The 57,911-nt window shown below is 38.8% G+C and overlaps 1 protein-coding gene and 2 long non-coding RNA genes across 3 annotated transcripts; all 3 read right to left on the bottom strand.

The window, feature by feature from the left end:
* Positions 1-2,336: 2,336 nt before the first annotated feature.
* Positions 2,337-5,768, bottom strand: ATP5MC3 (ATP synthase membrane subunit c locus 3). The gene is made up of 5 exons (XM_085066395.1): positions 5,630-5,768; positions 5,471-5,548; positions 4,419-4,496; positions 3,871-4,064; positions 2,337-2,581 (listed from the first exon to the last, which is right to left on the bottom strand). Exons 2-5 carry the CDS (start codon positions 5,507-5,509, stop codon positions 2,467-2,469), a joined length of 426 nt encoding a protein of 141 aa, XP_084922521.1. The 5' UTR covers positions 5,510-5,548; positions 5,630-5,768; the 3' UTR covers positions 2,337-2,466.
* Positions 5,769-7,332: 1,564 nt separating this feature from the next.
* LOC146434629 (uncharacterized) lies at positions 7,333-26,289 on the bottom strand. Its single transcript, XR_014853285.1, has 4 exons — positions 25,732-26,289; positions 25,306-25,361; positions 24,113-24,225; positions 7,333-9,152 (listed from the first exon to the last, which is right to left on the bottom strand). It is a non-coding gene; the product is annotated as an uncharacterized LOC146434629 (long non-coding RNA).
* A 2,363-nt stretch (positions 26,290-28,652) lies between these two features.
* LOC146434628 (uncharacterized) lies at positions 28,653-55,407 on the bottom strand. The gene is made up of 8 exons (XR_014853284.1): positions 55,132-55,407; positions 53,171-53,255; positions 52,636-52,764; positions 48,116-48,228; positions 35,290-35,348; positions 30,844-31,036; positions 30,171-30,303; positions 28,653-28,975 (listed from the first exon to the last, which is right to left on the bottom strand). It is a non-coding gene; the product is annotated as an uncharacterized LOC146434628 (long non-coding RNA).
* Between the last annotated feature and the right edge of the window lie 2,504 nt (positions 55,408-57,911).

The raw sequence follows: 57,911 nt of genomic DNA, 5'->3' as shown, positions 1-57,911 counted from the left end.
TGGTTTAGCTTCACTATAACCTAGCAGCAGCAGTCCTAAAAAACTAAACTGCAAGTGCCTTTCTTCAGTCTGAAATCGATGCAGAACTCAGAGAGGGAAAGCAGGGAAAGAGAAAAAACAGCAGCAGGATGATCACTTTTACCTGCAGCAATAACTTAAGAGCATAAGTGGCAACATAAACATCTCCATCATTATCCGTTAGAATAACATAGCTGTTTCAGAGGTGGTGCAATGTCTGATCTACTGGGACAGCAGGTGGAACAGTTATTCAGAGACAGTGAAGATCTCTGCTTTAGCTGGCTTCATCTTCAAAAATGAAACATGAACAGTCTTTCAACCTGGAGAACCCACAAACTGAATTTTCATGAGCTGACCATCTCTAAGTTCAGCATCATCCACATCAGAAGAAACTGAAAAAGCTTTCAAGGAAGTGAAGCCTTCAGTATCACCTCAGGAAACCTAAGTTTGGTTTCTCTGACCTACATGAAGTTTTCTTGATGTAACCTCTTACAGAGAAGATCAAGAGACCTTGGTCTGTTGCTGCCGTATTAATGCAAAGAGGTTGGGTTGGGGTTGTTTTGTAAGAAAAAAAGTCTTACACATTTATAGCTGTCACTTTTGTGAGCTTTTTAGGAAAACCGAGAGTACTGTCTCTGAAACTGACCAACTAAGCTCTGCTGGAAAGGGATTCCATGTGCCCTGTAATAGTTCACCTGTCAGTATCTGCCTATCACTCATTAGCTCTAAGCCCCTTATCTTATAAGGAGGATAATCCTGTGTGTGAAGGTTTGTTGCTGTGTTTTGAAAGTCCTTGATTAATCTTCATCAGTAAAACCCAGATCTGATTCTTTCACTACTGATGTAACTGAACAGTTGCTTGAGTTTGGCCTATGCTCACCAGTCTGAGCGAGTTAAAAGGCAATAAGCTTGGGGAGATGCCACTTTTACAAACCACAACATGCTACTACCAAAACAACCTTCACATCCATGGACAGGATCAACTAAGATGTCCACTGCCTTTCAGACAAGGCTGATCACAAGAAAAAGGGTTCACGTTGACAGGGTGATGCATGTGAGAAAAGATGGGATATGAATCCAGAAATCATTGTCCAAACCTGATTCAAGTAACTTGGTGACTCAGGTGGCTTTCTTACTGAAGTTATGGAACAATAGCTCAGCCAGGTCTTCTGTCTACACCAAAGCCAATTACAACTCAGCAGAAATATTTTATATGCAAACAAATTCTTTAGTAGAATTAACGGAGTTCAAGCTGGACTTGACCAAGATAAGCTTGAAGATGCCTGTTTGGCCAAATCCCAGTGATATGGATATCTGAAGCTTGAATTAAGCTAGTCCACTAGACTGTCCACGATTTTAGAACTACAGATTGATACCTCAGATGCCTGCAGAGATCTCTGCTGTCTTGAAAGAAGAGAACAAAGTTCATCACCTACCAGGACTGCAGTGCACAGATGAGCTTTAGAGTCCAGAATACCTTTCAACCAGGACAAATGGACTGTCAGCTCTGCAAATCAACAGCTTCCAAGAATGGATAATAGTCTCTAAAATCAACACTTTAAGAGCATAGACCACATGGAAGATACCTGCAATGCTTCACCTTCTATCCCCCAACCTGACACACCATAAATGCCTTTAGATTGCTACAAGACAGACACTATGAGGAGCAAAGTCAGATACTGCAGCTATTTTTTTTTAACAAAAATGCTTTAAATCCTAATGCTCCTAAAAGAATGTGTAAAATAATGCACGGCTGTCTACAAAATTAAGAAGCTGGAAGCTCTCTCGTTTAATTAGGTGATGCCAAAAATGCAGTAACTATATATAATATGTCAATGTGTCACAACTAAATGCCTTTGGACCATACTAAAGCAGTTGTTAATTCAGCCCAATGGGGACACTGGTCAGATCCAAGTGGAAAATTTACCACAGTAATCAAAAGATCTAGTGTACCTGAAAATTGATACAAAGTTTCCTGTCACTTTCATGGATTTGTGTTTAGCTTCTTCTATCCAGAGGTGCCAGAATGTATGTGTTTTTTCCCAAGCTATCTTGGGAAAAAACAAATTGTGCAGAAAAACAGCTCTGGAAGTTTAAAGCTCAAGTGAAGGAACAAGGCCAGCAGTACAACCTTTCACACTTAATCTCTGCATCTTTGATCTTTCAAAGACATGCCACAATAATTTTGATTACTAAAATGTTTGACTGGAAGGGTTCTATCCAGTATGTCATTATCAGAAATAATCCATGGAGACTGAATGACAAAATACCATCTTCCAGATATCCTAGTGAGAAAGACAATAAATGCAGGCAACAAGTTGACAGTTAAAGTTGTTATCTTTAATGAAATGACTTTGGAAATAGCATCAATTTCCATGACACCAACATTTTGGGAGTCCCGTAAAATGCAGTTACATTCCAATGCCAATATTACAGGCAGATCTCTATTCACATGGCAAATAGGATCAAGAAAGCAACCATCAGACAGAAGAGACCCATAGCTTCAGACAGGGCGAATCCCAGGATAGCATATGAGAACAGCTGCTGCTTCAGAGAAGGATTTCTAAAAGAAAGAGAAAGTGTAAGATCTTTTTATCTTTACAATTAAGATATTTTTCGTACAGTTTAACCCCATACTTCCTTGCTACAGATTCTGTAACAGGAAAATCCAACAAATCCAAGCAATTTTTTTGCAAGGATTTCACTGAAGACAAATGAGCACACTTTTTGTGACCACACTCATGTAACTTTTGAATTTAACTTCTCCACATCCTCCCATGCAGAAACTTTCAACACTATGCTTTAGAAATTTCACATCTGTGACATGAGAACTATACTCCCAGAAATTCTATGTGTATAATGTTTTAAGCAGCTCTCAAGACAAATATAGGAACTGAAACCACTTAAAAGTAGGAAAAAAACGACAGAAAAAAAAGAAATATGTAGCAGTTTGTTGCAAAAATGCAATGAATGTATTTTCTTCTCCTTCAAGACAGGAGAAGAAAAAATCTCCAACATAAAACAATGAAGCCATGTTCTACATCCTCTTTTTGACATGTTCATGCCCAATTCAAAACCTGATACATTAATTTTGTAATGAAAACAATTCTTTCTTCAAGTGGAAAGTGAACTTCCTTGTCTTCTACAGGGCTTAATAATCTTTATTAAGAAGTAAGACTTAACTGTTTGAAAAAGTAATGAAGAATGTGAAACCTTTTTTATGGCTGTATCAGTTCTGCTCTTCCATGATGCCATGCAAACTATTTCTACTACAGCAATGTTGTAAAATTACCTGTAAGTTCATCCCTACTACAAAATCCTCACTCCTGCCTCTTCAAATTTCTAGAAGGAATGATAACTCATTTGCTTAAGTAACTGCATATTCTGAGATGCAAACTTGAATGTGTTAGGAAAGCAAATTAGGCCTCCATTTCTAAACAATCCTGACTATGGAGACTAAAGCATATAGACTCACATTTCTTTATTACCAGTTCTCATACTGTTTTTAGGACTTCTCCCTTACATGGGAAAATATCCAGGCTGGATTTTCAATTCAGTCCTGGAATGGAATTCTGAAACACTGGACTTCAGTGACCAAAAGACCAACCAAGTCTAATGATGCAATTTCTTTCATGGCTCTCCTCCAGGAAGCGTGTACAAAGTTCTGACTTTAACAAGAGAGCAATCCTGATGAATATGGTACAGTTTTGTATGATTTTCTTCAGCCATGTTTATCGGTAACAGTAATCATTAACAAGATTTATTACAGTGCCATTATCCATTCTACAGCTCAGCTATCTCAAGATACATTTGCATACAATTCAAGAGTTTTGAAAGAGAGAGACTGATTACCTGGCATAACCAATGATTAGACTACCGAAGACCGTTCCAATACCAGCACCAGAACCAGCCACACCTACTGTGGCTGCACCAGCACCAATAAATTTGGCAGCAGTGTCAATGTCCCTGCTGATAGCACTAGTCTGGAATTCTCTAAGTGCTAGTCGGGAGACAGTATTTTGGGCCCCGTTAACTGTTGAGTTGCCCTAAAAAAACAAAACATGAAAAAGCATTATATTCAGACAAAAGACCATATGGTAGTGTTTTTAGGCAGTTTTAAAAGTTGTATTAGATCTTCTAATACTAGTTCTTCTTTGAAGTGATGAGAGTATAAGAGTTAGAAACTTTAGAATGTTACCTGTTACATCTGAAAGCATCAACTTTAAACGTGAAAGACTTCTCAGGGGAAACAGCAAGACAGCAACAAGTATTATTAGGTGTTTGATTTAATGCAAGTTTTACACTATAGGTATTTGAGTTAGTACAAGTGAACTCTAGGTTGAGGACATTTAGGCTCACCAGGTAATTTAGGAAGATACAGAATTTTGTTTATAAGGTACCTCTCCATTCTTGACCTCTGGCCTAGACAACACAGATGCCGAAATTGGTCTGTACAAGACTCTTGATCCAGCACGGATCTGTAAGAGGAGGGAAAAAACTATAAAAAACCAAACATTTGATCACAGTTGTTCCATAAAACAGCCTGTAAGACTGTAAGACTATTAGCTACTATAAGCCATTTGTCTTCCTTTAAAGACAGTAATCTCTGAACTGGATATACAACAATACAGAAGCAAGCACTGCCACGAAATCTGACAGCACCGTTTTCCGAAGATATTATTGCAAACACCCACATCATTCAATGAACATATATATGCATTATGCTGACAGAAAATGTAGCAAAACAGTGACAAAAAAGGCCGACAAACCAGTCGACACTAATATACGTTTTTAAATTAATAAATAAAAGCCATCAAAATGAATTTCAAAGTTGTTAAATGCACAGATGTAACCTAGACTTTTAAATTTAGCGAGGCACAAATGAATGGATTCTTTTTCACAAGCGGCCTGCATGTGTCCTTGGGCTCCGAGCAGTCTAAGGTCATAGCGGCTCTCGCACAAAGCTCTTCCTGCAGGGGAAGCCTGGGCCTGCACCATGCAAAATGAGACCTTCTGCAGGCCAGAGAGGGCATTTTCATGCAAGACAGTCTCTTGTCTCCGCAAGGGCAAGCAATGTCGGCCTTGCGCAGGACAAGCAACAGGCTGGAGTTTGACCTAGAGCGGGGCAGCGAGCGCAGCAGGCCCAGGAGCCGCGGGCTGCGCTGACCTCCCCCCTCCGCCGCCCGTGCGCGCAGGCCCCTCACCTTGGCACGGCGCGCCGGGCCCGCCAAGGAGGCGGGAAGGAGACCGCGGCCCTGCCGCAGTCTGCCCGAGCCCCCATCCCCCCTTCGCTCTCGGGCGGCCGGTCTCGGCGCCGGCTCGTCCCCGGGCTCTGCCGCGGGGCTCGGAGGCCCGCCCAAGCCGCGGTCGCCCCGCGGCCGTCACGGACCGCGCCGCCGGCAGGGACGGGACCGGTGGGGAGGCGCAGGCGGCCCCGCGAACCCCCACTCACCAGGGAGGGCGAGGTGGCGAGCTTGGCGCAGGCAAACATCTTAGCGGGCGGCGTCCCGGGGCTCAGGATCCGGCGTCTCTGCGGAGAGAGGGAGAGGGTGAGGGTGCTGCGCGCGGGGGCGGCGATGGGCGCGGATGGCGCGGGAGGCGCGGCACTCACCGCTGCGGTGCCGCGCTCGGGCCGACGGGCGGGCGGGCTGGCCGGCTGTGCGCAGGCGCGGCGGGGCCGGGCGGCGGAAGGGGCGGGGCGCCGCCAAGGTCACTTTGTGCCGGCGCCATTGGCGGCCGCGGGGGGCGTGGGGAGCGAGCCGCGTTCCCGCGCAGCCGCAGTGCGCCCGGGGCGGCGCTGCCCTGCCCTGCCGTGAGGGGGCGCGGTGCTGTGCCTGGGGCGGTGGCGCTGGCGGTGTCGCTGTCGCCGTGGCGGTGTCGCTGTGGCCGTGGAGGTGTCGCTGGCGGTGTCGCTGTCGCCGTGGCGGTGTCGCTGTCGCCGTGGTGGTGTCGCTGTGGCCGTGGCGGTGTCGCGCCCCCTCCCCGCGGCTCGGGTCACGGCAGGGAAAGGGGGCGCGTCCGAGGACACCCGCTGTGTGCAAAAAGCCCTTCCTGTTTGATTAGTCATTTCTGCACGATGAGCGGCTTCACACCCAAGTAACGAAGAAATCCTTTTTAACCAAGATTAATCGAAATAGGATTAGCTGAGCTGAGCATGTGTTCCCGAGATCCCCGCTTAAATCGCTTACATGTGCTTTGGTGTTTTTCATTTGATAACGGAGTAATTATTTTAGTGGTCATTTGCTGTTGAGATTAGTATTAGTGCCAACTAGTAAAGATGCTGAGAAATCGACGTTTTGAGTAAAACACGGGGAAAATCTAAGTTGCAGTACAATTTTCATTTGATACCATCTGTGCAATACAAATAAATAGTAAAATTGCGTGCTGCAAGTGGCCTCCGAGGGAGCACGTGAAGGGCTGTGTGTGCTGTATGTAGGGATGGGAACAGTCTCTCAGGTGCTTGGCTCCTAAAAACTCACGGGACAGTTGATGTTGCTGTCACTGCTTAAACCGCAGGTGCCACCAAGCTGAGACATGCTCCTTATCTGCAGCTTGAACACCCCCCAACAAACATCATCAATGGGTACTTCCCACAGCTGCATGCTAATGTTAACCATAATGTTGCTTTTATAACCTACAGTGCAGTGTCTTCTGATCCTTAGGTACAGGGGAGGTGTGTTCAGTTGTGTGTCCAAAGGTGAGAGACATCAGCACAATTTGGATTTCTTTCTGCTCCCTGCCTCAATCCAGCAGCGAGCTTGGTTTGGTTCCAGTGTGCATCCAGAGTCTTGTTAACAGAGCTGTAAAAAGTCAGTCTGTAAGGGCCAGCAAAGAAGCTTATCAATTGCCAGTGCTTTTGGTTTTTTTTAGTTTTTGTTTCTTTTCACAGCTTACACGCATTCTTTGGGAACTGAGGTACATGGGCAGATCTGCAGTGTCTGCCACATGGTTCTTCCATAGACAAACATGGAAAAACCTTTTAATGGTTAGGCAGAACTTTTCACTTAAAAAAAAATCAATCCATATGCTATTGTGGGAACAAGTATTTCCCTCCCCATGGAAATAAAACCATGGCAGAATAAAACCATGAAGGAAAGGTGAATGCTGTAGTGTTGTAATGACTTAAATATGCCATGCTGCTGTCCAGTGCCATGCAGAGTACCCCATTTATGAAGCAGGGCACTCCACCTGAGGAAGTGCAGCAGTGAGCAGGCCGTCTGCAGCAAAGAAATTCACTTGCTCATGGAAGGAAGTGCAGGAGTTGGAGACATGCTTTCTCCTTGGGAAACTGAAGGAGTGGACCTCCAGGCATGAAGTCACATGGATTCAAAACCACATTAAATGGAAACCCTCTTCTTTCACAAAGAAGTGTTCTCTTCCATCACAATTCCCACCCTGGAATGTTTTGCAAAATGCATTCACAAGCTATTTGTTGTGAACAGTGTCAAAACCACTATTAAACATTAGCTTATTGTTGCTTCTAAGGCATACTGTACAGCTGATACTGTATTTTGAATACAACTCAGCTGTTGCTTTCAGGAGGGATTTGAAGAACAGTCACTGATCTGTGGGGACCACACTGAGTTTAATTCAAGCAGATCTGCATAGAGAAACACTTGTTAATTTCACACCATTTCCTATCCTGTGGCTGACCTGCTCATAGGTCTCCAGGGAAGTGTATCAGTGCACTAAAGACAGTTCTAGTTTGTCACCAGGTTTCTGAAAATCTTTTACAGTAGATTCCCAGTTTTCCAACTGTCTCTCCCAGTCAGGACCAGTTATGCATGTGGGCAGTAGCTAAGTATGCCAGAGGAGGTTTCCTCTCCATTTTGCCTCTAGCAAGGGAGACAGAGTGCAGATGTTTGAGCAGTACATGGTGCCTGAAGAGCTGGTCCAGCCCTCTCCCACAGCTCCTGTGGCCTTAGAGCTCCTTGCTGCTGAGCCAGGTTTGTATCAGGGTAGTAAGAACAGCAAGTGACCACTAGCTGTGGTTCACTAGTGTAGCTTTCTCCTTTCCCAGAAAGGAAAGAGAAAAGGTCATCCCAAATTTTCCAAGCTTTCTAAAAACTTCCCCTGGAACCATATAGCTTCTCCTAGTCTTTTTGTCCTTATTTTTAGAAAAGCAACATCTGTTTCACCCTCACTACCAAGCAGCTCATTTCCTAGGTTCACCATGCAATGGATCAATCCTACAGTGTCATGTGTTTTCACTTTTTAACCCTGAAATTAATTGCTATCTGCACATATCAGGCTCTGAATGTTACCACACACAAGTATCAGCAGAATAGATGTTGCATACAAATGGCATTTTTCTAGTGACTTCTTAAAGAGTACTGTTAAGTCTTATATCTGTCCAGAAAGCAGGTAATAAGGCAGCTGGGCACAGTACCCATCAACTGGAATGCCTGCCTGGTAGATAAAGGTTGGCTTTCCTCCAGGTACAGACAAGTGATGGCAGTTGCATATTGGTTCAGTTGAACAAGTAAAATCCTATACAATGCTGAATAAATGAGCATGTCCTGAGTGCTTTGCACTGCAGGGTCTGTCAGAATTCAACATTTATTATTAATAACTTATGAAAGATTAATGTCTATATCTGAATGTTCTGTATTTGCTGAAGGAGAAATCTGGCTAGTTAAGAGAAATCCCATTGTCCAAAGCCTAAATAAAATGTTCTCCTTCTAGATCGAAACCTGTTCCTTCAGGTTAAATTTTATCTCCCAGCAGAGGATTATTAACTCAAAACATGTCACATGCTCACACTAGTCTTTTTTTAAAAGTCTGTTTTGAAGAGGAGATGTGTCTGGTAAACCAATATATTCCAATAACTCTTAATTGTTGGAACACCCCCAGAGGATGAAATTGGGTCAAAGGCCTCCTGAGATTATCCTAATGTTTGTGAAATATTTTAAAACTTAAGGTATATTACCTCAGGGTTAGCTCTCTTGAACATCCAGATTTATGATGTACTTTGCAGGGCATTGATTGATATTGATTTACAAAGTCAGGGGTTTTCAGTGTTTCTCACAGCCTTGGCCATGTTTCAGTCCCTCTTCCATTCACAGCTGAGTGGTTGAATCTTCCCATTCAGGACTGAATCTTCTCAGTCAGGACTCATATAACCAGAGCAATGGCTTGTGGAAAGAAGATATATAGAGCAGAATTAATATGCTCCAGAATATTTAAAGCATTTTAGCTCTAGGAAGAAGGAACAAAGCCATTACTAGATAGCTCTGCTTTAAGTAGAAATTCTCTTGGTAGCACTCTCTTAATACTTGTTTACCTTATTGATTATTAGTAGTTGGCAAATTTTGACGTAAGTAGTGTTGTTTTAATTGCAGAGTTGACTGGATTATAAGGGATGCTTCATAGGAATACAGATTATAAAATTTTTTCTCATAATTCTAAACTTCTTCTTTACATGGGAAAGGGAGAAACTGTTTCTTCAGTGATCTTTGTCCCAAGTACTTACCCAAGCAATTTTTTTTCCCTAAAATTAGCTTTTTTATAGTCTCAACTGCTTCTTTCAGTGGAGAGCAGTAGGCAATTAACAAAGTAGAGCTAATTTAGGCTGTAGAGCATTCTGCTCAACAGACCATTGATTTTAACACCTGAATCCTAAAAATGGGTGACATTAACCACAAACATCATGCCATGATCATACGAAGCAAGATTTGGAATGTATGCTAATACTGTTGAGAACATTCATGCAGTTTGAATGGGAAATCATTATAATCCTTATCATGTAATCTTTGGGTGTTTAAGATCTGTTTTATATATCACAATGATTATATAAGTAGGGTCTGCTACACCATAACCTTGATATGTCAAAATAGGATGTTGTCAAGAGGAAAAACATTTTGCTTCAGCAGAAGTACAGCATGGAAAAGAGGCATGCTCATCTCATCCTAGCTATTGGATTTTGGTAGGAAGTGACATCAAAGCTCCAAGGAGCCTTGCCAGAAAAGACTGCCAGAGCTGCTTTCCTTCTGGATAGCAAGCCCCATTCTCTAGCATTCAGGTTTTACTGGTTACTTTTAGGATGCTGTACAACAATATAAACATTAAAAAATACACCCACCCCTTTGTAAAACCCAGAATGTCACAAGGTGGAAGATAATCCTGTATCTTTAAAATTAATTTTATATGTCACCAAAAATTATGATTTGTCTATAAAATTAAGATTCCGTATTTTAATGTAACTTTTATTTGCATTTCATAGGATCGTAGATTTGTTAAGGTTGGAAAGGACCTCAGAGATTATTGAGTCCAACCATTAACCTTTGCAATGTAACTTAAAGTGGAAGAAATGTTAGGTTCATGAATAGTTTCACTTTATGCCTCACATCTACTATACTGTGTGTTTCAGGACTGTCACATTCTGGGTATGCTCTCATGTGTTTAAATATAATTTTTATGTATCTACCCAGTATTTTTTGGAAACTGATTTTTGAGGGAAAGCTGTAATAAAGAAATCCACTAATGTTTAATGAAAGTAATTTTTATAAATGCACAGAAAAGTCAGAACATTTAGAATGAATATACCTCTTCATGTATTACTTTAGGACATAAACTTCTTTAACTAAGTTTTCTTACTCAGGTGACTCGTGATATTTCTCAAGGCTGTGTTGCAAAAAACCACCAAAACCTGAAATGGTCAGTCAGTTCACTGGATAACACACACATGGATTTCTAGGTCACAGAATATCACTGGATTAGATGAAAATAAATTCAGCAATGCTTTTTATTCCTACTAATAATACTAAACACCTTTCAAACAGAAAACAAAGTTCAGCTGTAAGCTGACACTCTTGGCTGCCCTGGTTAGAACTCAATGTTGGCAGCCCAGTTTAAACACATTTCATATGGTACACAGCACAGGCAGCCAAGACTGCCCAAATTAGAGCCCTTTTTTTTTTTTTTTTCAGAAGTATCCATAAATTTTCATAGCTGAAGTTGAAGAAATCTAAAAGGGAAGAATGTTTTCTTAGTGGGCTCTTCTGGAAGTACAGGCCTTTTGTGCAGGGAGAAGTGCAACACTAGATTCTTAGCTGAAAAACCAAGCAGTTTTCCTGAGATTTGTTGTTTTACCTGTTTCCCAGAACCATGTAAATGATCCTAGACCAGTTTTTTTGGGTAATACATTTTGGCTGTTCACAATCTGGGAAGAGAGGTAGGAAAGGTAGGTGTTCAGGGCTCAAAAACCCCCACAGGAATTAGTAAATCTTGTTTGGAGATTAAATTAGCATTTTGGATAACTGATGTATTATGGCTATTTGTGCCATGTAAAGAGCAAAAGCAGGGTACACATGTATCTGCCAGGACTGTGGCAGAAATATTTTGCTTTCCTCCATCTTCTTCACAGAGACTCTAGTTCCAGTTGATGATCCCTGGCTGGAGGGGAGATGGGACTATAGCCCATTAATACATGCAAGATTCATCTGCTTAATTGTAAATGACACACCTCCCAGCTATGAGTTTAGATCGTCATACCCTTGCAAATTGCTTTGGGCTCACAGCCTGAAAGACAGTGTATAAATGAACGATATTCATGATCATCTGAAAGCTTTTCAGTCTAAACACTTAGCAGAAAACCTGTGGAATCCTCTTGACTCCAGTGCACAGGTTCTGCCCTCTAGGACCTGGTGCCAGTGTGAAGCCAGAGAAAAAGTTGCTCTAATTCAGCTGTCTACTGCAAAGCTGTCATGCTTTGCATGGCTCAGATGAGCTATTGTTAACAGACTAACTGATTTTACTCATAGTTACAAAAGAGATCATATATTCTCACATTTCATACCTAACATAGAGAAACTCTGGACAGCCTGCCACTTCTAAATTCTTGGAAAGGACTCTGTCAGTAATACTCAGACTCAATGAACATCCTGGTTCTCTGGCATGCCTGTACTCATTCCCATCTGTTGTGCTGGCATTTTTCCCACTCAGAATTATTGATGCCAATTTCAACAGGGCATAGGTGCTAACCAAACATGGTTTTAGAGGGACAGCTTTCACAACACAGCAAGTGCCATCTCTTTTGCCAGGAGATCCTGCTGTTTGCAAATAATTCCAGCTTAAGGCCACATGCTTCATTACATGGAATCACATCTGTAGATGCTTGTGGGTATTATTTAAAAAAAAAATCAACAAATGTCTACTGTATTTCTCTTTCAACTTGGCTCAGTGCTTGTGATTTTTGCATGTGGAGAATGAATGCTCTGCACCTTGTTAACAGGAGTGAGCCATAGGCTGTTATATACTCTGCGCAGTCTTAACAGGTTACTGCATCAAAGCTGGGACAACAAACAGCAGAAGTTTACCAGAGCTGTGCTGCCTTTTTCAGGTGCCTTTTGACTGCTTTGTGTCTGTAGTATATTCTGAGGAGAGAATGATAGAGCATTGCCTTTTTGCACCACAGCTTTTGCCTTTCCAGGTTCTCAACAGATTTGTGTGTAAGGTATATTCTGCCCCCACCCAACTGTAAAATGGCACATATGTACAACAAAATTAATACTGCTTTTAAAAGTTATTAGTCTATAAAATGCTCTGTATAAGATACATTTTATTGTATTGATAAATTATACACATTAGTATCATATTAGTATATTGCAGCTGCACTTGACTCCTGTTTTGCCCCCTGAACAGATTACTTGTGTTAGCAGACTTGCACTGTACTGTATAAAGGCTAGAAATAGCTTAGGAAAGAGCAAAGCCTGTTTATGAGCCTCAACTGGACAGCCCACTGTGCTCAAATTTTAAAATACAACTTTGTAGTTAAGCAAAAGAATACTTTGCCTAGAATATATCTCAGAAAATACTATTTGCAATAAAATAATATTCAGGGTAGATAATTTCCAGCCATGTGTTTCCAGTCATAATTCCTGACTCTAAGATACTCCACCACTCAGCCAGGATCTGTGGAAAATAAGCTAAAAAACGCAACCCCCTTGACACCCATGGTGTTTTGGCTAAATAGTACTAGGAAGAGCTCAGTGCACATGTTGTGCATAGAAATGTGTTTTTTCAAATCATGAAAGGTATTTTCAATTGTTCTCTTTACTAGCAAAAACCACCTAAGGTTATTTTTAGTTATATTTTACCTCTCCCTAAAAAAATGTTGCATCTAACAATGTATAGAAGAGTCAAATGTTTTTTACAGTCCTAGCATTTCCAAGGATGCAGAGGGACAAGTAGACACATGAATATATTGAAAAATTCTGTTGGGAATCAAGGTCTAAAATAACCAAACATTTCTACTGACTGTACCTATAAGAGTAGTAATGTGTACATTTCTGATAATTTTGTTGTTGTTTAGCATGTTTATGAAATAGGGTACAGTTGACAAGATTTCATAGGCTCTGAAGCATACTTAACGTGCTTCTCCTGTACTATTGGTAACTTCAAAATACTGTATTGAGCTCAAGAAACAAAAACTAAGCCTAATTTCACAGTACATTACTGTATAAATTGTAACTAATCTTTACATTCTCTTGCCTGTCTTCTGTCCTTAGTCTTTTTGGCAGCTAACCTGACCTTGTGGGCTGTCAGCGCTGATTTGTTTTCCATACCACTTGGACTCAGAGATATTTTGTTTTTCTTCTTTTCTTCTCCTGTCTCCTAAAAGTGCTCCCTCAAAGTAATTGTGTACCTTAGAAATCACCTGTCCCTCAGGTAAGGGCAGCAGAGTGGCAAAAGAGGTGTATGGAATGAAAAACTTAAAGGCATATGCTTGAGGGAACAAGGGTTTTCTAACTCAATAGCTCATGAGGGGTGAAAAGCAAGTTCTACTCCAGCACAGTCAGACCAGGAGCTGCCTCATGGGAGGGCTGTTGCACTTTTGGGTGAGCTGTATTTTGCTTGTTTCTTACCAGCCATAACAGCAAAGTTGTAAGGCTGCCTGCTCAGAGTCTCAGCTCTGAGAGGTTGCAGTGAACTGCCACTCCATTATCTCTCTATAGAAACCTCAACTCTTTCCCCTAAAATATGAAGTCAGATGTGGTACGCTTTTTAGGGAATACCTACCAGCAGCATTGCCAGGGCACACAGTTGAGTAGCTGTGAAAAATGACCTGTGCATGTTTAGGCAGCTTGTAAGCTTTGGTTCATTGAAACTGCTATCTCTAGAACACCGGTAATTAAAGATAGCTGATTAAAAAAAAAAAAAAGTCTGAGCTGCTGCAATTCGTGGCTGGATTGTGTTTTTAATGCCTCTAAAATGACTAATAGTGTGTATAAATAGTGACATCCAGTGTTCAGAAAGATCAACCACAGGTCTGTGTTCCATAGGGCCTTTCAATTAAAAGATTTATTACAGACCCTATTTAAAATGCCTATGTAAAGATAGTAGATAACCTGCCAACTGCAACACACCTCCACAATAAAAATTTCCTTCCTGGCTTGTTGGGGAACAAGAATGGTGTGGCTCTTGTATAATGCTTTAACTTTCTTTTTTTATGACAGCAAGCATCTGATTATTCCCAGGTGTTTTTGATTTCTTCTTTCTCTGCTTCTGTTGCTGTGAATGTGGCCATTAGGGCAGCAGTCATAAAGGATGTGTTCACCACTTCCTTCTCTGTCTGTCTCTTAACAGAGCCACAAGTCCACCATCTTCTGTCCACATTAATTCCCTGAGGTATCCACACAGTATTTGTGTTGACTGCCTTAATTTTGATCTTCTCTAATCATTCCCTGCCAGATGGCAGTTAAAGTTTAATGGTCCCTGTAAAAACAGTTCCCTTTCTTCTTTTAATCAGTCATGTGTGTTTGTTTAGCTAACTGTTAGATGTTCAGAAAGCACGAAGGGACCACCAACACAATTACTTCAAAATACACATCCGTATTGTGATTTCAGTGTTACGTAAAAGTGAAGGGTTAGAGTGTAAGCAAGATTCCTGGAAATTAGTATGGGCTACATGGCCTTAAATTTTCTTTCTTTATTTAGATTTATTAAAAAGATTAAACTAATAATTTGTGACATTTCATATAATCAAATGTAGATTATTTTTAGTATTTTCTGGGCTCAAATGTTTGTGTTTTCTGTGCTAGAAAGCATATGAGCATTATGCTTTTAGGGATGAATTGAGCAATGCACTTAAGCATATGCTTAATTTTAAGTACATGTGTATGGCTAATGATAGATAATAGGGCCTTGAGCAAGGTACTTTGACATATGCTTAATGTTAGGCCCCTAAGTAGTTCCAATGAAATAATTTACCTTCCTGAATTTTTAAGAGTATGTATTGACACCTAATGACACAGAACCTGGAATTCTCTGGTATGTGTTTACTTGATGAAAGCTTATTAGAGGTTTAGGCTTTTGCTGAATTGAGAATTTAATTCAATTGCATATTCATGCTATATCTAAGTAGCAAATAATTTCAGAGGCAAAATGGTTTAAGTGGTATCAGTCACCTATGGTGTGAGAGTGAGCAGGTAAGACTATACCTCTGGGGAATATGGAGAGCCTGTGAAAGTCATAAGGTAGGAGTCTAATCCAGCTCAGAGTACTGCCAGAGAAAGGGGTGCTGTGGAATTAAATGGAGGCTGGATCAGGCCCTGAACGCATTGCCTAAAGCAATACAGGAAATATATGGCAGAGTCACTAACAGAACCCAGATCTCCTGATTCAAATTAGACTTCTTTTGTATCTAACATCTGTGTATGCTGCAACTGGATGTGTCATCACAGCCTGCACAGGCCAGCTTCTAGATTAAATCTTGCATGATAACTCCTACGCACACTGCAGGAATCACACCCACTTACACATCCCAGTAAGATGAGACTTAGCAGAACTGCAGACTATCCTACATTATTCTCCCTAGTAGAGGGCTGAGAAAATGGGGATCCTTGTACTTTCCTCAAAAGCATGTTTTAACAACCATCTCCAGAAGAAGTTTACAGATAGGACAAAGTATGCACTACAACAGTACTCTGAACCTTTTGATCACTTAGTGCTTTTTGATTTTGCCATCAATGCTACGGAGTTGCACAAAGGGAATTGCTTCAGCTCCGATTTTCCCCATAATGTCTTAAATAGCAATAAGCAATTTGGTTCTAACATAATAGAAATTTTAACCTGAAGGAAAAATTCTCTGTCCTCCATCTAGGTATTTTTCCTCAGTTCCTTTTTACATGCAGGTTTTTTTGGTAAGATCTAGGCTTGAGAGCAGAGACACAGATGGGATGGTTTGCATTATGATAATAACCAGATGACCTCACTGAGATTAGAGCCTCAGGGTACTGGATTCTGGCAAAAACGTAGTAAAACTCAATCCCTGCCCAAAAGAACATGAAGTCTAAATACATAAGCTCTTCAGTAACTCTGGGATGGAGAGGCTGATTTGCCCACTGTCAGACTGTGGCCATTGCTAATGGCTCACTCTCGATCTCCTGGCTTTAGCCAATGGTCTTAAACCCAGCAGCATCCTTCTTCTCTATTTATAAATTAAAAGCAGAGCCCAGCTTTGTTAATTTTGATATGTCAGAGGTGTAAAATCTGTCAGCTGTGGTAGAGTGGACATGCCTTTATCTTTCTTTCCCCTAGTTTCCTCTCCTGTTTCCATATCAGACAAGCATACACTGAGTCCTTCCTTGGTTGGCTAAATATTGCAAACATAAACAAGCCAAGCAGAGCTTGCTGGGTTGATGATGGCTACTAGCAGGTGTCAAAGTGAAGGCATTCCCCTGTGGACACAACCCATCATGGTTGGGCTGATGCCCAGTTCATAGGAGGGAGCGTGAATCTTCCAAATGGAAAGGGAGATAAATTGCATCTAAACACTCTAATGATGATAATGCAGAGAGACAGATGTGGTAACTGAGTGTTCGAATCCCTCCATACGCTGTTTACTTCTGTTATGCTATCACATCATTTACTACTGACTAATATAAGCCAGATGCAAAACCAGAATGTTTTTTGAGTTTATATGCTCAGCATCTCCAGATCTGTACACCTTACAGATAGAAACATTTTTCCCTGGCAAATTCACACAAAGGTCATTTTTATGAACTCATATAAAGAGTGAATTGGAAAGCACTCACTGGTGTTTGTTTCAGCTACACAACTTCTGTGAAAGAGCTCTTACTATAAAAATTCAGGCAAGGACAGCTCAAAATCTGGATTCTGGGCAAAGAATATTGTTTCCTTGTCCCTTGTGTGGCCACTCACACCTTTGCAAAGAGGGTGCCATTCAAAGACTTGTAATTCAGAAGTGGTTTGGAGTGCCTGACGTAAATGTAAATGACATCATGATTTCCCAAGGTGAAAGGCAACAGAGAAGGAGACAGAGCTCTGCCAAGTGAGGTCAAGTGTGGAGAGTATGCAACAATCATGCAGAACATTTATACACCTGGTATAGTACATGCCAGTTGTTAAGGCAGAAAGCCAAAGGTAATGAGCACTGTGAGAATTACCAAGAGCTCCTTTTTGGCCCAGGTTCTTGCTTGTAATTGAAGCGCTTTCCTCTACTGATCCTTCAGGTAGTATCAGAATGATTTTATCCAGGCTTCAAGGGAGAATCAATCCCTACAGAGTGAAAGAAACTTCCTTTACATTATAGCTCTGTGCTAGAAGCAAGCTATGGATGTGACTCATGAGTATTCTTAATAGTTTTCAAAGAAAGTGAAATTCCTAAGTGAGATTTTGATTTTAATTTAGAAAGTGATTTTTATGTGTGCTCCAAGATGACTAGAAAACTACGTATGTTTACATATTTATGTTATTAGACTATATAATGAAATGTACATTAAAGTATCGTTATTGCATTTATTAGAATATATATTTTAAAACATTTCTGTGCAATATTAGAAAAAAATAAATTAAATAATAGACATCCAGGAATATTCTCCATTAATCTGTAGTCTCCATCAATTTTAACAATAGGCTATTTATTTTTCTTTAACCAGATTCTAATGTATTCACAGACAAGGAGTGGTTATAAGACATTGTAATCTTATTCCTGAATAATAGATTTTGGCTTTTATGTATCCTAGTGAGCTCCTTCTCACCTACAATATTGAATTTCAAGGAATTGGTGGCCACTCTGTGATGTTGAAAATTTCTTTCTATATGTTTTCAGTTGCTAGTCTTGAAATCTTTTTTAAAGGATAATCTATACTTGAGAACATAGTTAGACTGAAAAATTAAAGACTAATTTGGCAATCTCATTGAAGTGCATGTAGTAGTCACTTGACCTTCCTTGCTTTCCACACTCTTCCTTTGTATGTTTTTACTTCAGTTACAAACTCTTTAGGGCCAACACTTGCTTTTGCTTTTGAAAGGGGATCTGGGACAATTATGTGCTCCCTAAATATTCAAATTTATTTTTTATTCTATTCATTTTATGGGTATGGGGCATCTGAGTTCAGAAACATCCTTCAGAAATGTCCATTTGGGAAAAACATTTTGAGGCTTTTAAAGATATAGTAATAAACCTGGGAAGCACTGAATGTTTAACTGAAAAATCAGAAAGATAAGCAAAATAATTATTGAAGCTGCAGAGAATATGCAGGTTTACAGAAAACTATAATGCAAGAATGGTTTGCAGGTAGGTTTTTTTTTTCCTTCCTTTGAATTTTTTTTTCCCCCTGGAAGTTCAGTGATATACTATAATGAAAGGGAGGGATTGTTAAATTAATTTTAAACTGAAAATTAAAAACCAAGAGACCCTACTGCAAATGGGAAACAGTGGAAACTTCCTGTGATTCAGTCATTGAAAACTAGACTGGGAAAAGCACTACACTGGATTGCACACCTGCAAGGATGAAGCAAGCTGGCCTCTCTGTTACTGCTGATATTGGTCTGGGAAGACACATACTTATTAAGTAACATTAAATACACTATTTCTATTACAGTTTTCTATTTCAAGTCATGGAAAGGACCTCCCCTGTCCATAACTGCTGAAGAGCATCACATAGTTAATTTCTCTGTTTATCAGTAAGGTATCCTTTGAATCACACAAAACAAGTACTCTGGTGGAAAAAAAATCACACCACCACGAAAAAACAAGGAAAGGAGATAATACTAAATTATACTTTAGCTACTAGTGGAAGTAAACTGAAAAATCTAATATAAAAGAATCTTCCATACTACCTACTATCTTTTTACCTTTTGGTAACAGTTAGTTTTAACAGGACATTTACATCTGATTTAATGCAGAAGGCTTTCCTGAGAAACAGAAACCTCAGTATAGCTGACAGAAATTTGGCAAAGAAAATTCATCTTTCTCAGGGGAAACAATGTAAAGAAAAATTAGTAGCTGTATAAAATATCACTGCTTCAGAGTTCCTACGTGGAAGTTATGCTGGTACATTAAATTGGCATCTTATCCTCTTTGAATATACTGTATCCACCTAACTTATGAGGAAAGCACAAGAACATTAAAGAACTGTTTTGCACCTGTTATATTACACTTTGCATTTTTAATGCATAGCTGAAGCTGTTGGTGTTTAGAAATCTTCACAAAATGTATCCATGCAGCATGGAAAAAGCTGAAGTCATTAAACTGCATATCATACAAGAGAATCATCTTGTGTTTAATGACTGGATTTCCAAAGCAGTTAGTAAATTTGGACCAAGTGCTGGCCTAGGGGGAAGCCAAGTTTTTCTTCCATTTTGAGAAATTAGCCTCCACTGTGTGCAGTAAGAGTGCTGCTGTTGACATAGGCAGCCACAGCACGCAGGATGTCTGAGCACAGCCAAGCACGGTTTGTGCAGGGAGAGCTGTCACGATGGAGCAGGTACAGGTAGTGGCTTCCCCTGCCCAGCAGGCTAAGGCTGAGGCTTCCCCTGCCCCGCCAAGGCAAGCTAACCTTTCTGCAGGAGCTGGAAAGAGCCAGCCTTCCCTTTTTGATTGAATACAACTATTTTTTTCTTTACAGAGTCTACATCCTAGAGTTTTTCTCTTGTTTTTCCTTTGTGTTTCCATGATAACTTGACGCAGAGTAAACATAAAATTTGTTTTTAACTTCAAACAGGCATTTAGTAAATGCCAGAGATAATGAAACATTATAAGTTTGGAAAAAAGTAAACAGCAGGCATAGCAAAAGCGTGTTAAAGAAATTGGCTCATCTAATCTAAAATAGTAAAATGACCAAGTTCCAGGGCTGAATTATTACCAGAAGTAATACCATGACTTCACTCAGGAAGCATTACTCAGTGAGATTATAGCTGGAACATTTTCAGCCTTAAAGATTCATCTTCAGAAACATCATTCTTGGAGTGCAAAATATCCTGTACCTCCCAGTCCTAGGATAGGTTCACTGTTAACTCACATTTCTGCATATCATAAACTTCAATTTGCTTGTGAGTCATTTTGCTGTTCAAGAACTGTGTAAAATGTTAATTTTATGTCAGTAAGGGTTAAGAGTCCAAGGAATTAAGCTTTCCTTGAAATGAAGAATTTCCCTACACACTCTTGAAAATCCTGTCTCCAACATCAAAATAGTTCACTCTGTTTCTTTACAGAAGAAAGTTCCATGCAGTTATTTATGGCTTCCCTGTAAGATGTGATAACCTACATCCAGAGATAAGAGATAAGGTGGTCTCCTACCATGAAGTGGGCTGTTCAGTGTGGTGAGAAAAATGGGTTGTTTTTATTTATTTATTTACAAAAAAATACCCAGAAAACTGACACTAATTGAAGCATGCAAAGCTGCATGACTTGAGGAGCTTTGAGGAGCTTTTTCCCTTGGTGCTTTAGACATGCTATGGAAATTTCTTGCTTGGTGAGATAAACGAATAGACTGACAAAAATACAAATTCTACCTAGCAGGAATTGCAGCAAAGGAGCGTTTTAGTCCAGAGTGCGCTAGAGAAAACATAATGTTCATAGTATACTGACTTTCTATTACACAAGAAATCAAACTGAGCAAGAGTGTCCTTAATTCCGCTCATAAACACTGTGTAGAAAACTGACAGTCCTTAAGCTTCTGTTTTTCTTTAAAACTGATATGGGAGTGGTGGTCTTGAATAAATATTTTCTTTTGGAAAAACATGTGGAGTAATGTTCAGTACACTAAAAGTTCAACCTCATTTAAACTTAGGGTTTTTTCTTGAGTGTCTGTCATTCTTCTGTGATTGTGAAAACGTGGTGCTTCCTTGGATGATCCCTTGGAGGCCCACATGGAAATTTGCATTGGAATCAGGTTAAAGTAACTCATTTCTATAAGGGATTAAGTCCAGAAACTGGAACTATGCTATAGTTTTCATTGCATTCCTCTCAAAAATGCTGTTGCTGCCACTGGTGGTGTTCTTTTGTGCTGGACAGCCAATGTAAGAATTATGAGTAATCGGAAGGTTTCTCTGTATTTGTCATAAAATTGTATTTTAATGTTAGTAGCTCAGATCACCAATCTAAGCCTGGCTCCTTGTGTACCTGCATGCAAATGTGTAGTCAGCACTCCTATTATCATGTCACTGCTTCCAAGTGTACCCTTGACAGCTCACAGCCAAAAATACCTGTTGAGGTGAAAGTAATTTAGTTATGTAGATGTCCCTATTATTTCAGCCCAAGAAGCTCAGCTCATATAGAGGCTATCAGCTTAGTTGAAATGTTTTTGCAGTATGCACTGATGTGAGACCGAGAAACCTATTTCACTTAGGTGCCTTAAGTAGACTTGGATCTTTAGTTTTAGCTGTGCTACTACATTTCCCTGAAAGCTCCTTTATCCATAAAAATAAAAACTAAGAGGGGAAACACATTTTCTTGTGACTTAAAGGCATTTGGCTGTTGGTATTTATGTGCTTCAGTTTAGTTAATAATGAGTGGGAAATATGCATGCCTTGTGTCTGAATGATCAACACTTGCATTGCTGTGTGCTTTGCATAGCTGTGAAGGTACAAGCTGTGTGCTAAACACTAAATTCAGACTCAGATTCTAATTCCAGATGCACATGTGCAACCTCTATAGCAGTCAGGGAAACCTGCATACACAGATTAAATTCTAAAATAATATGACATTTCATCCATTTGCCTTGGATGAGTATTTAGTTTAAAGAATTATCAATATACTGTAATTCAGTCCTTTAGCCCTTTCACATATTCATATTATGAAAATAAGATTACCTTCCACACACACAGTGTTAAACAAAGATTCAGTAGGAGTGGTCTCGGCTGGGAAATCATGTGAATATTATGCACATACATCTCCTGAGTAAGCTTCTCATTGTTTCAGTTATTGCACTTCTGAACAATTTCTGTTAGCAGCAGGGTATTGGCCATACATTAACAAGGTTTTGGGCAGGATCCATTCTGGGTGCTAGATTGCATTCTGATTTTTATCTCATTGCTGCTTCAAAATGAGAGGTTTTTTTACATGAGATGGTTCAGCACTTTATAAAAAGAATCATGGTTGAAAATACATGAAATTGCAGTAGGTATGCCACACTGAACATGTCAGATAAAAAGAGCTCAGTTTGAAGCACAAATTGTGGCTATTAGCTAATTTACACATATAAACCGTGAATATTTTATTTTGTATTCTGTTACAGTCCTAAGTCCCTGATGCTGATTGTAATTTCATCTTTCACCACCAGCAGAGGGAGCAGCAGTGACTGAGCTGCGCAAACCGTGGGGTTTCATCCACTCCGTCAGCCAAATTCCCTCTGCAAACACCCTGAAAAAACCTCTAGTGCTATCAGCAGGAACCAAGGAAAAATGTCTGAGGTAGGACTGATCCTTGAATACGTTTAAATATTCCTATTTTCTTCAAAAGAAACTCCTGTGTACCCCCCAGTTAAATGAGTAGCATCACATTTACAGCTTTGTGAAAAATACGTGGCATATGAGTGCTATTTGGAATAAAATCAGAGACCTGACTACACAGACCATGGCCATTACATCTTATAAGATGAATGCATGCTTCAAAGATGTTTAGCAAGCTCTATTTCTGATTTTGCAACTTAAACCACGGTTCTGTGGGAAGACACATTTCAAATATGAAAACTACAGTTACTCGAAACCTAAGATTTTGAAAGATGCTGGAATGCATTTCAAAATTGTCAGTTGTTGCAGTTTACTTTCAGACAGTGTTTAAAAGTGTCAGAATCATTAAATCAGTCCTCAACAGACATTTTAGCATTTTCATTCAACTGATCTAGCAGATAAATGGAGATTCACAGCTGTTAAAAAAACATGTAAGAGAAGATTGGATTTAAAGCAGTGCAGCCCATCTCCAAAGCTCCAGGTTTGAACACTTGTGCTGGTGCCTATCAGAAGAGAGACCCTCTGTTACACAACTCCTAATTGAGTCCTAATATGCCAGTGAATATGTTAGTTTGCTCTTTGACATTTTACCCATTTCAGTAATCATCTTCACCAAATATGAACACCTATAGTATTGTCACTTAAGCTTATTCTCCCACATTTTCTCATAACAGAAAAAGCATTTAACAGCGAGGAATTTGAGAGTTTAGCCAATGTGTATGCCCCACCAACATTACCCTAACAAGGACATTGTGGACTAAATGACAAGGCTGTGCACATGAACTCTGTCTTCCTTCAACCTTATCAGAACCTTTAATGGAAGATACTCTGACTGCCAACCTGACATGCTTATAAACACAGCCAAGACAAAGTTCCTGCCCAGGACCATGTCAGTTCAGCTCATCCCAAAACCAGCCATCCAAAGCTGAAAGCCTAACTATCAGCAGCAGCCTGACTTCTATACCATATTTCTGACGAATGTAAAGCAGTGATAATTCTGGGGAAAACAGTAGTTGTGGAGACTTTATATTACAGGCAGAGAAAAGATCAAGGGTTTGCTGGTGGTCTTTCAGGAAAAGAAGGGAGTGATCTCAGATTTGCTCTGGGTTCTCTATCACTATGGTATCACTCTCCTGGCTGTAGGAGACAGTGCCTAAGAAAGCACTACTGCAGGTTACTCTCAGCCTATCTAACCTGCTAAGGGTCTGGCCAGAATGCCTGGTATGTGGGAGGTGGGCACATGCTATCTGAAACACTCACAGGTTTGTGTAAGTAGATTATACTTAGTCACCAAAATTACATTTATCCACTCTCAGTTTCCTGACATGTCACTGTCACCCTGGAGTCTTTTCTTAGCTATTGGTGTCAAGAATATGAAAAAATTAGGTCTTCTTACCTTGGCTGGCTTTACAATAATGACACATCACTCTTCAGAATCCAGATCATCATGGTCCTCCCAGTTACTTATTTGGTTGAGGGCTGGGTGTTGACCATAGATTTTTTTAATACCTGCAAAGAAATTTTATATCTTTCCTGATAAAAGGTTTCTCTGATAAAGGTCAGTGTTACTGTGTCCAAACGGATTATTCAGTGGGCTATACTGCCAAATGGGCTAAACAAAATTCACAAGGCTTTATTTTTTTAAAGAAATAGAATTTTAGCCATCTTTAAAGAAAAGGCAGAGGATGGATTACAAGTGTAGCTGTATAATTTCTTCTGTTTATCACACAATACAGCAGTGCAATTTGGTTTGCAGCATGTGATATTATAAATTAGTATGTATTAATATAAATAACTAATATTAAAATCACTATCTTTAATTTTTGCCATTGGATTCCTTGCAAGGGAATTTAAAGCACATGTCCACTGTATATTTAACACAGTCCCTTTTTTCAATTTTGTTATATGTGATTCCTCTTGAATTTTTAAAATAATTTTTATAATTTGCCAATATTGTCAACCATGTAGGAAAATAACCAGCAATTTCAGAAATCAGAAGGATGAGTAACACTATTAACAGTGATACTAATAATAATTCAGTAATTGAAGTTCTGAGTATATATCTTTCAGATAGCTCCAGTCACTGGATGTTAGTGAATTACATGGTATTTACTAATGTAGTTAAAATGAGTCTGAGTTGTTGGATAGTTGTTGGATAAGCTATTTTTGTCTGCAAAGGTGACTATTTATCATTGCTTTACCATGTTGCTTTCTGATCACTGCATGTGTCACTACTTAAATCAGAAACATTTTTTGCCACTAGCACTGAATGGCTGAAGTTTCCACAGGCTTTAAGTGCAGACATATTCATCAGCAACATGATTGTTTGCTTTCCTATAGTGTAATTTGCCCAAGCATACAGAAGTGTGCTCCAATGTTTCCACTGAAGATGACAAATATGCAATGATACTGTAGGCTGTCTGGTTTTGGTTGTGATCCATAAGTGTGTGTGCCATTTAACAACCAATAAAATATGACAGGCATACACAATTCTGTCTGAGCAGGAAAGGAAATTTTATTGCTCAGGTTTTAGTCACACATGCCTTACATAAAGTTGTACAGTCAGATCAGTATTTTATTGTTACTTACCATATGTGTTACACCCCTTAGGCATGAAAGAGCAAGCTCGAAAGCATTAGCCTTATCTGCAGAAGAAGAAATTACTTCAAATAAGTTTATCATCAAAAAAGTCTTTTTTTAGGAGCAAAACAAGAAAAACTGGAAACAAATCTACAAATCTCATAGACTTCAGTCACAGAAGAAAGGAACCAGTCTTACAATCTTAGTTTTATCAGCTTCTTTCTTAAAGACCATATCTCCTCTTACACACTGAAATAATTCATTATGCACTTCTAGGGATCAGTGAAATCAGTAAGTGCTATCTGTCATCCCCTTACCCACTGTATCCCCCCAAAACTCCTGGCATTGAGGCTCTTGGCCTCACACAGAGAAAACATTGCTAGTCTTATAACAAGGCTGTGTGCATAAATTTATGCATACATTAATCAGAATTACCAGGTATGTAGTTCAGGGGTAGATCAGTGGTGAACAGAGAGCTCAGCAGGACACATCTGCACTCTGTTCACACTTCTCGGGTTCCTTGTACAGCTCAGCAGGAGAAGGCAAAAGAAGAGGTGATGATTTTGAGGCAGTTCTGCAGTTACAGAGGAATTTCAAAACAAATTCCACTGTCTTGTTACTTCACAATATACAGATTATATTTTCTTTAATACACATGTGAACCAGAATTTATTTTTATGATGTACTACCGGCGTTTATCTCCACCAGTTGAAGAAGTATGCTAAGAGCCTGCAAAGCATTACAAGGGCAGGATATGAATCTACACAGGATATGAATTTATAAATGCCAAAGGAGTGTAGTAGTAGCAACATGTAAATCAAAGTTTAGAAAGCCAGAAAATCTTACTTTAAGATCAGCTGATGCAAGGTAGCAACATATTTATTTTTAGGAAAAACAAGTGCTTTTGTGGCACCAGACTGAGGGACTGAATGATCAGTAGACAATGACCTGACAATGATTGATTCATGATAGAAGAAAGGGAGAGAAAATAAGTTGTATTTCAGATTCCAGCATGCAACATACCAAAAACACTGAGCAAGGTCTCTGAAAGCCGAGTAAGGAAGCTTGCCAGCTTTTCTGTTTCTTTGGGCACTTTGTCTATCAAGACAAACTGAAAAAAGGGAGAGCTACAATATCTTCATTTAAGCTGTTCTAGGTAGCTGTCTGAGATATTTTTAAGCAGCATTGGCAGAAATAAAGGAGGATCAAAGAAATAGCATCAAGAATATTTAAGACATTTATCCTGGATAAAGTTGCTAATCTAGAGCTTCAAATAAACTAATAAAGGGCTCACCAAAGCAAAACTTCAGTTCCTTAGAAAGCAGAATAAAAGTGTGATTTTTCTCTGCAATCACATATTCACACAGAAATAATGTATTTTTATATATAGCTAATGCATGATGACTTTATGGCTGACTATAGAAGTCTGAGGATTACGGAACCATTGCCTGAAAAGTGAACCCTTGAATTTAGCCTTATAAGTTGCTAATATTTTTTCTGATTCTGGGTTTTTTATTTATAAAGTGATTTCAGGTTTGTGAGCAGCTACCTATAATAAGAAACAATCCGTTTGAAACGCTAGAGAGTGTAAGTAGAAGGTGTTAATTATAGCTAAATGCCCAATTCCCCTCCCCCCCTCTGGGCTAAACCCTACAGTTTTAGGCTGCTTTCATTTCAGTAACCATTTGATCTTTCCCAGGAGAGGATTTTGTACTATTTCTTTTAATCTTCTCTGCATGCAGTTCAAAACTGGCTTGCTGAACTCAATTTAAGTTAGTGTTTGCGTTTATGAGGAAAGGATCGCAGGGTCTACAACAAAACAAATAAAAGTAATGTTTATAAATGTCAGTTAAAGAAAATTGTGTGAAGTTAAGTGCAGATGAGTGCATCGATACAAATTTTAGATGATGCTGTTACTCCCTCTGCTCAGTATGATCTGCAGGAAAAACATAATTTAGAAACCTTAGACCTTTGATGAGTACAATAACCTTTTACTGCAGTGCCTTTTTAACTAGTAAACAATTAAGCAAGTAATTTAAAAAATATTTTGAGAATAAAACACATTGATATTTCACACTACATATATGTGGGGAACTTCAGTGATAATTAACCAGACAGAACAAAGTTAAAAAAACACATAAATCTTTGCAGGGTAAACATTCTCTGCAGTAAATAATGCAACATGTCCACTATCATCAGATAACGTACTGTGCTAAATTCCACTCAGTCACATTTTGTCACTCGCACCAGTGCCAAAAAGACTTATCTTGTAACTTTTACCTCTATGGATCAAGTCTCCAGAAATCAAAATGGCTCCATGGAATCAAATTAGATGGGATTTATGTTAAAGCAAAAGCAGGTCATGCAGTCAACTAAAAAATTGCAAAATGTGTTTACCCACCTCAAAATATTGCTCCATATCTCATTCCTTTTGTAAGAATATTTATAAATCCTCAAAAATTATTTTCCATGTCCATTGTTTTAATAAAGTTCCAAAGAGACGTTCATTTCCCAACTTTCTTCTAGCACTGCAATAGCAAAATATGCTGCTGGTGCTGGCCACAGTCATGTCCACAGTTGGGTTCAGACAAAGTGACAAATCAGCTGTAAGATCCAAATGCACACAGGAGAAGTTGCAGCAATATCCTAATTATGCTTACAACAGAAAAATATACTGCCAGAAGTACTGAATAAATACTTGGCAAACAAAAGAAAAATCAAGATACAAGAAAAATAAAAAATAGGAAGAAAAGAAAAATGAGAAATCTAGCACAATCTGTACTGGTCTGGACCCCACAAAATAAGGATTTCCATGCATTAATGTAACAGAAACAATAGGTAACTTCATTTGGATTGCCTCTACCAGTCCAAATAAAGCCCAGCAAAGCAAATTTATACTCAGGCCCCATTAAAACTGACTAATTTCAGAGTTGTTGAATTTAGGAGCATTGTATCATATAACTGGAAGCAGAAGTTAATGAACTGAGAGTTGAGTTTCACTAGGATGAAACATTATTTCATGTTTATTATGAATGTTGATTGTTTTAATACCCTGAATTTAGATACAGAAGATTAGATGGGTCACAAGTAACCCAGTTGTTCTTTTAACTGTAAATTCTGCAAGATTTTTTTTTTGCTTACTTTGAAATTCAAGCAAACAATTTAAAATTAAACCATTTTTCCAGCACGTGTGAAAACGTGTAAATGATAGAACTGGCAGTATGATGATTGCTTTACAGATAAGCATTTTCTTCATCATCTTCAAGGACATCCAGATTTATGATCTAATCACTCAGCCCTTTAACAGGATGCATTTGAGTTTGATTAAAAAAGAAAACAAACAGCAGTGCGGATTTATTAATGAAATCTGTGTGACCTTTTCACGTACGGAATGCTCTCAAAATAGCAACTTTAAAGCTGAGCATGTTCTCCTTAGATGCTTTAGCTTTGCCTGTCCTAGTATACAGCATGTTTTTGGTGTGCGTTTTTAAATTGGCAAGTGCAAATTTTGGGAAACCATGTCCCCCTCCCCCTCCTTGAACTTTAATTGCTTAACCTACATCCTAATTCAAGTTGCTCATAAACCTTAGCCTTTGTTGTAGGTCCGACAGCTGCATTATGTCAGTAGCAAGTAAAACCTTCACAAAGTTCCGGAATGCTGCAAGACATTTTATAGGTGCTGCAATAAAAGGCAAATTGAATTTACAAAAATGCATTTGTCACTGATTAAAAACTTACAAAGTTAATTGGAAACACAGTGTAGGTGTTGCCACACAACTAGAGGTGTAATTGGTGGTTTTAATTCAGTTGGAGCACAGGGGAGAGTAGCTGTTCATGTAAGGCCAGCAATCTTTTCCATATTTCTTTTCCCTTGAAGAAATGGTGTTTTTACTGGAAGACTTGCATGAATGGTCAATAGCATTAAGATGTTAGGAACCACTTCCATGCTCAGCTTTCAAGGTTGTATCAAAGTAAAATTTGCAAGTACCAGTCAGTGCCCATTAGTAATTGTAGGGTCCTTTGGAAAAGTTTTCCAGGCCTTTTCTTGTTTTAGTTTGGCAAAGCTGACATTGCTGTAACAAGCACTGCTTCAGCAAGGGGAGAGGGAGGTAACCAACAGCCCTTGCAATCAGCACCCTCCCCCTGGAGCTGAGTGAATTATCTCCACATAATCCACTTAACCTTTGCCATTGTGGGACCTGGGAAGCTGAAGGTATTTTTAAACTCAAGTCTTTTAATTGCTGGTTTATAGTGTCACTAGTCCAGCTCAGCTGGAAGGAGGAGGATTGGAAAATAGTTCCATGAGGCAATAGCTTTTCACCTCGGGTAGGAGTCCTAATTATTATTAGTTTTGTGGCTCACTGTCCTCTAAGACTATGGGGATAGTAATCTACAGTGAATCCACAGGTGATGGAGTTTCTTTAATATATCCCCAGTTCTGGTTAACATGGCTAAAATAGCAGAGATTCTAAACTGCTTACAATGTTGAACTTGGGTAACAAACCTATTGTCATCGATTCTCAATATGCAGAAAAATACAAGCTAACAAAATATTGTGAAAACAGCTCTGTAACAATAAGGTTGACTAATATGAGAAAGCTCCTTCGCAATTTCTATTCCTGGCAATCTCCGCTTGATGTTAAATTTATAATTTTATTATTTACTTGATACTAAATTTCTTAAAATCCCACATAATCCCCTTATCAGAAAAACATACCTTGAACAAATGCTGAAGGATGCTTCTGGGTAGTTTTCCAAAGACAAGTTACGGAAAATTTAATTAGGAAGTGATTAGTTCAGTAGATTGCAATAGCCTGTGAGAGCCTTCTGTTGTACTTTTATGCATGGCTGCTTAAAATTTAAATATAGCTTACCTATTTTATTGATGAATATTCCACTGTGATGGACTGTATGTCCACATTTCAGGGATCATCAAATCAGGCAAGCAGCCATGCATGTGTTCTTCACAGGGACACCAAGAAATGGAAACTGAACCTTTTTCTTGACCTGGAATTTTCAAAAAAGCCCCAAAAAGTTAGACATTCAGCTTCTCTGTACATCTAAATTTTAGAGTTACTGGTTCACATAGGCCCCTTCAAGATCTCTGGGTTAAAATGGGATACCGATTCCTTTTAGTAATGCTCAGGAAATTCTCAGTCCTATAGTTTTTACTCCATGTTCTCTTCACAGTTTTAAGTTTCCCACCCACTGGTAGACAGGGGAGCATGTGGATGTCTTGCACTGCTGGGTGCACTCATACTTCACTGTGCAAGGATGTGGCAGACCTATAATGTTACTTACTTTGCAGCAATGCAGATCATCAGTGTCCATCATGCTCGCACTATATATACCAATCCAAAAAACCCCAATGGTGCACACTCCCAGAGCATTTCTGAAAGGGAATTACTAACTCAGCCATCTCCTTTATTAACATTTTTTGGCACATACTCAACCAATAGAAAACCTCCGTGTGTGATACTTCAGCATCAGTACAGAAAAAGAATTATTCTGGGAAATTCATGTCAAAACAGACTTGCTGTGTCTCACCATGGTCTCTGTATCATCTCCTTGATCTTTTATTAATGATAAGGAAGTGAACAGCAGTAGTCAGGACTCAGAAGCAACAGCAGGGATGATCCAAATATTCCATTCCCACTCCTGCTTCTAAAATTCAGCAGTATATATATGGGAAAGTCACTGTTACATATATTCACTAGCAATTTTTGAAAAGAAACACAATCTAGAATAGGAAAAAGGAAAATACAGGAATGGAGTTCTAATTTAAATGTATACCTTTATCCAGGCCTACTGAGCAAGAAAGATACCCATTTTGTTTGGTATCCCTTCTCACTTTCACATGGTTATATCAGATGCTCAGCTGTTCAGAGAACTTAGAAAATTGAGAGAAAGAGAGAATGCCATGAAAGACTGTAGTCATGTCTGTGATTTAGCCAGGTCCTCCACTGGAATAGTTCTGGGGTAGAATTTCAGCAAATTTTTGTGAAAATTCATTTTTCTTGACCCATATACCAACATGACCAAACATATGTTGTAAGAAGAAAGAAATGGGATTAAATAAAAAAGAAGGTGTTTAGCTTACTTTTCTAATTTTTTCTATTATTTCTGTAGTTAAGACTTGATTGGAATGATCAGCATTAACATAATGTTTTGCAAGGAAAGGATAGGCAGAAAGAGGGGACTACTGTATTCATGCAAAACCAAAGGAGCAGCACATCAGCCATACCTTCCCTTCCACTGGACAGGTTCCGAATAGTTCCTATCAGGAGCGGTAGTTCAAACACAGTGCAATCTGCATGGTGAAGGTTTTGCCATGGCCTTCAGCTTCTCATCTTTCCTGAACAGCTGTGAGCATGTAAAATAGCTTACATTCATGTTTCCTCTGGTAAAAATGGTCACAAAGATGGAGAGAGAGAAAATGCTTTCAGAGCTTTCAGCTTACTAGCAGCTGCTGAATACAGGAGCTGAAATTATCAAAAGTGATATTTTATACAGCTGGAGAAAAGTTTCTTTTATATATATATGTTCTCCTTTAGCAGCTTAACTTGACTTGCAGCTGATGAGATGGATCTTTCACTGAGTCACAATAAGGTTCTTATGATCTCAGTCATATTTTTCCCCACAGAGGAAAAACACCTCTTACTGTCAGCCAAAGGATTGTAACTCCAGATTAAAGTGAAAAAGCAGAAATGAAGCCTCTCTGAAGGAGCATAGTGCTTCTCTCCTTCCTGTAATCGGCTGCAGCTGACCAAACAGCAGACAGACAGCTCCTAAAATTGTACATGTGCATTATACCATAAACTAAATTGGAAGTTACATACCCATATACCCACCACTTTCATCTCCACCATGCAGGTGCATATATTGCTGCCTCTCCAAGCAAAAATTTTTGACTTTGATATGATTGAAAATAACAGGATGGTGGAGCACACTGTTGAACAATTTAGCCAATTTCATCCATTCATTCATTTTTGTGAATATGAGACATGAAATTACTGATATTAATTTAATAATATTATCCAAAGCTGGTAAAGTCCTTCTCACTGTTGTCTGATCTCAAATTAAGGAAAAAAAAATCACCCATTTCTTACAAGAACCTTATAGTAAAGTCAGGTCAGGTTGCCCAAAGAGACCTGGAAGATCCCATGGACAGGAGCTCAAACAGTTTCAATTAATGAGCCTAAGTCAGGAACTGCTATCTCCTTTCTACTCCACCCCTATCATTAACACAATTCATATGCTTCTTTCGTCTTTGCAAATATATGTATGCTTTCCGAATTATTCTTGACAGAGTTTGCTTTATGAAAACTAAGAAATACCAAGTTCATAGTTTTATGAAGCAACCCAATCTGAGATGTCTCCCTTGAGCGGCAATAGTTTGCTTAGAGCTGATTTCTTCATACACTTCATACACTTTTCCATGTTATTTTGCCCTTACTGAATTTCAGCTACTATTTTATTGCCCAGACAGTTATTACGACAGCTGCAGGCAATTTCTATTTATGGTTTTACATTTGACTATTCTCAATAATAGTATATCTTCAAACTTTGTCCTTGGATAACATGCATGCTTTTCCCAGCTTAGTTCTTAATTGAAAAAAAGAGAGAAATAAAGGGAAGTATCTTTATATATATATATGCAAATATGGAAAAATGTACATTTAAACACCATTTCATCTGCTATTTTTCTTCTTCTAATTTCCCTCAGGTTTTTTTCTAGTTCGTATTATAAAAAAATTCAAATCTGTGTGGAAAATTAGTGACAGATTATGAATATTTCTTTAATCACAGACTCTGAGTACTGGTAACATTATTTCTAAGGTATATGCTATGTGATTTACAAATCTTACATTTTATTGGCTGTCTCATTTTGCTTTCTTTCATATTTCACATTTATGATACATTCAGACATACCCCTGTTTTGTTAAGTAGGAATCTGTGTGGTCTTTGATATAAGGCATAATTTATTTGACAAGGAAATATGAGATGGTGCCCTGAATCTGCATTTAATTGATGGATTGAGAATTTTTAGCATTACAACAAGACAGATTCTCATCCAATGTGTCCTGGAAAGAGCGTTCTCTTAATCTGTTTTCCTGCGAATTAAAATACATGTATATGTATTTTGAGGAATAATTTTTAAAGTTCTTTATTGAAGGTAGTTAGCAGGGTTTTCATACATATCTGACATTCAAATACTAAAAGTGATTGATGCTATTATCTGTTCATAAGGGTATTTTTATACCCATGAGAAGAGAGTGCTCCATTCTGACAAGTCTTCAGAAAATATCACTAACATTGCAAACGAAGACTAGTCCTTGGTAGCACATTAAGGCTGGATAGAAATATAACCTTTTACCAGCAGTGCAAACTTGATGTGAGTTTGTGCTTGTAATTAAACTTTCTGCCATCTAAACATCAATCAGCCCCATTAAAAAAATTCTTAATTGATAATTGCATTATTCTTCTCCATGGTTTTATATGGGGCTGTATAGCACACCAAGAGCATTCAGAGACTTCAGTAGAGCATGGTGTGCTTGAACTTGCCATCTTATACAGCTTTCTGCTCATTACTATTTCTGTTTATCATCTTCACAGCTCTTCCAGCTATCACTTAAATATGGGATGCCCTCAATCTGAGACAACTGTCTTTTAACACTTACGTATTTATTAAAGCCAATGCAATCCCTGGTTACTGGTACTTTTTGAGACATTTTCATATGGAATATAAAGTCAGGGTTTTGGTCATCTTTTCTGACAGAATTCTGCTTCTTAAGTATTACAAAGCGATTTTAGAGCCCTGGGGATGCTGGCAACTAACCAAGCCTCTGAACATCAGGTTTTCAGTATATGTTTGTCTACTTTTTCTCTTTGTAAGGGGAAATTTTAAGCATGGCTATCTCCAGCAAACTCTACTACCTTCCTTCCACTTCACCCAGCCATGATTAACCAGGAAAACACTACTGGCCTATGCAAACTATTGTTTTTTTACTGGTTCAGTATTTGGGTTGTTTGGGGAGTTTTTGTGCTTGGTGCCACCCCACACCTAACCCCACGTGCAATTTCAGTGCTTTATACAGGACCAAGTTTTGCATCCAGTGCTCCAACATAATTACGAAGGTGAGCTAACGAACTCCCAAACAATAACAATTGGCATTCCTCAGACAGTGCCCCATGGAAATAGCACATTATAGCAGAGAGCAGCTGTGGCCACACCACTACCAAGAGTCGACATCAGAAGGCACTCACTCACTAGCTAAACATGAAAGTCAAAGGAAGAGCAAGATAACATTTATTTAACTACAAGACAAATGGCAACCAAATATTCTAGTATTCCTTAACAGAACAATGGCAATCTGTGTTACTATCAGTAGCAAGACTGCACTTGTAAAAGCTTCCTGAAAGGCAAATTTTGTGTTTTGATGACATCTTACAGAGCCTCTAGGGACTGGACTGGTAATCTAGAAAGCCTGTCATTTTTTGTCTGAATAAGGATTGCAAAAAATCAGAGAGTATATTGTAAAATTAAAATTAAAATGAAGGTGAGGTGTTATATTGCAATGGCCTCCTTCAATTGTAACAACCTCTCTCTGGTTTTTACCTTGCCTGCAAATTTGTGTGATAAAATAATTGACATTTTTCATCATTATGTCTTTATATCTTTCATGAGAGAACCACTCTCCTAGTTATCTTTATTCAGTGCTGTAAAAAAAAGATATATATAATGTCCCTTACTTCATAAAACAATGCCTTTTAAAAGCTTTCATTTTAGAGCTAGTGTTAGGCCATGATGAATTGCTGAATGGTTGATTTCCTGACACTGTTTCTTACTAACCTTTTGTGACAGCTTCTGGATTACTCTACCTGGTAATTTGCACTATAATAATGGCTACAGTGAGATGTCTCCTAACTATTTCCCTTATTTTTAACAAGATTCTTAACACCCTCTGTAGGTGACAAAATGCAGTTACAGACGTGAAGTGTCCCCTCGAGGAAGGTTGTTCACAGATGCCACCAGTACTTTAGTAGTGCAACTGTTAAATGAAACAAAAACAAAGAATCAGATTTTCTAAACATCCAGTTCAAATAAAAATTTAATTAAAAATTATGAAGGCATTTTATTGATTAACAATCTTAGTAATTAAATACTGTCACTGACATTTTTTTGGTTGGATTTGTTCTTCCTTGGAGATCTCTAATTGTGGTATGGCTTTACATTTATTGATAACTCTTTTTGATGAATACAGATGCCACCTTTTATGGCAGTCGTTGACAGAGTAATCATATTGTGAGAAATACCAGGCTTATGTAGTAACAGGTGTTGCAGTTATACATGCTGATATCCACTGGGAAAATGTGTTTGCTGCTATCATGGGTACACAATAAATGGAAGGTGCAATAAAGCACAAGCTAACATTTTGAAAATCCTTACAACTCTAGGAACTTTATTGCAGATTACAAGCACTTTGATCTCTGTCCAGTACTTAAGTCTTAATTATCAGACTAATTGCACAGACTATGTTCATTTTCAGTGGTAATTCTTTTGTGAAATGGTATGTGAAATGATGTGCTATGGAGGAAAAGGTTCTGCAGTTTTGCCCAGGGCCACTGCAATACAACTGTTTGAAAGACTACAAAGCAAATCCAGAGTCATCAATACCCAAGTGTGTAGACTCTGCCAAAAAGCCAGATGCTGCTATGGGAAGCATTATGTATCTTTTCTAGTTTGGCACCTGGGTCCTCCTATGAGCAGCCATGTCTAATACCTGTCTGTAACTTAAGATTCTACTGGTGCCTTAATAACAGCCTTTTTTTGGGTAATGTGAATAGATATAGATTCCCTTCTAATCCCCCTTCCCCACCATTAGTCATTCAGATTGCTTCCAAAGCAAGCCAGACACAAAGTTCTGAAGTGTGCTCTCCTCACTCATTCATGTGGTAGTGTAGTACCTGTGCTCACACCACACAGATTTTTCTCTTTCTTCTGGTTATGGTGAAGGAACTTGATCAAAGTAGACTTCTTAGAGACAATCTTCCTCACTGAAATGGTTTTTTTTCTATACAATTATTTTGGGGTTAAGATGTAACTTTTTATTTCTTGCCACTGATGAAGGCTAGGTACTATTAACTAGCCGCTCAAAAGACTTACAAATTGAAGATGAAAATTTATCCAATCCCATCCATATTTAAGGCAGCAACAATAATCCCATAATTTTATTGGAATTGATATCTCACTTTCAAAGAAAAAAAAACAACCCTTCTTTCTATGTGCCCCATTATAGAAATTAATATGAAGCAGCATTGCCTCTAAGTTTTCCGTGTGTTACTCTTATGTTGTATGTACTGAGGGTGGCCCAACCACACTCTTTCCTGAATGGAATAGAATGGAGATAAAAGCAGCATTGTATTTGAAATCAATAGAAGTGACTTGTGGCCTGTGATGGGAGTGTCTGGCTCCAGAATTATTATCTGGTGCTAAGTGCTGACAGTGCAGTAGGATCTTTACAAGAAATAAATACACTGAGGGATCTCCAACAGCCTAATGCTATCCCAGGAAGCACAACTGTCAAGACTGCTTGTGTGGAGTATGATGGGAAGAGACTCACACCCAGACTTTTCTGAGACAAATGGAGAGTCCAAATGGAAACATCTCCTGTCACATATGGAATGAAAGGCTGAAATGTTCTGCATTAAACTTTCCACATGTGCTATTCTAAGCACTTTAACCAACAGCGTATTTGACTGAGTTCAAAAAGTTGTGAGTGGGCCAGGGATTTGGACACATTTTCTGAAAGTTACCCACTTTCTATATATTGGTGAATTTGAGGATTACCTTGCATTTAACTATAGTAATCTGATGATTTTTGTTAATTCCTTGTTTCGGCTAAGACTGCTGATATTCATTGTTGGTTACATAGTAGTAGCTAGCTAATTTTTAGCTGCCTGCTAAAAAAAATTTGAAAACTCAAGGGGCATTGTGATGCCAGGTGTAGTCACTTAATATTTTGAAAAACAGGAACTGTATATGGAGGAGGCCTTTCACTTTTCACTGACTGCAGACAAAGATGAGCCTGCCTACATTAAAGCTGGTATCTCTTCCCAAACTCCTTTTTCTCTCTCTCCCTGTGTATGCCAATTAATTTGAGTAGCTGCACAAAGCCACTTCCCAGGGAGGTGACAACCCAGGCAGGGAGCCCATAGGTTTCTTTTGCTACTCACAGGGAGATTTAAAGCAGTAGGAAAACTGTGAGGTGGCACAGTGATATGAAGGCCATCACCCAGTCTGTAGTGTGAGTCATGTTGGACATTAGTGAGCTCCTGTTATTCAATTAGGATAAAAGAATCATGGATAAAGATGAGCACATCCTCTTCACTGAGAGACAGTCACAGATACAATTACGGATATGAAATGCTGCCAAAGCTACCTGCTACTGGAATTACCAAACCACAAGAGCAATGAGATCTAGTATAGCCTCCAGCTATGCACATACAAATAAAGTACCAGAATGCCTGCAGTCAGGGAAAGAGATGCTGTTCTGTCTTCTTTTTCTATTGACAAAGTCATAGAGCACTGGGCTACCCAGTACAGCTCACTCAATCTCACTAACACCACATGCAGGATCCACAGGAGTAGTGGGAACACAGGACAAAAGAATCTTACAGGAAATTCTGACAAGGCAAAGGGAGATGACACTAAATAATTATTCCCCTTAAAAATCACATAGACTATTGAAGGACATTCCTCATTACTTCATTGTGCCCTTCCCAAGAAAATAGTTTATTTGATTGTGGTTTCACTTCCTCCCTCAGTCTGGATATTAAAGCAGTAAAAACTACTGTAATCTTGAGCATAAAGGAAAAGCCTTTTCTTGCAGATACGTTTACCTGTTTGTGAATGATGAAAAGCAACCATTCTCATCAGGTGCTAGACAACAACAAAAAACATTGCAATGTTATTAAGGAAACTGGAATCTCCTTTTACATCTGCTGTCATCACAATGCTGTGTCAATACCTGCTGCACCTGAGTGGCCTTGGAATGACCTACTTCAGTCTAATCCTCACCTCATCTATTCCATGGGTACCTGTGACTTCTGCACAGAAAATAGATCTGTAAACAGAAATCAGCATCCAGTTTTGTTTTTTCTTGTCTTCTGTTTGATTTTTTTTTTTGGGGGGTGTATGGTGGTGACAAGGATGGAAGCCAGAGGAGGTCTGTTAGATGGGCAGGTCACCTCAGTAACACACTTCAAAATAATATTTTCATTCCCATCATAGCCAGAGTGTGATTACACAAGTATGTGATCTGCCATATCTCTTACCTAGCTGACATCAATTTAACTATTTTATTCACTCTGCAGCACTATCCTAGTAAATCAGCAGTTATGTTTCCAAGGCCCCAGTTCAATATGGTACTTAGACCATGCCTAACTTTCACCATGAGTATGAATCCACTAATAAAGCTTTGCTACAAGCCTATTACTGTACTGAGTCAAGACTAACATCACAGGAATATCAGCACATTTGAAATGATAGCACAAGAACCTTATATTCTTATGAGAACTTTAAAACCAGCATGAAATACAGTTAAAGCATATCAGTGCATACTGTAAAACTGAATAAGGGAATTAAAATGAGTGGGGAGGTTCTAATATGGAAGTAAGTACTGAAATCCTGCCCAGAAAATATGTGTAAGCTCTGCATTTAAAATAGGAGATATTGATAAGCAATTGTGCTATTTATCTGTTGAAGCTGAAAAATAGCTTAACTCCACGTTGTAAGAGATGATAGCTGGACATCTTCATTTGAATGCTTCCACACTAAAAGAAGCTCCTGGACAAACAGCAGCTTTTGTCCCTGACTGAATTCCAACAGCCAATTTTAGGTGGTTTGGATGTGGTTTTCTCATCTGCACCAGAGCAGATGTAGCAGCCTATCATGTTCCTGTTGCTGCCAGCTCTTTGCTAATTTGTACAATGATAAGCACCTATTTCCATCGCTCCTGGTACTCTTGTCATTTCCATGATGTCATCAGCGCAAGTCAGAAGAGAAAAGGTCAGTGGTACAATGATGAACTGTATATAAAATGAGCCATTAAAAAAAGAAAAATGGCTAGACATTTAAAGGCCCAAGCTTGCCACAGCACAGTAATCGCTATCCTGACCATCTCAGAATGTATTTCCTATGTTATTCCCATCATAAGCAAAAAAATTCCCTCCACACTGCATTTTCCCACAGTGGTGCTTCGTGTACTGCACAAGGGAGCCCAGTTATGCCCAAGGAGACCATTGTCATTCTGGATAAATGTACTTTTAATAACAGCCTCTATGTGTATTTACTGAATTTTTTGAGCATCCAAATCCTGCCTTTTGTTTTCTCTATTTGCTATACTACAGAAATACATTCTTAAATGTGGCATGTAGATTTTTACTCCCTTTATGTGAAAAAGGTAACCAAAAGCAGCATAACAAAACCTTTGGGTGCCAGAAATGAAACAGGAAATGAAGTCAAAATTCAGACAAAAACCAGTGTTATAAAAAACTTTTGAAATCAATTGACTGTGTTTATACATAATGGGGAGAATAAGAGAGGGGAGGGAGAAAACAGAGACAAGGAGCCACACTGAGAGACTGCCAGCAGTGCTGTGTTACTGCTCAGACTCCAGCCAGACCATAGGCACTACTCCAGGAGCACTCTGTTGCTCCTGTGTTACTGTTATCAGTGAAAGCAAAGCTGGAGGAAAAAATGATGCCATTTCAGAAGGTAACCAACTGCAGGATTTTGGCTAAATGTGGAAAGCTGAGGATTGAAGTAGATGAGCTGAAATGTTACTGTGACCTTGGCTGCAGGGACAAGATTCAGCAGATCACAAACATCGTGTGCAGAACAAGGGAAATGCCTCTTTGTCAGAGCTTACACATTGTTTAGGAACAGAGAGCTCAAGAAATTTCTAATATTACTAGCTACTTTTCCTTGTCCTTCTCTCCAGCCTCTTGCTTTGGAATTATGATTCATGTCCTTTCAGCTAACTTCAGAGCACATCACCCTGCTCCACTTAGCCTGCAGCTTTCCAAACTGACAGAATCAGCAGGATTTGGTATGCATACACAAGCATTTTATCCCCATGTTAAATCTGGGATAGTCACAGTTCTTTGTTGATTTCCGTCACTATTGCTTACAAAACTAGTGATAAGAAGAATATGAGATTTAATTGTTCTCAAGTAAATATTTCAGTCGCTGATTCATTGCTACATTTCTATGAGATGCTGTTGCTGAAGTTAGGAAGTGAAAGAGTGGAAGCACAGTGCTGATCCATGCCAGAACTGAGGGATGATCAGCAATATGCTGTGGATAAGAGCGAACAGACGCTTGCCCTCATGGCTAATGCTGGCACAGTAAGGCAGCAGATAGTACTGTTTGAATTACAAATTTTACTGCTTTCCTTATTTATCTGTGTTCTTTGACCACAGGTGAACACTGAGGTGATAAAAGGCACAGATTACACAGATAAAATGCACTAAATTATTCAGCTAGGTAAAGACTAGAGAAGCCTGTGAGCTTGAGAAGAACCTAACTAAGCCGAATACAAGATGTGCAACAGCGTTTGAAATCCTCTGCCAACCAATGGGAAGTAACCCATGCAAGAAAGGACACCCCAGGCTTCTCATCATTTAACTCCAATTGCTTTAGAGAAGGGCTTGGGCATTGTCGGTGAATGTACTACTGACAAGCTGTGTGAGAAAAGCTAAGGGACTTCCTCCACATGGGCTTTTTAAACTGTGTCACTCTGAAACTCTAGGTCTTGGTATCTCCTACAAGCTGGGTATTGGCAAATGTAGCGACCAGTTCCTTTCAGGAGTGCAGTCCCTATATTCTTCAAGTTAAATATAGCCAGTTTCATACCACTGTTTGTATTGTACTTCTACAGTTTATTATTTTGTTTCTGAAATGTGGGGAAGTCATGTGATTTTTATGAAGACTACACCACCAGTCTATTTGTATTGTATTTTTAGAGACATTGTATTGATTGAAGGAGAATTGGCTAACCTAAGACGTAAACAATGACTGGCATTTGCCTTAACCCATGTGGTTAATATCACTGATTTGTCATGCTGAGTGATGTGAGAAGAGGAACGATTGGTTGCTGATTATTGAACAGCTCAACACAGGGCACATTTGGCACCTCAGATGAGAGGCTATTCTAATGAGCTAGCACTGCTGCCAATTACTTAAGGGCCAGTGTCTCCTCTACAAGAGATTTTGTACATCTTCAAGATGTTTAACTAAATTCTAGCTCAGTAACAGATTGCAAATAAGATAGTTAGATTTGAGGCTCCATGCATATATATTCCTTTACCATCATCTCACATGCACCTGCCTGCTAATGGAGCCCTTCATTCTCTGGTGATGACTAATTAACATAGCACACAGCAGTCAGTTTAAGAAATGTTTTGTTCTTTGCATAGAAATTGACAGACTTGTGTAATTGAAACATCCCCTTGTACATTTTATTGACTTCCTGGATTCAGGAATGAAAATTTTATCAGCCTTAAAAATTGTTAGAAAAAATAAGACTAGAAAGAGACGTCTTATCATGTATGGTCCATTATAATGATACTGTTTACTTTAAGATGAAAACTGTAGGCATTAGAGAAAGTATGACAACCAGTAAAATGTAAATATTATATCCCTGATTGTATCTCAGCACTGAGCGTTATGATCATAAATACCTGTACTTCAGTATCAGACAAAATTCCCTTTTTTTTTTTTTTCAGGTTGTGAAATTAACTTTTTCTTTTTCCAGTAGCATAAACAATATCCATGCTCAGACCATCTGTAAACCTGTCTTAAACCAAAAAAATACTCCAGCCAGACCCATCCAGCTACTCAACTCCCTCTGCATAGAGCACATATGTGGGATCTTGGGATGAAAACGCATAGTCCAAAAGACCGGGATTAACACTATTACCTTCAAATGTTTTTAGTTGCTGCTGATCAGGAATTATTTTAACTGGCAATTAACAACTAGCTAACGCACTTCCATTTCAAATATAATTAAGTAATTTAAAGCTGTACCCAAGTTAATCTAGACTTTCTAGAGCATCGAGTCTGCTCGTATGACCATGGGACCTTCCGTGTCAACAACCTACAGTATGTGCACAGGTAATGATAGGAGAATTTTTTCCATTTTCCCATGCATTTTGTTGGGTTAAATCAGTCACTTATTGTGGTTGCCATGGTACATGTAAGTAATGTTAAAGAAGCAAAATCACATACTAGTGTATTTTTGACAGAAAGTATTACTGTAAAATATGTGTGATTAACTTTACATTGATGTGGGGACACATACCATAATAATGGGACCATGAATTTTGTTTAAAATAGTTACTTTAAGTTTTGACTATTTATTTAAATCTGAGTTTAAAAGAATCAGTGTAATTGTCCAGGAAACTCCAGAAGTTCCTTTCTATGTAGTTTTATTGTGCTATCTAGAAAGTCATAGCAACAACAATAACAAAGTCTTCACTCAATTTGTGGTCTACATTATTTATATGTAAAAGATTCTTTATAGAATCTGCCTGTAAACTGAATATTGAAGAATCTGTGAGCCTAATGGCTCTTGATAGGTTTTCAGTTGTAATACATTTTTGCCTTCATTTTTATGCAGGTTACCACATTGCATGCCCTTTAGCACATGTGTTCAGAACAGAAATAATACTGGAGTACCCTTAATTTCATGGTTACAGAATGTATCTGAATGAAACCTCACTGGAAATTTAAGATATCTTTAGGTACACTAGCACCATAATTTATGGGTATTAAAATTAATAATTTTCTTCTATATATGTGGGATATCTCCTAAATAAAGAAAAGGGCAGGGGTGGGGGGAGGATGTAATATTATGTTTGGGGTTCTGCAGTTGAAGCACCTTTATATTTTTTCCTGATGAAATATTTGCCACTTTCAATCACCTGGGGGACATTATCTTGATGAAGCCACTGAAATATGCTCCATCAGTCTCAAAGGGTTTTCCTAGCCTACTTTTCACCCTCTTCTTGCCAATTAAGCTGCCACATTATGTATGATCGTAAGGGTCACTTGTTTTTTCCAAGTGTTATTCTGAATTGGTGAAGATGACAGCAGCATACCGGTCTAGTGAATAATTAGAGTGTCTTAAACTCCCAAATCCCCACCTTACACTGCCACATACTAACTCTTTTTAACCTCAGCTCCTGTCTTCTACAAGCTACATGCATTTTTGCCAGGAAAACTTAACTGTGACATTCTGTGCTGCATGCTTATATTTTATACGAAATACCTACCAGATAAACTAATTAGAGAGATGATGTTGAAAAATAGGAAACATTTAAAGCAAAAAAATATGCAACACAGGACTTACCTCCACAGGGTAAGACACAGCATTGCTCTAGGACCTCAAAACATTATTTACACTATATCTTGTAAATATCAATATAATCCTTCAGGTTTTGAATTTGCATACATCAGTTCAAACATGGCAAAAAGGCAATTCTTCTCAATGCTTTAAAACCATCAAGTGCTATTCTAATAATCCAAAAGCAGTAGTCTCCACTGCACTCAGAGTTTTATATCCAATGGCAATTATTTATTATTTTTTCAAATAACCATCCCAGAATTTCTGCAGAGCAGCTTTGTCACTGCACAATCTCAGAACAAACTTGAAGCAGAGAAAGCACAGGCTGGTATGTTTCCTGCAGTGAAACACCTTTCTGAGCCTAAACCAGACTTTCCAAAAGGAAGACAAATATCCTAAATGTTCAGGCTTAATCCACAGCCCAAGACGTTTAACAAGAAGGCTTAAAGGAAGAATTACTGACACTGGGTGAAGTTTTTGGTGAAAGACCAGAGATAGCTTCAGCCTTGCTAGCTTCCCTCACATAGATATTAACAGTGATCCCCAAAAACAAAGGAGAAAATGGTAGAGTAACAAAGGGCTGAGTAGTGACCTTCCTCCCTCTTTCTTCTAATTTTTCAAGTTGGGGCAATGATGCATCCCGTGTCCCAACTCCTTAATTGATCTCTAATTCTGTACAGAGTGAGAGAACTAGAGTTACAGCACAGATCAAACATTTAAAACAAAAAAAAAAAAAAAAGAAGACAAGCCACCAAGGAAGTACTCAAGTGGCTTTCAGTCACCTTTTTCTCTTAAAATGTTGCCAGGCAAGTACAACTTCCCCCAGCCTCACCCACTTCTTTGCTATGCTCTTTTCCTGAATCTCAGTTCAAGGTAAACTGTTTTGGAACTGTTAATTATTCTTGGTTTACCCAGCTCAGGCATAATAAGATCCCTTATACTGAGAGGATTATGGGACTCTTATCTCAAACATTAGTAAATATCCATAATTTATGGATAATTATGGAGTTGTTCCTCTGAAGTGGATGCAGCCTGTGATTTGTTAACAAAGAGGCAGACAACGTGCTAAGCAGAGGAATACAGATTCCACTTGTCTTATGCCTTGGGTCACCATGATCTTTCAGCTACAAGAAACCAACTTCTCAACTCTACTGGAAACAGGGCAGTCTCTTACTTGCAAAAGTGTCTGAAGTGGAAAACAGCTGATTTCACAAATGGAGAAATTCTGGGCAGGTGACAGCAGAAGCACATCTTAAACCATGGTCTATGCCTGTTCCTAGCTATTGAGGGCTGCACAGATTCATCCAGCCCCAAATATGTAAGTGAAAAAATCCTCTCAGCCTTTAGGGCATACCTTATATTTTAGTGAGTTTTCCCTTTCCCCTAGAACATGAAAATTTACTCAGCATCCTTCTAAAAGGAGCATTTCAGCACTGGTTTCTATGTGTGAGTTTGTCTTCTCTAGATAGGATTTCAATTCTGTTTTTATTTGTTTCTCTCCATTTTGCTTAATACAATTTGAAAAAGTACAATGCAGTAACAGAGTGCAGGCAAAAACCACCCCAAACCCAACAAATGCACATCAATGTTCCTGTGCTCGGTCTTTAAGATATTCTGAAATGGCATAGCAAGGGCAGTAGCAAGCAGGTGAGTTGGATATAATGTTTATTTTAGAGTTAGTGATAAATCACTGTGAGATAATAATGGGAGCATATGTCTCCAACAGCTTTTCAGAAAAGGTGTTCCATTCTAAACGTAAACTAGTGGACCAAAGAGATAGTGAAGATTTATTTCCTCTTTCTTGGCAGAAATAGATTTCTTTCCTTAGCATATTAATGATGATACATTAAAAATGTTTACAAAATACCATCACTTGAAATTATGAAATGAATGTAATTAGATTGCCTACAAGCCCTTAGGGCTATGAACACCAGCTCAAGCATTAGTGAGACAGATTGCAAGCCAGGATTCGAGTTGTTTCTCTCATGCTGAGGAGAAATAGAAACAGTGGTGCAACTGAGAGCTGTACCTGCATGAAACATGACTCTGGAATATGGCAGTGAAGAAAATGTCCAGCAAAAGCTAGCACCAACCTGGAAACCCACCCACATGAACAGCACTGGTAACTTGCATTGCTGGTAAAGGTTATCCTGGAGAATGTTCACTATCATCCATTTGCTAAACAGTTCACTTTGGGCTTCCTATAGTTAGATTGAAAATGGCCTTGTTTAGGTAAAACAAAAATAAAATAGGATGCAGACCTAAAAGGGATCTTTGCCTGAAAAACAAGTTTTCCCAATGAATGTCATCATCTTCTTGGCAAACAGTTGTCCTGAGAAGAGAACCAAGCAAAAGTTGTGTGACTGGACTAAAAAGGATATGTATTTATAGGTTCTGGAGTCACCACACTCTTGCGGCTCCTCTGGGTGCTTATTATCACCAGTGTTTCACCCAGCTTCTCTACAGGCTGGTGGTTTTTTGGGTGACTGGTTCCCTCAAAGTCACTTGTCTGTGTGCTAGAATGTAAGGTGGGATCCTCTATCCACCACTTGTCAGAAATGATTCTTTGTTAACGTTGCCTGTAAATAGTGGAAGCAGCCAAGTGTCCCAAGCACCAAGGAATGGAAGGTGGAAAGAAAGTCAGGAGATGAGATGGGAATGGGTATGAATGGTTTTCAACACAGGATTTAACAAGTCAATTTCATCACCTAAAAAACAAAATTCTCCCACCTCCTTTATTCTAAGGCTTTGAGAAACAGAGGCTTTTAATTTGGTCATTCTATGAGCCTTGGCAGAACAGGTACCTGGTGAGAGAGGGCACAGACCTCCAGTAGCCCTGTTGGCTTTAAGTTCTCAGCATTTCCAGACCTGTCTGTACCTAGGCAGCATTTACCCCCTGTGTCTGTAGATGATGTTGAGTGGGAAGGGAAGAAAATCCTCCCTACTTCATGACAGCTCATCACTGAACTTTTGACTGTTGTGGTCCTCCTGAGATCTAGAGGCCTGACTGAGCCCCCATGTCTCCTGTTCACATTGAGCATCTAACAATTGTAGACTCAAAAGTTAAAAATCCATGGAAATCAGGAAAGAGGAACTGTGTGTGCATGATGTATCTATTTCTGTATACATTAGAGATTCTCATTGAAAGCACCAAATTTTCCTTTTGAATCTTCAGTATTTGATGTTTAAATCAGATAAAAATCTGGCAGAAAGAACCCCTATGCTGCTTAATTTGTTCGATAGGATAACTTCTGTCCTCCTTTCAGTTCTCACTTGTGCATTTATTATTTGCCACTATCAGAGGCAGGTTACCAAGTACAATTGTCATTCATTTGAGAGTTCTGTACTTTTCTTTACTGCATCTTCCACCCACAATGTTTTGGGCAATATCACTGCAGAGAAAAGCTATGAAATGTTGTTTGAATTAATCTTAAATTGAAGAAGAGGAATTTATACTTGTACTTATGTATGTGTTTGTACTCTAAGACATCTCTGCAGAACTGCACAGCAGAAAACATTCAGAGGATCTCTCATTCACTGCAAATTCTGAATACAATTTTCTAAACATATGCTGGGAAGAATGGTCTCACAATTAAGACCATTGCCTATGGCATATTCCATCTCAATTTGATGGTTATCTCACCAACAGTGCAATTGTTGAACAACACATTGAGGTAAAAAATTTCTACAAGAAAGCACTAACTGCTGATCATAATTTCTCTTTTGTTTTCCCCCCACCCCAGTCTGACATCCATGCATGTTTCAAACATATTAAACATACATGCAGTTGGAATCAAAAGATCTGTAAAAAGAAGGGTAAGATGTGCCAAGAACAGGAAGCCCCAGGTTTAAAACTGAGGTCAGTTTTGTTGGGATTTTTTTTGCTGTGTACTCCTCTCAGTAAGTACTTTTCTATTCTTTGTATTCTTCATGTATAAATTGATGAAAATAGAGCTTATGAACCTGTGTGCCAGAGTTATGATGCAGCTTCAACAAGTGATGCTCAAGCAGTTCTTTAAACACAGAGTCAATCTTTCCAAAGACTTGCTAAAAGTGTTCTGCACTTCCAAAGCAGAATATTTCAGAAGCATCCAAAATTAATTGAGATTTAATCTTCCTTTTTCAGCTTGCTGATCTGCCTATGCAGTATCAAGGCAATTTCCAAAGTGAATATGATAACAACACCAAGCTGTAACTCTGAAAAACCCTTATGGCAATAATTCCTTCATTAAGCACTTGTCCCTGCTCTTGGGAAACATCCATCCAGTGGGATTGGAGTTTTGTATAAAAATTAGGTAAAATAATCTAATAAAAGACTCTGTTACACAGGACATGTCCCAAAAGGGATTTGAATATGAATAAATTATCAGTAATAACTCTATAAAATCCCTATGGCAATGTTTCCTTACCTAGTTCAGGAGGTCAACATCAAGCAGAGTGGCATGGACGAGCATGGTGAAGAGAATTAAAAGCCATGCTGAAATGTTGTCTTGCTTCTTGGGAATCATCCATACAGTGACACCTGGGGGTTGTGTAAAAAGTATGTAAGAAAATGTAATGAAATGTCATATAATGGGTGACTCTATTACATGTTACAGGCTGACAAAACAAACAAAACAGAACAAAAAAAAAAAAGAAAGAGGGCTCCTCCTCCATTTTCTGAGCTTAAAATGAAAACATTTCAGAAGTATCAGAATACTTAAAAGCACCGCAGAGTGTTTCAGTTCACCTGGAAAATCTATTTTAAGAAATAAAATAATTTACAAGAGCATAAAAAGTACCCTTCCCTGAGGGAGTGACATGAATTACAGTTACAGCATATCTGCATCTAACTTTGAAGGATCCATACAGAGAGTCTCTGTAAGCAGACATTTGTATTTTCTGAGCCTTTGGATATATATTTTTGATCAGAGTTGTATCTTTTCTCGTTTTGTGTTCCAATGCTCCTCTGAGGCTACTCATGTACCAGACTGGCTTGAAGTGGTACATCTGTTCCTTCATTATGCTCTGCTCAGGTCTTTAAATACCTGGAGCAAACCCCAGACTCCAGATTTACCTGCTATTTTAATATAGCTGAACTATCTTTTCTCTACTTGGCAGTCACTGTTATTGCACAGGCTGTATAGTTGAAGACCATAAATTTTTCTTTGTGCCCAATAAATGCATTCTTTCAATAGGCTAATGCTTGTATCCTGCAATTATTCCAAACAGGTGGGCACTCTGACACTTGCCATTAGCCAGTCTGCAACACACAAATGTATTGATCAAGGCAAAGATGCACTTCTGACTTGTGCTAATCAATGTATCAGTTCTCCAAGGGTTTTTACAGTGTAACGAGCAGGAAATATATATACCACTGCTAAGTTTCTCTCTCTTCAGGGAGTAACTGAGTGCACTTAAAGAAGAGCTGATGTACTGATTCGCAGTAAAGTGAAATGACATCTCCAAATAAAATTTTAATCTTAAGTATGTATGTAAAGTTTTGAGGAAGACTGATAGGCAAACTTGCAAAGTTTGCAGAATTATAGGGCTTAATATACAGCTATGGAGCTCCTATGCAATTGTACCTTTTATTGTGAGCTTTCCAAAGTTAACTAGAGTTCAACCTGCTTTTAGACCCCCCCAAGGAAGCCAAATAATGCCACAGAAAGTGGGTTTTTTATTAGGAATTAGTAGTTTCTGTTCCCACCAAGTTGGAGCCAGATTCCTCAGTGTGTTCTTGAGCTTTTAGCTTTCAGAGGGGATATTCTCAAACTCTGTATTAGTGGCTGATCTTTAATTTACCACCCTTTGCCTTCAGATTTGGCAGTGCAGCTCTGTGTTAACAGTGTCAAGCACCAGTCACGCATTTTCTATTTAAGAAAATGAGCAAGTCAGTTCTCTGCACACAGCCATGAAACCAAGTTTGCTGAAGACTGGCATTGTAATCACACTGCATTCAAATTTACAGTTAAGATTGAAGACCTCTTATTCACATTAGATTTGTTAAGCCTCTCTCCACTGGTTCTTTCATTCAGTGTTCAGAGAATTACACAACATATCTCCAGTCAGTGTCATGATTTGCCACTTTCAGTAAAGTTTGATGTGCTGTTTCTGGTAAAGTAGCAGATAAAGGGCTTTAATAAGCTGCAGTCAGGATTCTGAGTCAGTGCAACCCAGTGCTGACTCTGGGGGAGGTCATGAAGAGTATCTAAGGTTACCTAAGGTTTAAGTAGCACAGAAAAAAACGGCATATAGGGAAAAAAAATCCTCTAAGAACTTTTGTTTACAGTGAACCAGTTAACCTGAAATAGATGATAAAAAGTATACTGTAAGCAATCCCTGCAGTTTTTACTGTATTCTCATATTATGCTCATAATCACAGGATGGGAATTCAATAACTCTCTTTTTGTCTGGATCTCAAAGTCCATACGCCAAATACACTCATTTGGCTCTTAAGTATCTCTGAACCTATGGTAACCAAACCAGACCTTTGTATAAAGTCTTTTGATACCTGAATGCTTATACTAATTTTATTAAAAATATAACAACACTATCACCAGCTGACCCATTTCTCATTGCCTACTCTTTTCAGGGGGCAAAACTCCTTCTGAGAGGCACAAAAGGAACCTAGGAATTCTTAATCTCAAGATTCAATGTATAATCCACCAGCACAGCATGAGTCACATACTTTAATGCCTCATGTACACTGGCATAAGTGTACAACTGCAAGCAGCTAATGGGTTTACTCTTTTAATGGAGGAAGTCGGCAGCTAATCTGAAGGCCTGGGGTTCAAACTCTACCCATGACCCAACTTAAATTATTGTTTTATTGAGCAAAGACTTAAATATGATTGATATAGTTTAAGCTATTTAATCTTCCATTATAGAATGATTAACATTCATCCATCTGTTCTATAATCAAAGATGTTAATAAAGTTATGAAGATAATAGTATAACAAGTGTTTTTGCTAATCCCAAATTGTTGGGATAGTTCTCATCTGGGAGCAGTGAGGGACACAGCAGGGGTATGAGTCCATCTCTATTAGGAGTGATTAGTACAACTTTAAGCTGTAATTACTTGGATACATTCACACAGGAGACTGCTACCCAGCCCTTAAGTATCCTTAAGAGGATGATCTTTTGTACCAAAAAGGTCCAGCAGTTTTTCTGACCTTCTGACAGCTGAGAAGTTTATCTCTACCAAGTGCCTAAAGGGTGACTCACACATACAAAATGCTTCAGGGGTGCCTGACCAAAAAAAAAAAAAAATTGATATGTCATCTTTCCAAGCATATTTCTCTAAGGGGATGCCCAGCAGGTACGTGGCATGAAGGTTGTACTGAGCTGAAGGCACCTTGTGCAACCTACTGTCTCCATAGTCACACTGGCTGTTTGGCATTGCCACTTGCCAATCAGCTAGAACTGAACCAATGGAAAACACGTTAAATCTCAGAGGAATGCCTTCTTCCCTTGAGTCTGAAAACCACAGTGTACAACCACGGTGTCCCATTCTTGGGTGCCTGCTGGGAACAGCTCCAGGCAGGAAGGGTCTGGCAGCTGATGGCTTCCTATTGATAAAGCCAGCAAAACAGTGACACTTCATCCCTTCCCCAGTGCTTGTGCATGCTCTTCCCCAACCACGTCATGCTTGCAGTTAGTTTGCCTAAGCATTCATGTCAAGTATGCTGAGGTCTACAACTCGGGAAAACCCTCTTTCCTCTGCACAGATATGTAAAGAGAGGATTCAAAAAGTAAAACTGTTATCACAAGATATCAAGAACTGCATTTGTGAGACTGTGAGTTTGCAGAAAGTTAACAACACAATATGCAGATGAAAGAGTTCTGACTATCTTTTCTGGATACTGAATTTATTGGTCAGTTTTGATTTCTGAGAGGAGCTGAAGATGCACCCAATGAAAAGCTGCTATTGCAATTTAGCCAAACTGTCAAGTGAAGAAAACATTGCTCAGAGGGTTTTGAATCCATAAATAATCATATCATTGTAAATGATCCACCTTAAGAATCACGTTCCACACTTTCTGCTTTCCTTAAAACTCAGGTTTCTGGTGAGCTGGATGGACTTTCCTCTCATTTTCCATTTAAATTTTACATTGGCCTGAAACTAGTCTTTTTCTTTTTTTGGCATAGATTTTTAAAATTGAATCTTCTTTCTCTCTGTTTCTGGGGTTTTTTTTCTTTTTGTTTGTTTGGCTGGTTTTTGAGGGTTTTTTTTGTTTGTTTGTTTGGGGGGGGTTTGTTTTTTGTTTGTTTGTTGGTTTTTTGGGGTTTTTTTGGAGGGGGGTTTTGTTGTTGTTGTTTTGTTGAGGTGGTTTTTTTTTTGTTATATGCAAAGCCAGAATCATATATCCTCATCAGCTTTATTATTAGTAGCCAGGACAAACCTTGTACACCTGGAGCACACCCATATTCTGAAATACAATAATGTCCAGAAACACAGAGGGCGCCCTGAACATTTACATCTTCACTACGTCTGTTGCATTGGTGGCTTGAATTTGTGCATTCTAACTGATTAAAGAGTACTTTCACTTCATCTGATGTTTCTGATGAAATTCCAGGTTACAGTTGGAGTTCTCGATAATGTTGCATTTAGTTTTATTTCAAATTTTTTTTTCCTTAAGTTCTGATTATATAATATTCCAGACATGTTCCAAACCATCAGTGCCTTCAAAATTTGCGTCATCTACAGTGATGCAAATTAACACATCTGTTTTGTGTCAAGGTAGTCATAAAAACATTTTTTCAGCCCTTTAGATTTGATCAGCCTTTGAACCATCACCCTCATTCCAAGAATTTTCCCTTTCAGTTCAGCGAAATATCTACTGTTTAACCAGTTTCATGCTCATCCTTTTGCCAACGCTTTGTCAACATTTGTGAGACACTTCACCAAAACCTTAGCTGAACAGCTCCTTCAACACCTTATACTCACTGTGCCACATTCTACTTTTCAGGCTCTTTCCCTTCAGGGTTCTCAACTTTTCATAAGACTTTATTCTACTTCTTGTGTATTAACAACCAGAAATCAAGGAGAGTGAAAGGGCAACCAATGCATGCTCATCTAGGAAAAAGAACAAAACAAAACCCACAGGAAATATTTCTTTATTCAAAATTCTGAAAGTTTTTAGAACTTAACTCCACTATAAGTTCTCAAAGTAGAATGTAGAAATAAGGAATTAAGATATGAAATGCAGGTATATAAAATAGAAATATTAAATCTAGAGTCATCTAGAAAATTCTCCAGCACCTTTCCAAGATTGCTGCCCTCTGTTCATGTCCTTTTAGGCTTTAATGAATTTCAAACTTTTTATTCAAATCCTAAGAAAGAACTGAACAGAAGCTGAGCAAGGACTACAGTTAGTTTTGACATCTTATTTACTCAATAGTGAGATAACTTTCAAAGATAAAATATCTGTTTTAGTTTTCCTTCTAAATAAGTAAGATTTGTGGGGTTTTTTCCTACTTACCTCCTTTTCTGTTTGCAAGCTGCATCTATTACTGCCACAAAGAAACTTTATCTCATGGGTAAAGAACCAACATTCATGTCTTCACCTACAAAGGGAAATAAAGGGGAATTGGTTTCCTATCTTTTCCCACCAACTGTGGAATCAGCAAATAGGCCTTACTTTATTTTACCTAAAAGTCAGATATAGTTAGAATTCTATACTTACCTTAGTTTACATTTTAAGTCACTAACTCTGGTAGCTATTTTGTTACATTTCAAAGCATCTCTGAGCTGCAAAATTCTTGATACAGCTGTTAAAAATAGGCCTTTCTATTTGTAAACAAGTAAAACCAGGTAACTGCGATATAAGCAAAATATCAGCCTCTGTCTCTTGCCCTACGAGGAATACAAAGTGCTCAGATCTGTGTATGTATCAAAGAAATAAACATGCATGGATTAAAGTGAATATAATAGAGGGGGTAATATGACACCTAGTTCACATTAAACAAAAATGCTGCTGTAGTACAGTGTTGTTTCTACTACTCTGACTGCATTAGAAAGAACACTTGTTTAAGAGGAAAAGATGCTACATGCCAGAAAACTGCAAAGCCTTCCTACCCCACCTTTGCAAGCAGGTGGTTATGTCAATCACTAGGTGCATACACAAAATCTGCCATAAATTGTCTCTGCAGTTAGGTGATGTTGTTTCAGCAAAGCGAAGATTTGTAACACACTACGTCAGGTCCAACTTAAACCCTGTACCTCCTAGCAGAAATAGCCTGATACAGCAGTGTAGCCTGCATTCTGGATCACCATCGCTAAAGCTTTCCGAAGGTCTTATCTATTTGCCTCATTGCAAAAATCACGAAATGTCAAGTGTTCTCTGCGTCTCTGTGCACTGAGTTACAGGCTGGATTAGAGCCTGAATCCAGAAGATGATAAGTAGTCTCATTGCTGCTCTCTTTAGACAGTGTGAGACTGAGACCTTTTGTTTCAGCTCTTCCATAAAACACAGAAATAAATGGAGCAGTTTATTCTGCAAAGAGCCTTGAATTCCCAGGGCTTTCTGCATCATCCCTAGGGTAAGTATCACACCTACTCCCTGCTGTAATGTTCCAGCCTTAAAGATTTGGGCTGAGCTGGAGCAGTTAAGATTCACAGCCCTTTTCAGTGTTTGTGAGCCAGCCAAGGTGGCAACTTAATACCTTTTCTAAAAAAGCCAAGTGGTCAGGTACAATGCCTACATACTGGCAAACCAGAGTACAGTGGCCTCCTAAAGATCAAATTACACTCTTAACAGCAATCAGGAGCATTTGATTAATTGTGAAGTTGAGGTTTACAAAACAGTTAATGGTAGATATTGGTAGTATTACACCTGCTCCCATTTCTTCATCTTTCAGCAAGAAAAACTTCCCATTGCAGTGCATTAAAATACAGGAAATAAATATAATCCCTCTATCAACACAGCTGTATAAACATGTCAGAACCACTCTGAACAGGAAAAATTGCTAAGCAGCTCACATTATAAAAACTAAATATCAAACCAAAACACTGAACACTTTGCAGAGTTTTCACTTCATTTTACAAAAGAGATTAACTGGATTCAAGGTGGGCTTGCAGACAGGCTATTGTAAATGGGACCAGAAATCATCAGCCACCTACAGTCCGAATTTGACCCCATTATATTAAACAAAGAGCCCTGAGAAATAATTGAGCTGGGAGCTGCACAACAGCCTAAACCCCTGCTGGCTGACAGTGTCCAGCAGAGAACAAATGAACCCACTACTAATGGTAGTCAACAGCTTCTTCAGAAGACTGAACTTATCACCCTCTAAAGAAAAAAACATTACTCTGCATAGTCTTTAAACAACCAACATGATGTAGAAAGCTGGTCAAATTCTCAGCTCCTGTAGATTGCTAAAGCTCTTCTGAAATCAAAAGACCATTGAGAATTTAGATTATGACCTTGTCAACTTTCCTTACCAAAGTGAGTATGTGAAAAGAGTAACAAACAAGCTCCAACATTATTCTGTGTGTGGGACCTTGCTTTGGCATTACAGATGGGACGATCTCTCAGCAGTCTGGGTGCAATGACAGAGTCCCCAGAAGCACTGATGCACCATTATCATACGTTATCATGCACATGGGCTGACTGAACAGGTGTGCTCCTCCCCAGGTGAACGTGTAGGTCTCTAATGTGCCAATAGCTCATCAGAAAACACTGTCACAGGCTCTGAAGTTGGTCCTCTCCCAGTGATGGCAGCTGTCGGAGAGATAGAGGCAAGATCAGGTTTTTTTTCACTTTTGCATTTTTAACGTAGTTGAGCATTAAGTAGTTCCTGTTTTAGAATAAATAGTGTAGTTCCACTGTTATGTGTTTTGCAGGCATAATAAGGAGTACTGTGAATCTACAAACATAAAAGTGTTGGTGACTTTCTGGCAGTGGTCACTGCAATCAGCTATAGTTGGTGATATTCATGCTGCAAGTTAATGAAATAAAAACAAGCTTCCCACCTAAATTAGTTGTAATACAAAGCCCAGCTAGTATGTGGAGAAAAGAGAATTAAATAAACCATGTCCCACTTAAACTCCCCAGCACACTATGATTTCTCTCAGACCTGCCACATCTCAGAAAATGCTTCCATTGTTTTGCAGAAGTCAAAAGAGCAAGTAATTAAACCAGAACCTGAAGGTGCCTCCCCAAGCCAGGCCTGACCTGCTGCTCCCATGGTGCTCAGGCAGCTTCCCCCAGGACATGACAGACACAGAGCCTGGTTGACACTGCTCTCTGGTGTGCTCTTGGCCAGGGATGGGGTAAAGCCTTCTGTCCAGTCAGATACCATGGTGGGGATGAGGTCTTCCCTTCCCACATGGAGCAGTTTCAAGCTTCACTCATTCCTCCACAGAGGTCTGAGCTGTCTGTAGGGCTTGGCTTTTACAGGGGAAGACGATTTCTGGGCCAGCACAGAAATTTCAGTTAATCCATAAAAAGATTTTGCACTTGCTGGAAGTATCTTGCATTTTGTGAGAAACTTGGTTTACATTTAAAGTTTCACAGTGAACATTTTTTACTTGACAAATTGATCAGTTAAGGTCTTCTCAGGTTCTTCCAAATGCTCTGCTGAGTTCTGTAACTTGTGGTGCAGGTCTGAATCTCAGCACAATCCGATGCAGAGACAGTGTATCATCTGCAGCATGTGTACAGGGTACACTGATAATTCTGGTGCCACATAGCAGGTCAGTCTGATTAGAACTCTTTTGCCATATTCTGTGTTTTGTCTTTTTTTTCCTGCAACTGATCAGGGAATCTCAGAATTAATTAAAGCTCTTGATGTACTTAGACAGCTTGTGGAATAAGTGGTAAGATGTTAGAGACAGTGAACTTGTTCATTTGATTTCTCTCTGTAACCTGAGCTCCAATTTAATGCTGTACTTCTACCCTCTTGAAGATTAATTACTGCACGAGTTAGCAAGTCATCTCACCAGCTTTCATTTGTGAAGAGTGTAAGTCAGTAGAAATGTAATTCAGGTATTACTCTGGCTTTGTACGTGACCGGTGAAAATTCAAAGATTTAACAGTTAAATATATTTAACACTACAACACTCTTTTCCTGAAGCCAACTCTAGGGCCAACTCAAACATGGTTATAGGTGAAGAAATATGACTAAAACATTTAAATTCTGCTTTCGGTTCTCTCAGTACAGACAAACTCAGCCACAATTCCCAGTATCAAAAGAGTTTTCAGGATTTACACCGGTGTTAGAGAAGAGATGGTAATTATTTAGATTTTAATTTTTTTAAAACGTATCAGGGCTTTGTAGAAATGACAACCCTAACATTGGCAGGAGTATCACAGGTGGCTTCTCAATTTATACCCTTAGGGCTAATGGATTTTTCCAATGGGTTGTTACCCCCAGGATTCAATCCCTGCATTTTTTCTCCGTACAGCTTTGAAAGGATTGCCCACAACACCATTAAGAACCCATAGCAGTTGCCTCCAGGAACACTATGATTAGTATTTGCTTTCTTAAGTTTCTTTTAGGTTCCTTCAGTTATACACCCTAGAAATGCATCCAAGCACAAGCATCTCTGTCTGCTTTAGCAGGGCACCAGCTTGTCTGTTACAGAAAACATGCAACAAGTCTTGCATTAATTCAGACGTCCATCCCTTATCTTGACATCTGAAAATGGCACCTTCTGGCAGCTTCCCCTTTGGTATTGTCTTTCTTTTAAGGATGATGTATAGTGGCAATTTTGCTTTATCTGCTAAGACCACCAGCAAAGTGACAAACCTGGTTTTTTCATTGGCAGTGTTTTTGATAAGTCATTTGGACGGCTTTAGTGCATAGTAGTATGATGTCTAAAGACCCAATGCATGTCTAAATTAAAAAGAGGATGTCTGATTTGAGTTGCCTGTGTGCATGCGTAAATATTTGTGAATTTTCTATTTTGCTGCAAAGTGTTGAAATTCTGATTCTTTTTCATATAGTTAAAACAAACTTTATCCTAGTGTTGTTTTACATCTAATATCTTGAGTATTACATCATTTTTACATACCTAAAAATTCATAGCTTGACCTTCAGTTCAGCAAGGTCTGCCCTGTGAAGTAATTTTTAATTGTGACGGGAACCCCGAAAGGACCTCCTTCTAAAATTAATGCAAACTTTTTGTTACAAATTTCATAATCTGAATAACCCATTCTGAAATTCACTATTAGTAGAGTAATAATTTTATTCTCTCTATAAAACTTTTAGACAGAAATG

This window comes from Lichenostomus cassidix, chromosome 7 (assembly GCF_008360975.1).
Source record: "Lichenostomus cassidix isolate B80296 chromosome 7, HeHo_3.0, whole genome shotgun sequence".
In the NCBI taxonomy this organism is placed as follows: domain Eukaryota; kingdom Metazoa; phylum Chordata; class Aves; order Passeriformes; family Meliphagidae; genus Lichenostomus; species Lichenostomus cassidix.
Note: the sequence above shows the minus strand (reverse complement) of the source record. Positions and strands in the feature narration are given on the sequence as shown.

What these genes read in the sequence shown, in the direction of transcription:
- ATP5MC3 (XM_085066395.1), bottom strand. Translation starts at nt 5,509, where the DNA reads ATGTTTGCCTGCGCCAAGCTCGCCACCTCGCCCTCCCTG. An exon ending in CAGAGGTCAAGAATGGAGAG is followed by an intron (nt 4,065 to 4,418) that starts GTACCTTATAAA and finishes TTGTTTTTTTAG; the next exon opens with GGCAACTCAACAGTTAACGG. An exon ending in CTAATCATTGGTTATGCCAG is followed by an intron (nt 2,582 to 3,870) that starts GTAATCAGTCTC and finishes TCTTTCTTTTAG; the next exon opens with AAATCCTTCTCTGAAGCAGC.